General features: G+C 40.2%; 3 protein-coding genes across 6 annotated transcripts; 2 read left to right on the forward strand and 1 right to left on the reverse strand.

The window, feature by feature from the left end:
- Window positions 1–1,360: 1,360 nt before the first annotated feature.
- On the reverse strand, window positions 1,361–6,342 carry LOC134631194 (aldo-keto reductase family 1 member D1-like). The gene is made up of 9 exons (XM_063479271.1): window positions 5,829–6,342; window positions 5,469–5,636; window positions 5,203–5,319; window positions 4,810–4,887; window positions 3,564–3,686; window positions 3,179–3,288; window positions 2,820–2,985; window positions 1,569–1,651; window positions 1,361–1,461 (listed from the first exon to the last, which is right to left on the reverse strand). The coding sequence occupies exons 1-9, from the start codon at window positions 6,003–6,005 to the stop codon at window positions 1,419–1,421; spliced, it is 1,065 nt and encodes a 354-aa protein (XP_063335341.1). The 5' UTR covers window positions 6,006–6,342; the 3' UTR covers window positions 1,361–1,418.
- Window positions 6,343–6,497: 155 nt separating this feature from the next.
- On the forward strand, window positions 6,498–18,843 carry LOC134631193 (transcription intermediary factor 1-alpha-like). Of its 3 annotated transcripts, none has more exons than XM_063479270.1 (18): window positions 6,498–7,060; window positions 7,299–7,417; window positions 7,879–8,026; window positions 8,219–8,351; window positions 8,634–8,750; window positions 8,860–8,974; window positions 9,187–9,333; window positions 9,512–9,626; window positions 10,647–11,014; window positions 11,620–11,757; window positions 11,842–11,947; window positions 12,062–12,116; window positions 12,255–12,387; window positions 15,237–15,583; window positions 15,845–15,971; window positions 17,672–17,746; window positions 18,146–18,301; window positions 18,398–18,843. In XM_063479270.1, exons 1-18 carry the CDS (start codon window positions 6,790–6,792, stop codon window positions 18,668–18,670), a joined length of 2,943 nt encoding a protein of 980 aa, XP_063335340.1. In that variant the 5' UTR covers window positions 6,498–6,789; the 3' UTR covers window positions 18,671–18,843. The 3 variants fall into 3 exon arrangements, with proteins under 3 accessions (XP_063335340.1, XP_063335338.1, XP_063335339.1); XM_063479268.1 differs by having other exon boundaries at window positions 6,500–7,060; window positions 15,842–15,971; XM_063479269.1 differs by having other exon boundaries at window positions 6,501–7,060; window positions 12,258–12,387; window positions 15,842–15,971; window positions 18,398–18,842.
- A 3,561-nt stretch (window positions 18,844–22,404) lies between these two features.
- fbln1 (fibulin 1) lies at window positions 22,405–56,433 on the forward strand. 2 transcript variants are annotated; one of them, XM_063479273.1, is made up of 17 exons: window positions 22,413–22,688; window positions 25,941–26,049; window positions 27,704–27,833; window positions 31,959–32,100; window positions 32,554–32,613; window positions 32,704–32,790; window positions 32,965–33,102; window positions 33,201–33,338; window positions 34,128–34,271; window positions 34,370–34,495; window positions 34,677–34,802; window positions 35,578–35,697; window positions 36,175–36,306; window positions 36,410–36,533; window positions 41,067–41,212; window positions 42,543–42,683; window positions 55,867–56,433. In XM_063479273.1, exons 1-17 carry the CDS (start codon window positions 22,634–22,636, stop codon window positions 56,004–56,006), a joined length of 2,058 nt encoding a protein of 685 aa, XP_063335343.1. In that variant the 5' UTR covers window positions 22,413–22,633; the 3' UTR covers window positions 56,007–56,433. The 2 variants fall into 2 exon arrangements, with proteins under 2 accessions (XP_063335344.1, XP_063335343.1); XM_063479274.1 differs by lacking the exons at window positions 41,067–41,212; window positions 42,543–42,683; window positions 55,867–56,433 and adding an exon at window positions 37,329–38,674 and having other exon boundaries at window positions 22,405–22,688.
- Window positions 56,434–59,734: the final 3,301 nt, after the last annotated feature.

Below are 59,734 nucleotides of genomic sequence, written 5' to 3' on the forward strand. Positions count from 1 at the left end.
TTAATCTCTGGCTCTCTTCCACAGCATGGCTTTTATCCTGTCTTCCTTCTCTCTCCCCAACTGGTCACGGCAGATGGCCGCCCCTCACTGGGCCAAAGTACTTGTTCAAAGGGGGTCATATGATAGTTGGGTTTTTCTCTCTATGTATTATTGTAGGTTCTACCTTACAATATAAAGTGTATTCTTCACTCTATAATAAATGTTGCCACTGATTTTCAGTTAATGGTCATTGGATTGGTTCTTATAGTGCTTTTCCACTTGAGCACTCAAAGCATTTTATACACCACGGCTCACTCACACAACCACCACAATCATATAGTTGGTTGAGTTTAATTTATAATCACCTCTGTCAATCCTTGATATTTATTATTCACCTTTATCAGTCCTTGACCCTTGATAATTGAATATTGAGTGATTTGTATATATTGTGCTATTTCTTAAATCTGTAACATATTGTATTGTTAAATAGTCTAGTCTAGTTTCTGTTACTGTACTGGAGCAACTGTAACCCACATAATTTCCTCAGGGACTAATAAAGTATGCTAATTCTGATTCTGATTGATAAGAATGGCTTCTTGACAGCCACTCTTCCACTGAGAACATTTTTGAGGAGACTTGATAAAAACTGAAGGGCCAGATGCATCTGTCAGGTCTTATGTCAGGCATTTGCTTGATATTTTTTTCTATTCATGAAGACATGACTTTTAGACAGATTTTTGCTGTCAATAGCTTTTTTAGGCCTGGTTTTTCTTTTGTCCTCTCCTCACCCAGTTTCCTCAGATTTTCTAAGGACACAGCGCACGGCATGCTGAGACATGCCAAATGTTTTGCCAATAGCTCTTTGGCTATCATTGTATTGGTGCAAAAATAGTATTTCATCTTTTGTCGTTAGTACTATTGTATTGTGCAATCACTGGCATTTTTCAAAGACACAAACAAATCATGAATTTGTGTGACAGGCTATTAGTAACAAAGTGCCCAAAGATACATTCCTGTGAAAATGGTACTGGACTAAAAATGATTTTAAATTATCCAATATCTAAAGAAAAACTTTGAAAGACCTGCAGAAAGTTTGGAGAACTATTGCTCAAGACCACTTTAAAAAATATGAAAAAAAGTCTGGCTCCTTGGATGCAAATCTAAAGAAATGAAGGGTGGCTCAAGGTCTTAGTCTTAAATGTTCATTTGATTTAGTGTCAGCTGCTGTTTATGCTGGTGGAATTAACAATGAATTATGGGCCTGTTAGACCTCTTTTAATCCACTGTGAGCTAGAGACCTCTAGTGTTTAGAGTGGAAAATGTACCAAACTGGTAGCAAACTAAACTAAGCTGGTTCAACAAATGTGTGAACTTTTATTTCTCTGTTATTTATTCCATCTTTCTTAAAAATCAAGTACATCACGTGAAAGTTACAAAGGTCAGTATTCATCATGAAAGGGGTACTCCGGATGATCACTCCACCTGAGTTTAAAAAAAAAGTGTTTACTACCATTAATATCGAGGATTTGGTTCATGCATTATACAACAAAAAAATGTTTAGATATTTGTCCGTCAAAGCTTGTACTTACATCAGCAACTCAACAAACCGAATATTTTTGTTCAGTGCTTCAATGGCTTTCATTTCTTCCTCAGTCAGTGAAAAATCAAATATCTGAAAAAAATTATTTGCTTCTGTTTAAATTCATCCATTCATTCAACTGTTTAACCCTTACATACTGTATATATTTCATGTCTTTGCATTATGACTGTAGTCAGTTTGACACATGCCAGGATTCCTAAGTGTCTACAACAAATTCTGAACTACAGATCTATTTAGAGTGTATAAATAGTCTAGCTGACATTAATGGAGGATTAATTTTTAATTAATGTTTCAAAGAGCAGGGAGAAAAATAACTATTATGCACAATCTCGTGCCCTGATTTACTTTAGACATGAAAATAATAGCGATAACGATTTCATGAGATTTTATTAAAGGTGAAAATGGCAAAACCATTCTGGAACTGGTTGGATTTATTGCATAACCATGTATAATCACTACAAACATTAAAGGCTGTCCTCATGTCTTTGTGAATTCAATATTATTTTAAACTTAGAGTAAAAAACTTGCTTATTGCAAAATAGTCTGAGCATTCAAAGCATTGCCTGTGCAGCATTTGCACGTTTCTTACATTCACTGAAATGGCAGATCAGGTGACTTTATAATCTTATGACCTCTAATCCCTCTTTTGATCCCTGTTTCAATCTCTTTTTAATTTCACTTAGCTCAGACAAAATGGGTCCTAATTAGTTTATTGTTAGATTATTTTCTTACATAATGCTTACTTTTGTTTACAGGTGCAAAGCACAAGCACCAGTCATGTAGGTTAATAATGTAATTGCACTTATAACTAAACTTGTCGCAAAACCTACGGATATTTGTGTTTGGTGGATTATTTGTTTGTTGTAACAATGCTTCTCGGCAGTAAATCTCACACTGTTGTAGGGCCTGTTTATTTCCCCTTGAATGTGCCACATATGTAAGGAAAATGCATTTGGGGGTTAAACAGCAGAGTTGAGGATGTGGGTTGCGCATCAGCCTACAAAAATTTGTAGCACCTGTTCAAAAGTATAACATTTTAAAATAGTTTTAATTTTGGGTCATTTTAGGGAACATCATCAAATTTCAGGCCAGAAAGGTGGCACTTTGGGTATATTTACTGTTCTCCAATGTCAAAATGGTCAAATTTAACCAAAATGCATGTAAGAGTTAAAACCGGGCAGCAATGGTACCATAACTTTGACTTTACGTGCACATAGAGTTAAAAATGTTGGTACAGTACCTGGAAGTTATGTTTGATCCGCTCAGGGTTGAAGCTCTTTGGGATCACTACAACTCCTCTCTGTATGTTGAAGCGCAGGGCCACCTGGGCACTACTTTTGTTGTATTTTTTCCCAATGGATACAAGCACCTCATCGTCCAGCAGAGGAGGACATTTCAAATTCACCCTAAAAAAGAGACAGAGTTAAATACGCACCATGTCATTTACCAAATGAATTCCGCTTAGGGTCATGTTGAGGGTTTGGTAACAACAATAATTTGTTTTTATTTTTGCAGTCTCACATTAATACAGTAATAGGGGGGATAAAATCACAATAACCTCACACCAGCCTACATAAGTGTATATATTTTCAAACCTACCAAGATGCATCTCTGGAGGAGCCAATTGGGCAATAGCCAACAATCACGATGTCATTGTGACGACAGTACTCCAGAAGTTTTGGTTGTGTGAAATATGGGTGGCATTCGACCTAAAGGTAAATAAGAAGAAGGGAAAAAAATGACAGGGCTCAGTCTTACAAGTAGGAAGGAAACTGGATGGGAATCAAAAGTAAAATCTATTCCATTTAATCTAGATTAATGAAAGAAAATGTATTTCAGCATAGTGTTTGACTATTTTTTGTCAGGGAGTCTACTTTAGAAATTAAAAACCCAGAATACTAATGTATGCTGTACAGTACTATTTTACTTTGTAAACTACCCTCATTGAGATGTCATTAGGGGTCAGGAAACAAACTGGGATCACCTGGTTGGATACGGGTTTGTGTTTGAGACCAGGTTTATTCAGAAGCAGCTCCAGCTGCCTGCGATTGAAGTTGGAGACTCCCAGGGACTTAACCAGTCCAGCATCTTTGCAAGCCTCTAAAGCCTAAAAGAAGAAAATATTAATACCTTATCAAAGATTGACAGCAGTAATCTTTACAGGCTAACTGAGATAGCCAAGAAAAATACAAGACACAAGGAAAATAAACTGTTTATGACACTGTCCTTGAGAGTAATGTGCTGCAGAAAAAAAAATACTCTGACCAGTATTAACATGTAAGAACACTTGAATAAGATAAAACAATGCCTACCTAATATTTTATTAGATACATGCAGTACAAATGCAAGTACAAAAGTCGTGAGCCATCTCCCTTTTAAAAAAATATTTTGCAAAATGGGAAATAGGTGCAGACTAACCAAAATATAAAATTATACATATAACAGAATAGAGATTTTAGAATTCTAACAAGCTTGAAAGTTTATTAGACATCCCCCAATTTTATTCTTTAACACAGCCTGCAATTCCTTTAAGTAGTCATCAAGAATAGTTCTCCAGGCTGCTAGAAGGATATTCAAAGCTCTTCTTTCAGTGTTGACTGCCTTTTGTTCCATTCTGTCAAGATGATCCAACACTGCTTCAATAACATTGTGATCTGGGGTCACGGAAGGCCAATCAATGAGTGATAACCATTCGGTTCTACATTCCACTTTTTGACAGAATCACCAACACCACTGGCCGAAATGCGGCAATGAAAACCACCCAATGACTTAAGAATAACAGCTTGGAGAACTGGTGCTCAAGACCTCTTAAACATTACATGGAAGTCTGACTCCTTAAAATCAAAGTATAAAGAACTTAGAGGTGGCTCAAGAGCTCAATCGTTAGATTTTATTTGTAGTGACGGCTTTATGATGTCACTACAAAGGTTAAGTTCTGCTCGTTGATTTTAATATTTTCTGCCTATGATAACATAACTACACGACGAATGAAATCCTTGATGTGCTGATCGGGATTCATTCATTCAAGCCCTGCAATGAAGTCATGCTTAGCTTGACATGTGGAGGAAAAGCATAATTCTCATGCAAGCTGCTAATGCAAATGTAAAAAAGTATTTAAATTTACATAACAAAACAACATATTTTTAATTTCATAGTGATATTATATTAGAGATGAGCAGTAGATATGCAAAGACTTTACATAGTAGGACCATTTTTTTAATAGAGCTCACCTCCCATGTTGCACAGAGATCTGTGTGGTGGTAGATGTAGTTTCCATCTTGGTCCTTTGGATAAAAGGCCTTTCCAGGCTAAAATATATGCATAATTAAATACTTTGCATTAAAAGTGGTTATTTAAGCATATAATTTATAGTGACCTAAGGTGGCACAATGTGTTCATGGTCAAAATGCTTAAACAAAGAAACATACTGATTCCAGGTACCCAATCTTAACCAAACACCTGTCTACATAATCTTATCTGATTCTAATGTGTGTAATGTGGCAACGGCCAGATTTTAAGTATTTGCTATGCAGCTCCTGTGTTTGAACCACTATTATCTAATTTTGTATTTAATAATTTAAAATACTTTATTGTAAAAATTTGTAAAATGATTTTTTAGAAACCTTGAAGGCCATTGGAAGCTCAATGACGTAGAGATCCACATAGTCCAGTTTTAAGGCTTTCAGTGTCTTCTCTAAGGCTGGTCTCACCAACTCTGGTGGATGGAAGGTATTCCAGAGCTGAGAAAAATAACATTGCTAAATTTAAAAAACAATTTAAACAACCTGAACATTCAAATATCCAGGCAACAGACCATTGCAATAACATGATTAGTTCTTAAAGGTTTATAGGAATGAAAGTTGATTAAACAAAAGCTAACAAATATTACCTTTCCGCAGTAAAAGATGTCCTCTCTTCTAACGGTTCCATCAGCTATCTTCTCCCTAATGGCCTGACCCACTTCATGCTCATTGAAATATACCAACGCCCCATCAAAGTGCCTGTAGCCCACATCTATGGCCAGCTTGACACAGTCACATGCAGTGCCTTTGGGTGTCTTTAGAAAATTCACAGAAAATATACATTTTATTTGATTTTTTTAAGCTACAGCCACAGTGTATACTTCTCAGTGATCCTGTTTAACTGATGAAACTCAAATCACTAAAGGTAAATAAGCCTCACATAAAAGGTGAATCAAACACAGCAATCTAAATCTAGAAATACAGAGACTACATGATATTTTCCTCACCGTTTGAGGGTCCCCATAGGTGCCCAGTCCCAGGAGTGGAATACTGTTACCATCACTCAAAGGGATTCTGTGGCTTTCCGCTGTTAGATTCATGTTTGTGTCCAAAATGTGGACAATTGAACTGCAGCGCACTTCTCTCAAGGCTAACCCATAGATTGGCCATGAACCTTGAACCATGAAGACATTATCTTCCACTCAATTGCGCAAGTGACTTTAATCTGAACCAGAGCAGTGTGCCCATTTTTAAAACAGTTCTTCACCAGCTTTCCAGAATACCATTTAACTTGAAAACAAAAACACTCTTATAATCATAATCATATGTGAATATGACACCAGCACTTTGTGAGTATCTTTTCAGCAAACAGTGTTACAACGTTACAAAAAAAATGTCCATATGTCCATAGGCCTGGCTGAAGCCTGAAGCCAACAAAACCTAATACATTTGAATTTCACACAGCCTATCATAAAGGTCTTGTAGTGCCATAAATAAAGTCACCAGAAGCATAACACGGTATTACTGTACTGAACTGAACCCTGTGTAAACTTTCAGAGTAACAAGAATCCGACAAACTCTTGCTGCTCGGTGGAGTTTGTCCTCCTGACAGCACATCAAGATTTTGACCCCGCCCCACTCTTACCTCAACGAGCGCGTGCGCTCTAATTTGACCAACAACATTTGGCGCACACGACCATGCGACACAGGTACCCTTTTTTTCTTTAGTGCTTCCTGTTTGTTGCAACAGTCCAAAAATTATTTTCCCCAAAATATCACACGGAGACAGAAATACACTCGACGCTTACAAATGCTGAACTGATAGAGAGCGCGCGGAGGACAACGCAGGTACGAAGAAGGCGCTCTCTTCGGCTAGAGAGCAATGAGATATAGCCTACGCTTCAGACTACCCTCCCTGTATGTGTCGTTGAATCAGAGTAAACTAGACTTGGAGAACAGAAACTGTCGATGGATGCGATGGAAAAACAGGAGTCGGGACATACTGCTGTCTTGTCAGTCGAGAACGAAGCAGAGAGCACGCGAGAGGAGCGGTCCGGTGCACTCGACCGACATGACCTGGACACGTGCCCCGTTTGTCATCTAAGCTTCCACAGCAAGGAGCCCAAACTTCTCCCGTGCCTGCACACTTTCTGCGAGAGGTGCTTGCCTTTACCGTCGAGGAATCTGGACGTGACGGAACCGTCCGTCTCCCAGAGCGACGACGGCGCGACCAAACCACGTGAGTCACTTTGTTTACAAACACAGATCAAGGACCGATTAATGGCTGTCAACCTTTTCTACAACCAGAGCAGCTGCACGCACAACTGCATACATTTTAGGAATGCTTGTAGCTACCTCTAACCATAATCACCTAAATGTCTAAATGTCATAAAAAAATATAATCTGATGGTAAATAATACCAGAAATGTACAGTTTTACTGATTTACATCAACACCTATGCTCCTGCTTGATTCCAGTAAACGTGATCCGCTGTCCGGTGTGCAGGCAGGAATGTATGGCGGCAGATGTGTTGGATAATATGTTCGTGAAGGAGTCATTCGAGGCTCCCAGCAGCACAGTGGAGAGAGCAGTCCAGGTTGGTAACAAATGAATTAATATCAATTTTGGGGACAGGCTGGTTTTTTGAGGGTATTTATCAAAATATAACTACGTAAGTTTTACTTGTATTTTTTATTTGTCATTGGCCATGCAGAAAATAACATTGCTCTTGTAAGAACCAGAATAAGGCACTAGATGATTTCCATTTGCAGTGATTTAATGGGCAGGTGCACACTATATTAAAGGGGATATCTGTATAAAAACAAAGCTACCTTGTCTTCTGTTGGTTTGTAGCTCTGAAATCTGGGCAGCAGAAGCAATACTTTTCAGTAGAAACAGCACACTTGGATACTTCACTGATATCAACTTAGCAGATAAGGTTCATCATTGCATTCCCTTGATTGAACAAGAAATGGTAAAACATGTGCCGAGCCATCATCTCCACGTCATGTTTCCAAATATTTATTAACTTTTGATGCTTGACTCCTCTTTCTATAGCTCTGTATGACCTGCGATGACAACACAGAAGCTGCTGGGTTTTGTGTTGAGTGTGTGGAGTACTTGTGTACCACCTGTGTGGAGGCCCACCAAAGAGTCAAATTCACCAAAGACCATATGATCAGACAGAAGTCGGAAGTATCACAGGGTACTCAAACCTACCTGCTCATTTAGCTGTTTTAAAAAAATTAAATGCCTGTGCTGACGTATCATGTGATTCTTGCTACCGCAATATTTTAATGGGCAAAATGATAAGTATACATCAGTATGCACTGCATGCTTTTTATACTGTAAGAATTAGTTTAAAAATAACTATGGTGAGCCTTTTGCTGTTTTCCAGACGTTTGTGTTGTGTCGAATCAGAGGCCGATGTTCTGTCATATCCACAAACAAGAGCCACTGAAACTCTTTTGTGAGACATGTGACCTGCTTACCTGTCGGGACTGCCAACTCACCAAGCATAAAGACCACAGGTACCGCATTGTTTCAGTAATATTGATTGACAGAGGTGGGAATCACCAGGCACCCCTCGAAATGATATGACAATACTTCACTCACAATACATTATTATTGCAATTTTTTTTCACCACTGTTCTTGGATTGATTTGATTGATACTGTGATCTCTCCATGTGATGCATTTGAGGCGGAGAAAAAAATTCACTGAGAGATTAAGTTACACCCCCACCCCCCAGTTCATTATGCATATTATGCATATTAACCTGTCTGTATTAACTCACTAATGTTTTTGAATTAGTTATCAGTTCCTTGAAGATGCTTATAAAAACCACAAAGAGCACATGGAGCATATGACTCATCAGTTACAGGAGAAAAAGAAACTGATAGAAGAGGTATCAGACTCCATAAATAGTGGGTATGTATTTCATTTTTCCTTAAAGATGTCTAGTTAAAAAAAGTCACTTCTTCCATATTAATAAATGTATATTTTGTTCTTAGTCACACTTTAAATGTATGTTTTTCAGACTTCTTCTGGTGGAACAGAACCGTACTTCTGTTCGTGGTGAAATAAAGAAATCTGTCAGCAGTTTAATCCTCGCGATAAACAAAAAGGGCAAAATTCTACTTGATCAACTTGAGGTATGACAAAGACGATTACATGCAGCAAAACAATACTGTGTAGTAAAACTATCATGGAGTAGTTTTACGCTGTAGTCCTGTAGCTTGCTCTGGTGTTGTTTCCAGAAGAATGTTATTTGTATGGTGAGTTTCGTGTGGCCTTGAGGCTCAGAGTGCCGCCGCTCAAGCTGCTTTAACACTGCACTCCTCTTTTTCGTTTTCTTTTTTTGCAGGCTGTTACAAAAGATCATGAGAGTCTCTTGCGTAAACAACAGGAAGACATTGGCTATCTCTCCCAACACCTGGATCATGTCATTGACTTCATCAAATGGGCCACAGCCAAGAATGGGGGCACGGCCCTCTTGTACTGTAAACGTTTGGTGAGGCCTCTTTAATCAATTAGCCATAAAGCAGTATCTTGTCACAGTCTTGTTTTCCTGATCTCAGGTCGTCTTTAAGCCTAGTATGTCTCGGATGTGATGAAGCGCAAGCATATGGCTTTTGCAGCATGCATGTTCCTCCTCTGAAAATGACTGTTAACATTCCTTCTGTTTGCAGATTCTGTTTCAGATCGAAAACCTCCTTCAGGCAAAATGCAGTGCTTCATTCGTACCGCAGAGCACCATACGCTTCCAGTGCCGAGCCTCTTACTGGGCCTCAAATGTTGATTTGGGTAAGAGATTAACAAATGATGTGATCCACAGCCCTGAGAATGAATGTATTATTTGTTTTCTGCTCCAGTAAACTTGTATACCTTGAAACTTTATTTAAATTTTAATTAATAATTTTAGGGGCATTCTTCTTCCATAAGATTGTATCTGTGGTGGTGATCTAAGTGAGACTTGCACAGTATTAATAAACAGGCATGAGGAGAGTCAGATGGTCACGGGGAGTTAGCTGGAGGCCAGTGAAACTTGGATGACAAATCCTATTATTTATTAATGCATTTGCACTTCTCTCTCACACAATGTCAGTTTTACTCTGACTGTTTTGAACTACCTTCATTTTTACTGTTATTTGTTTGTTTGTTTTTATCACTGTTGTAAATATATAAATTCCTGGACTATCTCATACTATAAGCCCCCTTACTAGGCACCTGTGGCATTTTATTTAATTGTGTTGTTTACATGGTGTGTACTGTACTGTTTTTACTCTTTATCATGCTGCTGTAACACAAAAATTTCCCTTGTGGGATCAATAACGTATCTATCTATCTATCTATCTAAATGAAGGATTCATTGAGAGCAGAGCTCAACATTAAATGAAAATCCTTGTCTAGCTGTTTATATTTATCTGAGGCTGACAATCATAATGAAATGCAACATTTGTCTAATTTAGTCAACAGAAGTGTCTGAGGAAAGCAGAATTGCTTTATCTGGTATTGTTTTTTGGTTTCCATAATTGTAAACTGGATACTTAGCATTTTGAAATATAAAAAGAAGCAAACTAATGCCATCACATGTGGATTTTTCACAGTTTATACAGTAACTGATTAAATGGAACAAATTAATTGAAATTGTTATCTTTTGTTGCTTATATCCAATTGTAACCCAAGTTAGCATAGTTTTACTTACTAACTTCTTCGAGTTTTACATATATCTCCCTACAGTTCTCTGGAATTTTCTTTCTGTACTGTATATATTTCATCACTCCCTGTTATGCTCATCCTGTCTCTGTGTGTATGTCCTCTCAGGCACTTTAATGGTGGAGAGTGTACCAGGCCACCAGCTGGGTGGTTTTCATCATGAGCACACCCACAGTGGGCAGAGTTCCTCAGGCTCACCCCACAGCTTTGCCCTGGGAGCTCCCCATAGCACTCTGGCTCAGCTCCAGATGCAGGTGGACAAGCTAAATCCCCAAGCTCACTGGCAGCCCCAACCACCTCCTCCACCCTGCACATGGCACCAAAGCATCCAACTACAGCAAACAGTCCCAGGGCCCCTACAGAGAGGCTCTCCCTCCCACAGTTTGCCTCCCCAACCAGACCACAGGTTTACGAGGCCTCTGCCCAACCATGTTAGCTCAACTAGGAGCATACTGAGCCCTGGATTTTCTCCCCAGGTTACTGTGTGTTTCTTTGTGTGAGTGTGGATGTGTGCTTGCCTAAGTTTGACTGACAAGCCTTCTTAACAAGCACAGACAGCAGATGGCATTGTCCTAAATAGAGCTGACAGCTTTCACATCCTGAGCAATTTATGTCTTTCCTTGTCAGGAAGGATTTTAGTCTTGGATGAACTTATAGCTCAAAAATAAAGTAAATCAAATAAATCTGCATGACAAACAGCAAGCCAGCATGTAACAGAGGACAAAGGGGAAACCTCTTGAGTAAGGCTTGATAATATCTTCTTATTCAAGTTGTTTAGTCTGCTTCACTGGATGTTTGGGTTTCAATTCTGCAGCAGGACAATACTGGCATGTAAAGTGCAGACATTTGTTTTCTACTGATGTGAACAAGTTGTTAAAGCTGCACAGGAAACTAGTAGTAAAGAAGCAGCAGTCTTTTGCAGACAAATCTGGTAAACTGATTGAGACTTTTCAAAGCATACTGTGGTCACATTGCATTGGGTTTTTCGATTGCGGCGTAATGGTGGGGCCTTTTTTATCACATGCAGTAAAATGATTGTGGCATGCTCTCCCTTTTTCTGTATTGTCTCCATTCATCATAGTATCAGCAGAGAAGGACAGGAAGTGGCTCCACCTACCAAACCAAGCCCATGGATGGATTTTTCTCTACACCTGTCTATGCACAAATAACTCCACCACCCCTCAGTGGTAGTCTCAGTTTACCTCATTCACAACAGAGCGTAAGCAACTTCCTGTATTGACTGCAGGCATTGTCATGGTATAATATCTGCTTTTAAGTAATTGATTTGCAATGGTGTGTTTAGACTGAGCGCACATATATGACCAGGAGAACTGATTCAACTGGTCCAATGTATACAGTGAAACCAAACTGTCCTCAGGGAGCAGAAACTTCCTTGTCAAGCAGAAATGGTATGTTTGCAATTATTTTTGCATATTGTTTTTTTGCAGTTTTTTGTAGCACAGAGAATATGTGTAATGTTGTATTTTTTATAATGGACAAATGCATTGTAAACTTTTCTGAAGCACCAGGACATCAAAGTTCAGTGGTGTACACTCCAGTATCCCAGAAAAAAACAAGGTAGGGGGGAGCAGTATGCACACTTTTGCAAGTATACAAGCACAGATTATCTCTTTGTTCTGTTATGGCACTATTAACTCTGTGCTATGGGTCTCTTAAGTGAATTTATCTTTGATTGATATTTGCTTTGTTCCCAAGCAGCGTTTTTTGGAAAGCCCCAGAAATACACCAGGCTAGTGGAGCAGTGGGATCTGCTGCAAAGAAGAGACAACGATCATCTCCAAGGCCTATAATTGTCATCAAAGATGAGCCAGATGATGAAAGTAGTTATGTAAGAAGGGAATGATTTATTTCAAATACTGTATAGATTTTTTATTGTTGCTATTTGCTTTTATCTGTAACTTATTTTTGTTGTAAGCATTCGACTGGCACAAAGTTTGATAGGAGATTGTTACTTGAACCTAGCAACGGGGGGGTCACAAGTCAGTGTACTCCTACTGCTGTTCCCAAGCCCAGATAAGCAGTGAGCTTTGTATAAAGAAGGGTAAATCTTGGCCAGTTCAACCATGCATATCTTAAAGAATGAGATTTCCATATTAGATCGGCATTAACAACAACTGCCTTTGGTCTTGTTGGCCAATAGGGTCCCTTTGGAAACTGTGCTACTGTAAGCTGAAGACAATGAAAGAAGAACGGGGAAAGGCGTGTTAGGAGGCAGTGAGAAAGCAGGAAAGACAGGAGTTTGGGAGGTTAGAGTAGGGACTTTAAATGTAGGTACTATGACTGATAAAGGGAGCAGATTGGATGCCATGATGGAGAGAAGTAGGGTAGATTTATTTTTTGGGGCAGGAAACCTGGTGGAAGGCAAGCAAGGCCAAGACCATTGGAGGTGGATTCTACCATGGTATCGAAGAGAAATTGAGTAATCTTGAAGGAAAAGATTAGTATTGTTGAGGTGAAGGTGGCATTACACAGAATTATGAGTATGAAGCTGGAAAAGGGGTCACCTTGAATGTTGTCAGCACATATGTCTCACAGGTTGGATGTCAGAACAGAAAGGGGAATTCTGGAGTGAGGTGGATGAAGTGTTTAGACTGTGTCCCCAGGAGGGAGAGAGTAGTGATTGAAGCAGACTTCAGTGGACATGTACAGTACTGGTGCTTACTGATCGTCACCTCTCTTTCCCATAACTTCATGGTATGTCTCATCAGCTTTATCCCTCTATAGTTACTACAGATCTACACATCATGCTTATTCTTGAACAGCAATATCAGTACACTTCTCCATTCCTCAGGCATCCTCCCACTTTCCAAGATTGTGTTAAACAATCTGGCTAAAAGTCCACTGCCCTCTCTACCAGACACCTCCATACCTCCACAGGTATGTCATTATGATCAATTGACTTTCCATTACCCTTAGCTAGTTTTTCATCCTCTGCATAACTGCCCTTCAGTTGTCCTCCATCTGTCCTTTGTAATTTTCTACACTCATGAGCTCTTTAAAGTTCTTCCATGTTCACATTGCTCTCTTCACTCATTACATTTCCAATTTTATTATTAACCACACTAACCTGCTGCAGATCCTTTCCGGTCTCTATACACAGCCAATTGATAAAAGACCATTTCTCGTTCCTCAAGTGTCCAGTATCACATAGAACTCCCTAATGAACTTTGATATTTGCTGACAAAAAAGAGAGGAAGGAAAAGAGGAATATCACTGAGAAGACGCATGGGTGTAGTGAAGGAGGACATAGAGAGGGTTGGTGTGACATTAGAGGATGTTATATATAGGGTGAGCTGGGATGTTCACTCCTGGGAAGATTGGCCACATTGTTTTCCACTAGGGAGTCACTTTTCTCACTGTACAATGATGAACTTCCAATTGTTTGGAAATGGCTTCATACCACTTCTCAGATTGATGTGCAGCAAAAGTTGGTTCTCTAATATTAGTGCTGAAGACTTTCCTCATTGGCATTGTGTTAACACACACCTGAATGCTCCAGAGCTACAAACTGCCAAAACCTCTGCTTTTATAAAAGTGTATTTGTTTAGCAGCACCTGGCTGTTACTTACCCTCTTAATTCCAGGTGTACTTAGTTTTTCACACTATATGTATTTTGGATTAGTTTTTGTTAAATAAATAGGAATACTTCGCAATTTGTATTTTTCTTTCTTCATCTGAGGTTGTATCTACCTAACTGTAAGACCTACCAATAACTACTAATCCATTGGAAAGTTTGATACTTTAACAGGTATTTTAGGTCATACTCTAATTTAGTTTGCTGCAATATTTTAAACTTCAAATAAGTTTCCAAACTCAAACAGTTAGTTATTGTGATTGTTTAGCATCTTAAGGTGGATGTTGTTATGATTTGGAGCTGCATAAATGAATTGAATATTATGAATGACTGGCAAATGAAAACCAAAGTTTCCCTTTAAACGTCCATATTTGATCAGTACATCAACAAATCAGGTGTCCACCTATAAAATGGGCTTAGTCAGTGTTTCTCAAAGAGGAACACAGGATTACATATATACACAGAGGACTAATTAACTCAGCAAGCAGCAGGAAGTAGAAGAACACAGGTAAAAGCAATCAGCAATATGTGAAAACAATTTGGGCAAGGATGGCAATCACAGAGGGAGGAAGAACAGAAAGTAGGAGGAAACACAACAGATAGCTCACTTTCAAAGTAAAACAGAAAATAACCAGAAGACAAAGATTAAACTCATAGACAAGAAGACTCAAACTAGACATGATATCAAAGACTGGAAAAGGCAGTGATGCATAAATTGTATTTAATAATACATGCATAAATAATTGTATAGTATTGTATTGTGTTGTACATAAGACTTTTATTTTATTTTATTATTTTTCCCCCCTTTTTTACCTTTATATTTTTAGTGTACACTGAGGGCCATGGGAGCATTGCAATTTCAAATTCCTGTGTATAACTGTACATATGGTCTTTGACTTTGACAAATACAAGACGGTGGAAGGAATAGACAGGGAAATGCTGTGTAAACTAAAACTACTACTACTACTACTACTACTATTATTATTATTAATAATAATAATAATAATAATTCAGTAATAACCAATCATGAAAAATTTCAGCACCATGATAAATCTGTAAAATGTTGGTTATGTTATTTTCAGATCTTGTTTTCTTGTTTTTAGGTACATCCCAAACAAAGAGCCAGCCTCCCCGACAGCACAGATGACCAACCCCAAATAAATTCCCAAGGTGAAGATGTCCAGACTTGTATACATAGCACAGACAACAAACCCTATTGCCCTTCACACACTCCAAGTGAGCCACTGGGCCAGAGTAAGACTGGACCTCCAACTCATATCAGTTCAGTGGGGGAACAGCAGCAGGTAGAGCAAAATAAAACCCAACTGGAAGACTCTAATGAGGCCTCGTGTGCTGTGTGTCAGACTACAGGACAGCTGTTGTGCTGCCAAAAATGTCATAAAGCTTTTCATCTGACGTGCCACATTCCAGCTCTCCTCAAATCTCCAAGGTCAGCTCCATCAAACTTTATTTATTACTGGTCTTGGATGAAAATGCCACAGCTCATATGTTTTCATTTTAATAGCAAATCAATGGCTTGTTTTCTTTGTGGAATTAAAAGCACGTCAGAACAAATCCACTTTTGGCAAGTTGATTTTTACATCTTGGAGGTGTGAGATTTACATCTGACTGCAGCATTATGCACTTCTTGATGTGAGTTACTGCTTACTGGCTGTTGTATTGAGTCTGTAAATGGTCTCTTTTTCAGCAGGGAATGGTTTTGCACTTTCTGTTGTGACCTGTTATTGCCTGAGATGGAGTATGTCTGCAAACCTGAAGCCAAAACGATAAAGAAGGAGACGGATTTTGAAGGAGCATTTTCCCCTGTGGACAAACGAGTCAGTGCTTTTTTTTAAAAAAAAAAAGATTTACTACCATTTATGTAATTATAATAATGATAATACTACAATAACAAAATGACTTGAATACCAAGTAATTCAAATTAAGTTCAGAATTCAGCATAATCTGATAAGTCATGTATTTTCCAAATTTACAGCCGTTTTGTAAAACACCAGTAAGCAGCATCTTTTTTTAAAAACAAATCCACTCAGTTAAATTCCATTGAAGTTGGGTAACATCAGATTAATTCCAGGCTTTTAAGGTAAAAATATTCATTAACAGAGAATCACCAATTATCATTATGACTACATTATATAAGATATAAACCATAAATACAGCTGCGTTCTCTGCAATAAGATAGATCATCCCATCTTACCTCAGTTTGATCCACCAGTTATGTTGTCTTAATATAGGCCGAATGTCTGAATGTTCAAATTTGGTCTTTTCATTCTCACATTCAGCACGTTTCAGATAACTTTACATTTATAGAAATACTCGTCTCGGTTTATGCGGGGATGTTACTTGATTATAGTGTGTAGGAGGCAGAAAACTTGTTAGTTTATACGACATTATTTTAATTTGTAACCAGCGCTTATGTTCCTAAATGTAAGATTTTAAATCATGGGTACAAACACCAATAAAAAATAGTAATTGTAAATAGTAAAATAGTGCAGCTCATCTGCTTTTCCCTGACCAGGAGTGTCAGTCAATTGGGAAATGAGCCATCAAGTTGAAGTACAGAGTCTGCCAAGTGGCTTTCTTCCACAGCGTGTTTTTTTTTTTTTTTATGTCTTTCTTCTCTTGCCCCAGCCAGTCGTAGCGGATGGTCACCCCTCCTTGAGCCTGGTTCAGCTGGGGTTCCTTCCTGTTAAAAGGGAGTTTTTCCTTCCCGCTGTCGCCAAAGTGCTTGCTCACAGGGGGTCATATGATTGTTGGGATTTTCTATTATTGTAGGGTCTACCTTACAATATAAAGCATCTTGAAGCGTGTTGTGATTTGTGCTGTATAAATAAAATTGAAATTTAAATAGCTTGGGTTAGAAGGGAGTTCCTTGTCTAATTTTGTGTTTGTTGTCTTAACAAGAAAAGTTCTGTTTTTTAAAAAAATAACATGCATAAAGCAAATGTTTGATGGAAAAAGTAAATGTGTAGTCAACCTGTACGTGATAGCTGTTGGGTTAGCTAATATTCTCATCTGCTTCTGCAGTGCACTGCCTTCTCCTACATGCAACCAAGACTTGTGCTGTCACACTAGGGTCTTGTCTGCTGGCTCAGTCTTCAGCTACGCAGTTCATTTTCTCAGGAGATTTCACCTGCTCTTCCAAGTACAACACTGCCAGAACAGGCGTTGGAGGCAGGGAGTAGAAATAAAGATGTCATTCACCCTGTTACAAATCAGTTTACCATCAAAAGGATTTCAAGGCTGTTATTTTTTATGGTAAAACATTTACATTGCTTTAAAACAGTGGTTTGTTAAACTTAGTATCTGAAGGGCTAGATGCCTGACATTGCATCATGCATTTAATAACTGATAACAACTGGTAAGAGTGCAAGGGCTGACACAAAGCAGAATGGTGTCAAGAGAGATCCTGAGAAAAGACTCTTACCAGTTTAATATTCTGCTTGACACACCACAGATGGGAGAAATGTATTTGGTTGTTCTGACATGTATTAATTCAGGTTTATTTTTTGTGTTGCAGAAGTGTGAGAGGCTGTTGCTGTACTTGTTTTGCAGTGAGCTCAACTCAGTCTTTCAAAAGTCTGCATCTCTCTTGGTGAGTCTGAAAGTAAGACTGACTATAGTGGAAAAATTAACAGGATTACTGTCAGATGGAGTTACTGTAACTGTAATTTTAATTGTATGTAATACACCATATTTATCAGTGATGACAGAAATTAGAAATCAGAGGCAGAGCAGCTTTACTGTAAATAAACCGTAAGTTCATTGCCCAGAACTTGCAGTGTTTGATAATTGGACTTAAGGGGTCGGTGTGATTCTGGTGGTTTGGCTTGAAATAGCTGTTTATTTTAACCTTTACATGGCAAAACAGGGTAAAACTCCATAGTCCCATGTGCGTGCTGTTTACATGTAGATGGACACCACAGATTTGAAAAAACTAAAATGCCAATAATGTGTTATTGTTCTGTTATCATTTCCTTTCTAAATACTACAGGTACATGCTGATGACAGTCTGACTATAAAGGGACCAGTGAGTTTTTCCACAGTGAAAAACCGTCTAGAGGCTGAGCAGAGTATGTGCTATCAAAGCCCCGCAGAGTTTGTATTCGACATCAGGCTCATCTTTGGAAATTGTGTGGCCTGCAGGGAGGTACCATAGACAAATATTCTACAACAATAACTATTATTCAGTTCTTGACATCTGTTATTAAAGCTGTTTCATCCTTTTCGTTTTATCTTCCTTCAGTGCCAGAGTAACACTGAACTTGCCGTGACATGTAGGAGATTTAAAGAACTCTTTGAAGATTATCTGATTCTCATCTACCCTGATCAGACCTTTCCAGAAATCAAACCAGAGATGATTCAGACTGCTTCACCCGATTGTCAAGATTCTCAACTCCAGTCTCTTGACAATATATTCCCACTTGCAAAACGCCAACGCACATTTTCAGATTCCCAGGATGCACCAAGCTGTCACAGTGGAGAAGAGGGTATTGGATTAAAGCTCCAATTTTCCTAAACAATTGGATATGTGCCAGATGGCACAAAGAATGTGTGGTGTGTACTGTTTTATTAAAAAATATTGCCTTCAAGTTACCAAATACATTTTAGTTTTAATGATTAAATGGTATTGCATGACAAGAATGATGAATTCAGACGTCAAATGGTACTTTTTTGTGTTCAAATCAGAATTAAAGCTAGTAGGTTTTGCAGTATTTCTACTTCTGACTGAAACCTGACATTTTAGTTGTTCTTTTGTTACTACTGTAATCAAATGATAGTAATCACAAACTCTCAGGTTTCTATTGTTAAAATGTGTTTCAAGGCCCCTCACAGCCAGAATATTAATAGCAAATTAAAATAATCTAATAAAATTCAAGACAAATACATTGCATACTTTCACACAGTGTAGAATATTTCTGTTTGCCCCGGTTTGTCAGGCCTTATTTACATGATGCAAATCTATAGTTTTCACAACGTGAAGGAAAATGCAGTTTTATTTACCATCTTTTAATGTATATTCTGGCTTCTTTATATTATATATTCTGGTGACACTGCCCATGTAACAATATGTGTGATTATATCCGTCAGGGGCATAATGTTGACGTAAAAAGCTTTCTTATAAACATAAGGCATGGAGAATGGTTTTCTCTCACCAGAGGTCAAAACATTTACGCATAGACCTTCCTGCATTCAGGTCAACTTGCATAAATGAACAAGTATAGTAACTATACTAACAGCTATATATTGAGTAGCAGCTCCAGCTAAGGTTTAATGTTCTACACCTTTTTTGCTCGGTAGCTCCATGTTAATTGAGTTTAATGTTGTTCTACAAACTCCTTTGGGTCCCACGGGGCAGATTTAGTCTGCCTTTGATGTGTTTGTGACCCTCTGCAGATTGACATAGACGTGGCAAGACCTTTAAGGAGCTTCAAAGGAGCTGCGCTACACCCCCAACAACAAGATTAACACTGTTTGAATGCGACCTTGGCCACTCCAATTTCCTTCACCTATTAGCTTGCAAGTCAGCTCATGCTGCGTTTACTTGTTAAAGCCCAAATGTAGATTTGAGGTGGAGTGAAGGAATGAGGCTTAGTTGTTTTTGGTGGACTGAAAGGCATGGGAAGTTGCCCTCTGACTGTTCTCCAGCCAGCTGGACTGGAAGCATGGCAGGGTCCTGGCTTTCATGTTGGACATTCTTCATTCCTTATATGGCATATTATCTCTTATTAGATAAGATTAGGATTGGTCAGCACTAAAGGCTTGCCCTTTGTTGTTGTTGTGATAATTCTAAGAAGGGGTTGCTACGTCTTTGGCTGATAGAGGACTCCAGGAACTACATATGCTTTACTATAGTAGTACTACAGTCTTAACCCAAAGGTAGAGTACACAGCACACAAAGCACCCCCCCCCCCTTTTTTTTTTTTGCATATTTGTTACATGTTTCAGATCATCAAACACATTTTAACAATAGATGAAAATAACTAGAGTAAAAACCAAATCCGGGGGGGGGGGGGGGGGGTTGCTGCTGGGGGGAGCTGGAGCCTTTCCTAATTGCCATAGGGCAAGAGGTGGGGTACACCCTGGACAGGTCAACAGTCTGACATAGAGACAGAAAACCATTCATACTTACAATCACACCTATGGGCAATTTGGAATCACCAATTAACCCAACCCCACTAACTCCATGTCTTTGGCGAGAAGGAGGAAGGCAGAGTACCCAGAGACAACCCATGCAAACATGGGGAGAACATGCAAACTCCACACTGAAAGGCCAGATGGTGGAGTTAAACTCATGTCCTTGAGTGAAGCAACAGTGGTAACTATGAGAAAGAAAAAAAATTGCAATTTTTAAATAAGTATCTTTATTAAGGTAAAAAAAAAAATCTATCCAAACATACCTGACTGTGTGAAAAAGTAATTGCCTTTGTTATTGTGATAACCCTCCTAGATCCTTGGCTCATAGAGGTCTCCAAGAACTACATATGCACTGCTAGTAGAGGCTTAACCCACACGTTGAGAACACAACAAAGTCCTGCGTTGTAGACGTTTATGTTTCTGTGAGAAAGTAACACAAAGAAATCAGGAAGGGGCCAAATACTTTTTGATGACACTGTTTAGGATTTATAGCAACTTTTTTTCCTGTCTTGCTGATACTAGACTTTGCTTATTTTGCCAAATGATTTGGTAATCCATTACAAAATCCACCCCACCATGTCTGCTTTTACTTGTGGCAGGGTCTAATTGCTGTACTGTAGTGTCCAAGTGCAGGTTGATTCAAAAATATTTCCCATTTTCCATGCAGGTGCAGTGAAAAAGGAGGAAATAAAAAAGAGACAAAACCTTTCTGTGATGGATTACCTGCTCAAACAATTTCCCCCAAAGCTTGTTTATAATATAAAGCCCATTTTCAAAAATATTATATTAGAAATATTGCAATTTGATACATATACTGAGAAAGGAAGCTGTGGATTTTTAACAACTTACCCCAGTTACCCACCTCTGTAAAACTGGTGTGGTATAGTGAAATGAAAGAGAACTGCCAAGAATTTGCAATTTGTTTATGCTATTAAATGGGCTACAACATTCAAAACACCAGTGTGCTGTATTAAAATGTACTTTTACAGAGAGATTGTCAGAGTACTAGCAGAAAATACACACTGTAGTGGACGGAAGCACAAAGAGATCAAGACACAGATCATCAGCACTACACATTTAAAAGGGCAGTTATCCTTTTATGACAGTCATATACCTGTGGCCTTTTTTATACGCCTGTGGTGTCCTTATATCAAGCCCTTGGTGGTGTTTCTTGTTGGTTAGACTGGTGGTGGTGGAGGAGCCATATGGCTTTGATTAGAAGATCATTTAATCTCTCTCTGTCACAATGCCCAGAGCCAGTAGACTGATTGAATTTGCAGAGGGTCTTAGTTGGTACAAAATGTTTATAAAGCACTATATCAATTATTTCTCCACTTCTTGCCAGTTCTGGTAGACGTGTGTGAGTGCATGCGTCTGTGACTTGTTTATATGTAGCCACTTTTCACAGCTTGTGATCACTTTGACTGATGTTGATTGCACACATGTGGCACACTTAGGGAAGATTGAATTCATTCACATTACTATAGAAAATTAAGCTTTATAGTAGGACTGCAGGGACCCGTGACACTGCTGTGAAGATACAATATTAAGGGTGGGATGGGTTGGGAGGAGGGGGTGTCACAGAGCCAGGTCTTAGGTCTCTTTAAGTGCACCAAACTCAGAAATAACAGCGAATAACAGCAGTTAGTGGTAGTGAAAATATTTATTTATTTTTTATTCCCCTTATTTCCTCAGAGGAAGGAAGGTTTCAAGGCTTACAGTCTGGACATAGCCACAACACATTTTTAAAATACCCCCAAACCAGCTCCAGATGTTGGGTAATCACTACAGTCATTAGTCACAGGCAGAAATACTCTGCTCTGCCATTGATGGAAGTGCAGTTTCCATGTGTGCGCGCACACTTCACGGTACAGTAGCCCGAAGATGACTGCGAGTCCCATCTCCAGAGGCAGTTTTTCAGATGTTGCTTCAAGACACTTAAAAAAAAGGATCTGCAATAGGAGGTATTTTAAAACGACAGCTCTTTTGTACACTCAAATATACTACCTGTAAATTATATATTGTAATCATAAACTTTAACTGCGATGTGGTTTGAAATAAGCCACACAAAAAAGATAAGCAGTAAGTGTGCGCCTGTGGCCCTCAGCCCGCCCCTCGCGGTGCCGTAATTAGACGCTCATTCCTTCAGTCAAGCTGCAACTGCGACTCTCAGCTCCATCAAATCCACTTCTTTCCCCAGTCTAGCTTCTTCTTCTTCATCTTTTTTTAAGGGAGCACTGCAGTTTTTTTCACACATCCCCGCGGAACAACCAGCATCGGAAAGTCCACCTCGTCCACGTCTGTTTCTCTCCAGTTTTTGATACTTTGAGTCTCACCTCTTTCAATGGGTCTGCGCGTAGCGCTGCTTTGCTCTCTGTTCGGAGTTCTTCTTGGCCAAGGTAAGCGTGAGAAGCTGGGTATCACTGCTGCGAGGTGAGCCAAGCAGTGGGACTGTGCATGTGACAGTGATTTGGATGAATAGCGCATATTGCATGGCAGCTTCACTTTAAAGTACTCAAAGTAAGAAGCAGACAGATAACAGGCTAAAGGGTGATACTTGGGGAAGTGATGCATTTGTCTGGGGGCTAGTTGGGGCATGTGATGAAAGCAAAGTTTGCAAAGGTGGGTGCTTCAAAGTGTTGCAGGTCTTTATTAAAATTGCTAAGGCTTGAACATCTCAAATTAAAAGATTGAAACTATTGTTTAGAATCATTGTTTTTCCTCTGTTTCTTTTTTATTACCACTTACAATGTACAATAAGTAGCACTGTGGCCATATAAAGTGCCATCTAAACCATTTTCCAACTTTTTGTGCACTGCATCAACAAAACCCACAACTACAGAACTTTACAGTTAACCTTTTCTACCTTTAACCCTCTCACTACTGTGTTTTATTTAGTTACACTGTGGAGTGGAATCACTCCATTCCATGAAGTGATGATATGTTACCCCACATGGAGAGTGTTAAAATGTAGTTTCACACCAGTTGTGAAGCAAAAGTCATCCCTGCCTGAGGTTTCTTCACTCTCTGCCCTGCAAGTCAAAGGCCGAGTGCCTTGGTATGTGCTGTGATGCTCTGTAAGAGCAACCAGTATCTCACCAGGGCAGGGTGGTCCTAGACAGAAGGGTGAGATTTATACTTGAGCCTCACAGCAGGGTCACCAAATCATAAGACTAGCCGTGTCTTAAAAAGCCCACTGTGCTGTGGTCACACACGGGGCAATTTCACAGTCAGCAGGGGGACCTTTCTCTCAGCTGCCTTCTCTGTAGGGGGTTGTGTTGCAGGTCTTTCTGCAGATCTGCTGAGTATCAGCTCAACCAACTGCATAGCCATATGTGTTCCAGATAGATAAGCTCGACTTCTGTTTCAGCCTTTTGTATATATCAGTAAGATTGGAAGAAGCTTCCACATGTAAGCTTTGAGTGGTGCCTATGAAAGAGATGCACACTTCTATGTTGTGATGTCTGTCTGAGGCCAGCTCCTCTGTCTAGGCGGGGCTCCGAGTAGGCTCATTAAGCCTTGTTTACATGAGGTGTCTAGACGCAGACAAGACATGTGCTGCTCTGCCAAGACAGAATGGCCCTCACAGCTAGCAACATCATCCAAAATGGAAATTAGCCCTCTCCAGACAGACAATGCACCGAGGAGACTGAGAATTATGGCAGGCTGTATCTAAACCAGAGCACAGCTGTGCCTGGTTTGCTTCTTCTTCTTCTTCTTTTTGATAAAAGACAAGAAGCCATGCAGTTTTAAAGCACTTCTGGTCTTTCAATTTTAGGTTTTCAAGTCAGCAGACAGCGGTAGCAAAGGAATGAGTCAGTGATGCCTAGTGGGTTAGAGTTAGTTATCAGCAGAACGCTACTGTGAGGGGAAAAGTCCAGAACAGATCGCTGGGGGAAGTTTAGAATAAGTGACCAACTGTTCCTGGCATTTAAAATGCACTGACTAAGCTCCCGAAGAGAAAGAGTTTAGGATTAGTTCATTTTTTTGGACTCTGGAAGTGTACCTCTTGGATGCCTTTCCAGTTCTAATACAAATCATGTGTTTTGACAAGATGGTGTCAGTTACTGGAAGTGGTCAAAAAAACCCAAAACATTACACATATGCACAGGGGTCATTTAAATAGGATTCAGTGTTGTTAATAAACATCCATATTTTCAGCCTCTTGTGAGCACAGTTTTGTTTTCCTAGCTTTTTTGGAAAACCCCGTTTTTACTTACACATTCAGAAAACAAATTAAGTCAGTGAGCGAGAGACAGAAACAGAGAGAGAGAGAGGCTGGGGGAGCCTGCTTGGTAGGTCCATGTGAAAAGCTTTTAAAATGTCATCTCATTTCATCCAGCTGCTACAAGGTTTATTGGCCAGAGAATACTGTGACGTGCCAGACTTCCAGAAGTCAGTAGTGAGTCAGCTAATGTGCCTGTCTACCAATAAATCCTATATCCATATTCACTCCTTTCTACCAGGTTAAACCTCCTTTCTGTAGTAGGAATGGCCACAGTTTTTTTTTTAGAGAACTCTTTCTTGTGTCATTGTTATGCTTCTCCTCATATTAGTTCTAGATTTTAAGCGGGACTTATAGAAACTTGTGATGAACCTGAGAAATTAAGTTTTACAGCAACTCTTGCGTTGTGTTTCCACGAGGTTTACCAGTGTGCAGACTGTTTGTGATAACAACTATTCCCGCTTTCGCCTCAGCTTGACTAGTTTGATTTAATGGCCATAATAAAACATTCCTCCTGCACCTCTGGGAGAGGGCAGCAAATCTATAAAACTGTGGACTGCAATTCCAGACACTTGTCCTCCCTCGCTACCTACCTAATCTAACTTATTATCTGATCTTGCTTACTCCTGCTAGACGCAGATGGTTCTGTTTGAGGTATTTCACAATCACTATTCTGGATAATTCAATATTTGTTTTCTCTTTTTCCTCTCAGGGGGGAAATAACGATGATTAATGTCAATTTTGTAGACTGATCTTGGTTTGAGACACAGGCAACAAAAAACCTGAAAAAAAGCCCAAGACGTGGATCTGCCAAAGCTATTTCACGTTTGGCATATAACACACTAACCACAGGCAAACGAACGTGCTTGATGTAATTGTTACGGCTGATTGTTTAGAGAGTCGAAGCATTCCAGACTCTCTAATCCACGTGAATAAACAGCCAGATTACCACAGAGTTGGTCGCGCTCCAGTCAAAAGGCCTCATGTGGTTCTGCAAAAACATATCCATCATTCATTGTCTTTGGCAAAAAACAAACAAAAAAATCTCTCAAGGCTTTTTTTCATTTCGTCAAACAGACTCTGAATTTTGTTATTTGCTATACAATTTGTCTTGGGTCACAATAGCAGGATTGTCTTTTGTTTAGGAAAGAGAGACAAAAAACAGATCATCATAGCTCAATTAATAAAAACTGTTTGGTCTTGCTGAAAGACAAATGCTCATCAGATAAATGTTGCTCATTTCCCTCAAATGATGCTCAGAAGTTTGCCATCTGATATATATTTGAGGCACAGTGTGTTTAGGCACTTGGTGTGTGTGTGTGTGTGTGTGTGTGTAGGCAGGCAGGTGGCCAGCACTATAATGTGGGGCCTGTTGTGATTCACCTGTTTGTACATGCAAAGGTAAAAACAATGTTGTTTTTAATAGGAGCAGAACAAATCTCAATGGAGGACTGCTGTAAAAATGGGCAAAAGCATGGCACCGATCATGAAGACTGTGCATCCCTGCCCCTTATCTCTGAGTCAACCACATGCAGGTAAGCCGCTGCTGTCTGCTACTTTGCTCTGTTAGGTTTAAGTGGGGTAGTTTATAGACTTCCAAGCTGTTAAATGCTGCATTTCTTTGTCAAAATCATATTTTCTATCCATGGTACTGGGCCCAAGTGATTTGGCATGTGCTGGATATTAAGGAAATGTCTAAATGCCCTTAATATGAGATCACTTTACCTTGCTCCCATAAATCTCTAGGCACATTATTCACTTCACGTGAGAGCAGGAAGCGCTAATAGTGATGGGATAATAACACGTCTGCTGGTAACCATAGAAGGTGTGCTGCCACAGGTTCAGGGCCTATAAGCCAAACTGATGGCAAACACATTTGCCATAGCCACTGTAAGCGATCCCAAATTTGTCTAAATTATAGTGTGAGGAGTGGAGAGGAAAAGGGGCAGGGATTTGTGGGGGTAGCAGGGTAATATTTAGGGGTGGAAAAAGGTGAGGGGGGTCAGAAGAGGGGCTTTTTCAAAACCCAGGAAATACCTTAGAGGTGAAATCCGACATAGAGGGAGGGAATAACAGGAAATCTGAGCGATTACTTCAGACACCAACGTAAGAAGAAAGAAAAAAAAAAAAAAACAGGAGAAAAATGGTAAAAGGAAAACAGGAGCACGCTACTGTGCCCTTAAAAGGTTCTGCAGAGGAGGCGTGTACCTTGTTGTGACTTTCGGATCTCGAGTGGTTTATGTGGAAAAAGGTTTCTGGTAAGAGTTGATAAAAAAAAACTTGGTTTGTTATGTTTTTTTGTCTTGTAAAACTGCAGGGAGAAAGAGATCCAGACCAGGGAGGAACAGTCAACCTCCCCTCTGCTCCCTTAACTGATTGGGCAGACAGTTAGACAATACAACGAAATCTGATCTGAACAGAAACATTTAGTAAAACATATTTTTATGATAACACTCTTTTGTCAGATTGGGCTGGCTGCTTCCCAGTACTGCTTTTCCCAATTAAACAGCTATTGTCATTTTTTAAATAATTCTTGCAGAAGATTTGTGTTATGCTAATCCTAAGGGGATCTCAGAGGTGAAGGTCAATTACGATACATCCTGTATCAAGATGTTACTCATTTTATGGTTATGGCTATTTCTCAAACCCTCACTGTGTCACCAAATTCTTAAGAAATGGTGGACTGATTCTGTCCCGGTGATGTCATTGTGGCTGCAAGTAAACTACAGATACTGGCAAATGTTAGTCAGCCGATTAGGGCCTCTGCTGTTCTGCTTTTTTTTGTTTGTTGTTTTTATAGGGTCTGAATGTAGGATGAGGTTTGTTTTAGTAATTTTGCTCTGCAAGTCACTGCATCAAAAGAATATGGAGATATTTTTGGACAAATGTGCAGCTTGGGACTGAAATCTTTGGTTTAACTTGGGTCTTAAACAATCTGAACAGTCCTCAGAGAGCTGTCAGCATTGCAAACACAATACATTTGGAGTGTCCATCGCTGAGCTCATTCTAGACTTACTCAGCCCAGTCATTCGTCAGTTTTCAGTGTGACATGAGATCCCCTTTAGGCTCGCCTCGGGCCGATTTTAATGAGCTGCACTTCTAAGACAGATTTGCTTTGCCATAAGCCAATTATTGATAGAGCAGAGAGTAAATGCACCACCTGTGTTTTGTATTTTTTCTTGCTGACAGGATAGTGCAGGAGCAGTGCTGTGTAACAGTGCTCGAGGATAAAATGTGCACCAATGGTATCAACATTGCCAAAGACCAGGGGGCCTGCGATTCTTTATTCACCAACACCTGCGACACCAAGACTACAAAGGTGCGTTTGTATGAGTGTATATGAGTGTTTTGCTAATAGAAATGACAAAACAGAAAAGTAAATCACCAAAAAACTTCTTTCACCACTTTGTTGGACGATGATTATGGCAAGTGATTGATGAGAGCAGTGTTGTATATCTCTATGTGTGTGGGTGTGTGTGTGGGTGTGTGTGTGTGTTGTTCAGCAGGATGAGGCATGTCACTGTAGGGAGGAATGAAACTTGTTGCTAGATTATAAATTAAACTGTAACTGTGGAATATTTCACCAGCGCATATCCAAGCACCTTTCAGATTTGAAATGCTTCTTAACCAAACTCAGGCAAATTCTTGCCTTTATTTTCATTCTATATGTACTATATACATATAGTACCCTTGGTTTCCTTATGTTTTGCTTCCAAGAAGCCAGACTTTCTTGTAATTTTAAGTCCCTTTTCCATTAGTAGCTACTCAGGTCGGCTCGCCACGGTTTGCAGGGTTTTCCATTAGATGGAAGTACCTGGTACCAGGACTTTTTTATTACCTATTCCTCTGGGGATCCAAGTGATCTGAGCAATCCAAAATGTGTCATCAACAGACTGTTTGCCACCGACTGGCTGGTCAGTGGCGTAACTCGATGAGTAATGAGGGTGTCTCCTTCAGGAAAATCAAAACCACCACTAAAGTCAACCTTTAGAAACAAAAGGACCAAAACAGTGAAGATGATTAGGCATAGCTATTGCACCAAACATCAACATTATAGAGAAATGTTCCCATTTGTTTTAAATTAATTGAAATAAATAGTCATTTACGGGGTTACAATCCAATATAACCTCATTATTAGTGAGCTTTATAACCAGTGTTGGGGAGTAACGGAATACATGTACCGCCGTTACGTATTTAGAATACAAAATATGAGTAACTGTATTCCGTTACAGTTACCGTTTAAAAAGGTGGTATTCAGAATACAGTTACTTTGTTGAAATAAATGGATTACACGGCGGTACTTTCCTGTTTCATATTGTCGCGGGTCAGGACTGTTTGGGTTTGTTTGACAGCTATGTTCTGTTGTTCCAGGCGGCAGCGTTACGGTTGCCATGGTTACAGGGTGACGCTCTCTCTCTCTGCGTGTTTCCTGGGTGAGAGAGCGCTTTTTTGTTGTTGTTGTTGTGCTAAGCTAAAAGGCAGAATGCTACAGGCATGGCCCTAAAGAATGTAGCCTCATGGGCAGTGTAGTCCGTGCTGCAGTGAGAATGGACTACCATACACGTTATGTGTCTGTGAGCGAGGGAGGGAGAAAAAGGAAAAGTATGAGCTGTCACGGAGCAAAAACGGGAGCTGGAAGCATGTAAATATAATAATAACCACTGCAGCCAAGAAGAGTGCCTGACGAGCCCATTTGTAAGCTATTAAGACTCAACTGTACACTGTGTTCGTGTTTTCCTCCGGAAAAAATAAGTTCCGTTGGAGCAGCCTTTCAACGCCTCTCTCTGTCTCTCGCTAGCAAAGTTGACCCAGACAACAAAGTAAAGCTAGTTTTCAGCTACGAGCCCGACACGGAACCCGACGTATTAGCCAGATGTCCCTTTACTACGGTTCGGAGCCGCGGACCTTCAGTATCAGTAATAAATCACAGCAATAGTACATTCACGTAGTTGTAAACAACATGATAATATATTAAGTAATCCAAAGTATTCAGAATACGTTACCCTCATTGAGTAACGTAACGGAATACGTTACAGAATACATTTTGGGGCATGTATTCGGTATTCTGTAATGGAATACATTTTAAAAGTAACCTTCCCAACACTGTTTATAACTAGCATGAAAATCTTTACTTTTACACAAAACTAGGCTTGTGTAAGTTCTGCTTCATCTTTGATTACAGATTTAAATGCATTCTTTTTCTCACCTTCATTAGTTCCCTTTAACTGGTTTTATGTCTTTCAGAAGTATTTTGATAAATTACTTAATAAAGAAATTGGTCTAGAATTTCTATCCATTAACAGTTTAGTTGTGATCTACTATATACTGCATAGAAGCTTTTGAAGGTGTTGTAGCCCCACACAGCCACTGCATGCTACAAATATGCTTTAAAATAAAATTAGCAGCGTAGCTCTGATGAGGGAAAACGAGCCAACCTTAACACATAACAAAAGCTGATTACTTTCCATATTTACCAGAACCTCTTCTATGCTGGCAAACATCAGCTGCTCTGTGTTCCTCTCTCTGCTGCTGCTGCTGGCATGGCTGCCAGCATGCTATGATGATGCACTTACAAAAATCATTTTCTCTACAGTGCTTTCAAGTTGTTTTACAAAGTTTCTCCTGTCACACCCTTTTTGTGAAATTAAAATGCTTAAAATCTGGAGCATCTTTAGTAGCGCGAAAACAATATGAGAATAACACCACCACGGGGTTGCAACACATAACAACAATGCTCAGTGGCTAGTGGAGCTAAGAGAAGACCACAGCAACTTCCCTGAACAGGATCCAGTAACCATCACAGCGGCAGACATCCAAGAAAGAGTCTCAAGCATGAAGCGTTAGACAGTACCAGGCCCTGACATGAGTCACACTTACGGGCTAAAGAAAGTAACTGTAACTCTATGAGCATCTGGCAGCACAAATGAACCAAGTGGCTGGCATAGTATACAGGAATATCTCTGCCGATTATGGCCTGGAAGTCCAGAGGTCAAAATAGGTCACGTCCCCAAGGATGATTGAGAAATGCATTGACAAACTGGTGATGACTAACCAACCGGACATAGTAGCGGTGGACACGAAGAGAAAGACAGCTGTGGACCTTCCCAACATCGGGAAGAAGGAACACGAGAAGCTTGAGAAAAATATGCACATTTTCAAATATGCTTAAAATCTGTAGGTGCTTACATAGTTCCTGTGTGAAAATATGTCTCAAATGTGCAAAACTCCACAAACACTGGCTACAGTGGTGGATATAAAATCATTTACTTGATATGGAGGACATCAGATTGACAAGAAAGAAATCAGGACTGTGGGCGGCTTACTCCATAACTCCGAGCTTCTTCAAATAATCTGTGTGTTCTCAAGGAAAAAGACAGCATGCTGATGCGAGATGGACAGAACAAAATGTACGTTTAAATGATAAATAATGACAATATCTGTGAAAATAATGTTGTACTTTCTCTAATCATTCAGAGAGAAGAAAAGGGGATTTGCTTCAATGTGCTGTCTGCATAAGGTTTTATGTTTTCAATTTAGAAACTGCATTATTGTGTTTTGTAAGATTTGCAGTGATGATAGTAGAATGCTGTATTGATGTTTCACATATGAAACTAATAAAAAGGCCACTTACTCTAAGCAAGCATGGGAGAAGCAAGAAAAAGCTGCTCAAAGATAAGATATAAAGCAGTTGTTTGTGCGAACTGTTCAGGAGTGTGTTTGTGTGCTTGTTGTGAGTGGTTTACACTAAAAGAGTCCTAAGAACAAAACGTTTTCTAGCAGTCAAGGCCACACAGGCATATACCCACACATAAACAAGCACACACAAACAAACACAGAGAGTAGCAGTCAGCCACTACTGGTACACAACTCTTACAGTTGCTCTCCTTGGCGTGTGTTCAGTCTCGCAGTCGCTACAAACGCTGCACGTGTGCACCACCGCACACACAGTCAGATTCCAGCTGCATAACCAAATTGCCAAAACATGCCCATCTGTCACACTCCCCACCTTTCTTGTCCATAACTGACATTACCGGGCTGTCATAATGATTGACTGAGCGTGCATTAGGGAGAGGGGGGTTGATGTCATCTCATCACTGTCTCCCTCTGTGTTCTCTTTTTCTAACTGACTGACTGCCTTTCTGGTCCCGTCTGAAGCCTGCCAGTTGGCATATCGTCTCAAAAAAGCTCTTTTTCTGTCTGTCTGGTTGATTGAGAGCTTGGCTGTCTGTCTAAAGCAACTTATTCTCAGCTGTCGGTTTAAAAGGCTGTCTCACTTCTTTAACCAGCCAGCATACCAACCCTCTGTCTGCTCTTCTTCATTTTTGTTTTACCTCTGCTGGTACACAATATCCTGAAAAGATCTGTATTTTGTTTTCTTTCAATTATTTGCAAATTTTTCATGTCTATGCTGCTAAGTTCTCTAATACTGTGTTGTTTTCGATAGATGTGCTGTGACTGTTGTACTCTGGGTAAAACAGCCCATGAGCTTGGCCTACCCTGTGACCACAACCTATCTGTTGGCCATCAGTGCAATCTGGTGTCCCGGGCCTGCTGTGTGGAAGGAGCCACAGCGCATCAGAGAGAACGTGGGTAAAAAATGCAATCCTGCAGGAGGCAGTTTCTTTTATTTTTTTTTGATAAAACAAACAAAATATGTAATTTAAAGTAGAGTGGGCATAAAAAAGTGGATTAAAGTAAGTGAAAACCTATGCAAGTCAACAAAATAATTAGAAGTAGAAATAGGAGGACTACTGGTGTCAAACATAAGACTACACCGCCCCCTAGTGGACGCTTATGGTCATTGCATGCTCATTTTCTTAGCTCATAATATAAAGCAGCTTAGGTTCAGCTACTGAACATTAATGTGGAAATGGGTAAGATTCAGCATGCTGATTATGAGCTTTTGGACTGGATAAAATAAGGAATTTAATGACCATCAAAGTCAGAAGTTCACTAGTAACACAATGTTGTGCCAAAAGATTTCATGCATAAGGTGTTAAGAGTGCATGAATAAGCATGCTTTTTTCTCTCTCTTGCAGTGCCTAACAAGGACGAGACAACTGAAAATGGAGATTCAGCGTTAAATAATCAGTGCAATGGTAAAGCATAATAAAAGCTAACAATTGTGATTTCTGCACTTGCGTTAAAAAGCGCGGATCAGATATTAATGTTTCTGTGGTGCCTCTTAGGGAAGTGTGCTCATCGCTGTGTGGGGAATGACACTTGTGCCTGTTTCAAAGGCTATAAACTCAAACCAGATGGAAAGAGCTGTGAGGGTAAGGTCCTTTTGTATTGTTATATATATGTAATGATTTCAGTCTTATATTTTAATATCAGGACTGTTTTTGGTGATAAAGAAAATACTTTTCTACTAGAAAAGACTAGCACAACAGAGCCTCAGCAGGAGACATGTGATGTATTCCTTTACTGTCTATCCTGTTTTTTCTCAGACATCAACGAGTGTTTGGTGGGAGCCAGCAACTGTCGGGGAGGAGAGCGTTGCATCAACACGGAGGGCTCGTTCCGTTGCCAGAGAGAAGTCAGCTGTGGAACAGGATATGAGCTCACTGACAGCAACAACTGCAAAGGTCTCTGCTGTTTGTAGGGAGACATTGATCTGCTGTATTTTTTTGGCTGCTATTCATAGCGTGTTGACAGGCAATTCTTCTGTGATGTCTTCATCCAGATATTGATGAGTGTGAGACCGGTATCCATAACTGTGGACCGCAGTTTCAATGCCAAAACACCCAGGGGTCGTTCCGTTGTCTGCCCAAAGTTCAGTGTGGATCTGGCTTTATCCAGGATGCTCTTGGAAACTGTATTGGTAAGCATTAGCACCAAAAGATTTATTGTGGCCAAGTGTCCCATACAGAGCTCTGCTGTCACTTATGATCGTTACTTGAGCACTTGTAAGGATATTGAGATTCTTAAATTGCTTCCCTCAAAATGTCCTCATATTAATGTAAATTTCAAAATATTTAACAATATGATGACTGGCATATGCTCTTTAATAAATTAACATCATTAAGACTTCTGTTCTTGAAGCCTTAAGTCAGTTAAATTTCCAGATATGTAATTAGACTTAGGTCTTTTTGGGGCTCGCTATTAAACTCAAACCTGTCCTCATCGTTATGGTCAAATTTGATTTATCAATTATTTATTTTATTGACTTAAATTTAAAAAAAAAAGTTTTTAGGGTGGATTGTAGCTCATCATGCAATAAATTACCTGGTGTAAAGTTAATCACTGCCATCATTACATTGATTGAGAGGAGCCAAATTATAGACAGAGGACTAATTAGGAAACAAGACCAGGTTAAATCAAGGCAATCAGGGCCTCATTACACGAGAAGACAAACAGCTGAAATGAATGACACACACAAGGAATAGAAATGATCCAATTAAAATAGGAACTGAAAAAGAAGACAAGTCAAGGAAACTAAGACAGATAAACGGGTCACAAAAAGAAGCATTGAATAAATAAGAAACATGAGGGAATTGATCATGTAACAATATAAGACATGATAAGAAAAAAATATAACAGAAACCTTGGAACATCATGACATTTTTAAAATTTAGAGTAACATCTGTGTCGTCTGTGCTCCTGTTTTCAGATATAAATGAATGTGTTAGCCAGACAGGTCCATGCAACAGGGGGCAGATCTGTGTCAACACAGTGGGCTCGTACACCTGCCAGAGGAACTCGGTTAACTGCGGTCGAGGATACCACCTCAATGAAGAGGGCACACGCTGCGTTGGTACGGAAGAGCTCATCATACCTGCATGCAAAGTGTCTTACTAGCCTACCTGCGGTGGATATCATGGTGTTCTCTGTCGCTTGCACCCCTGCTTACAGATATCGATGAGTGTAAGACCACTGAAAATGTCTGTGGAGGTCATGCGTGCCTCAACATGTTGGGGTCTTACCGGTGTGAGTGTGAAGCTGGCTACATGTTCAATAGCATCACTCGGCTTTGTGAAGGTAAACTGTTTTTTTTTTGTTTTTTTTGCTTTGCGTTCTTACGTTGGTAGCTAAATCCAAGTGTATCCTGAGCATGTAAATGCCCACAGCATGTATGTGTGTGTACTACTTCTAGTTAAAATAAGCATTGAAGTCACAATTTCAGCTTCTTACTTTGTCAGTTTTGGACTTTTTGTCTTAGATGTCAATGAATGCAGGCATTACCCTGGTCGTCTGTGTGCTCATAAGTGTGAGAATACTTTGGGATCCTACAAATGTAGCTGCACTACAGGCTTCGCGTTAGCTGCTGACGGCAGAAATTGTGATGGTAAGACAATCAAGTAATTTGGGAGACTTTATAGAGCCTAGATACTGTTGGCTAGACAGTGAGTTTATGTTGGCGGATGTGGATCATCTGGTAATCAGAATCTTTGTGGATCAATCTCCTACTCCCCATGCATTCCTAAATGCGTTTTTGCCCCCGATGCATCCAACGGAGTGTTGGTCTGAATGTTAGATTTTTTTTTTAAAAGAAGAAAGGTGCCATACAGTATAAGGGACAGTCAATAACATGTCTCCCCTCTGACTTACACAATAGAAATCCTGCATGATCTGACATCCCAGTGTTGATGTTTTTCCTATATCATAATAATACTGGTCCAGGATCAGGGAAGCATTCAGTTGCAATGTTGATCCTGGACCAACATTATTGTGGTAATGCTGGAACAAGACCAACAAAGAGATAACAGATACACCTAGATACCCCTGTCAACACTGGGCATGTTGACAGGGGTACTTTTGGTTTTGATTAAAGCTACAGCTGATAGAAGATGGTAACATTTTTCCATCTTTGTCTCTAGTGTTGTCATAGTTCTCAGGCTTATGCCAAAATGAACGCCAACATGTAATCAAGTCTAACTTAAGAAATATGTTGCTGTATATCTTCAGCCTATGTAGCATTTTACCAGTCATCAATCTAGGAGTCATATTTTTTAGGTAGCTTTCATAGTTACCTATTTATGGATAAAGAACAAGTAAATATTGCATTGCGGACACACGCACGCATACATTTTGATGCTAACTTTGATACTTTCTCTGTGCAGATTTGAACGAGTGTGAGAGCACCCCATGTAGTCAAGAGTGCGCCAATGTGTACGGTTCCTACCAGTGTTACTGCCGCCGTGGCTACCAGCTCAGTGACATAGATGGCACTACTTGTGAAGGTAAAGTTGAAGCATGTGAACTGCAACTGATACTTAGTTTAATTCAGTTGACATTTTATTGTATAGCACCAAATCACAACCTCGAGGCGCATTGTAAGGTAAAGACCCTACAATAAAAGAAGGATAGCAGTACAAAACAGAAAAAACCCTTATAATCAGATGACCTCCTATTAACAAGCACTTGGCAATGGTGAGAAGGAAAAACTCCCTTTTAACAGGAAGAAACATCTGCCAGAACCCAGGGCGGCCATCTGCTGTGACGAGTTGGGGGTATTAGCCGAATTTCCACAAATAGGAACCTTCAAACATGCAGATCAGCCTTGAATTTTTCTAGACATGACCTGACAGAGACGTATGTGAGAACGCTAATGTGTGGCACATATGGATCAGACATTAATGGTGGTTGGCCACCCTTACTATGTGTATATAAATAAAATGAACGTGTTACAAATTCACCTTTTTCTTTGACGTTTCCAGATATAGATGAATGTGCCCTGCCCACTGGAGGTCATATTTGCTCCTACCGCTGTCACAACACGCCTGGCAGTTTCCACTGTTCCTGCCCTGTCAATGGCTACACCTTGGCAGTAAACGGGCGCAGCTGCCAGGGTGAGCTCTCTGTAATGTCATGTGGCGTTTGTTGGAGACCCTTTTTCCCCAGCTTTGAAAAAAAATCACGTTAGTGACTTTTTAAACCCTTTTTATCTTTCAGATATTGATGAATGTGTGACAGGAAGCCATACGTGCACAGAGAATCAAAGCTGCTTCAATGTACAGGGAGGATTCAGATGCCTGTCTTTCGAGTGTCCGAACAATTACAGACGGGTCGGAGAGACGTGAGTATTTGAACCGTGTCCCGGGTGCAGATTATTTGCTGAGCAGGGACATGTTTATGAACAGGCATAACTATGATTGTGCTCTCTGTGTTACGACAGAATTAAATTGAATGAGTTTACCCTCATTACACATTAAAACAAATTCGTAAAAATACAGTAAATTTCACATTTTTTTTCATGTATTTTTTTAACCACATATTTAATTTTAGCATTTAGCATTTATCAATTACTATTTATGGACCATCACCATTAAAAAAAAAAAGGCAGAAAATTACCAATTACCAGGACATTTTCTGTTTTGTTACATAGTTTCATGCAACACTCAAAGAGCACGGTCTGTGCTCCATATAGTTAACTTTGAAACAGTCACCATCTAAAGAGTTTTAAGTTTACATACAGTAATATCAGGCTTTTTAAAGCACTCCTGGTTTGTATATGGATCAGAGCCCCTGCATGTCCAGTATGCTCAATGCTGGAATGATTTCAGTATGAATCTGGCTGTAGCATGTTTTGCTGTTTCCGAGTGATGACATGCATATGGGCGTTTTTCAGTTTAATTTTGGCGCACATGACGATGAGAATGTGTACACCCACACCCTTGTTTGGAGGCACCCAGTGACAGAACGTTTTGCATGATCCTAAAGAGGGCACTATAACTGAAAGTGATAATTCCTTTCTCTGCATGCCATGCACGGCAAATGAAATTTTCACCTGATCTCCCTTTCTCTTTCTCTCTTTGCCCGTTTTGTTCCGTCTTGTCCCGTCCTGCCTCCGATCTCTTTTTTTCTTTTGCAGTCGATGCGAACGCTTGCTTTGCAATGAGTCTGTCGAGTGCCTGACCATGCCCCTGAGAATAACCTACTACTACCTCACCTTCCCCACCAACATCCCCATCTTCACCACCATCTTCCGCATGGGCCCCTCCCACACCGTGCCTGGCGATGACATCCAGATTGCTATCACAGCTGGCAACGAGGACGGCTTCTTCAGAACTGAGCAGATGCCCACTGGTGGTGTGATGTCAGTGGCAAAGCTCATCAACAAGCCGGAGGACTTTGAGCTGTCTCTGGAACTGAGGCTGCGCCGCTATGGCACAGTCACTACATACCTGGCTAAAGTGCTGGTGTTTGTTACACAGGAGGAGCCCAGAGTACCCTATAATCCCCTACTAGAATAAACAAAAGGGATTCACAGGTTTGCACAAGTTGTTACCCCCTTAAAATAGATGTGGCATATTAACTTAATCTCACTAAGAAATCAGAAAAATTGCAAAATGCATGCAAGAGTAAAGCATGGTGATGCAATATAGCCTGCTATATATTAATGATTACACAAGTTAAGTATAGTAAGAGCATGTACAGGTAAAAATATAATTATGATTTCCATGAGTTTCTGGCAAGTGCAGGCCTTTCAGGGCTACTGCTGGTCCAAAACTATGGTGCCGCTGTCCCCTTTATCTTGTCTGCTATTGAGGCTTTTTTCTACTACATTTTTTTTAATGAATGAACTCAAATACTACTCTGTCTCCCAATAAATGCACATTAAACATGGCACATTATTTTTTAATGACACTGTAAAATACATTAATCAGAAGAAAAACAATCACAATTTGTAGTTGTATAGCATTGTACACAATAAACCTTTTGTTTTAAACAAAAAAACATATGGATTATTATTCAGGAGTTTATATTAGGGCCAACTGAATGCATCTTTTTAGGTGAGGCATTGTCAAAGAAGCCACTGTAGGTGGCGTTCTAGGTCAGTGTAACTCTCAAAATGGTAACAACCCAAGTTTGCCGACAACTGAGTGTAATTTGATGATGGTTGCATGATAAAGTCTGACATTTTGCAGTATTTTATGGTTTATGTGCTGGATGAACAGTTTTCTATTAAAACTGAAATAGAAATAACACATGTTCAAGTTAAAACCAGTGTTTGATAATGGTGCTTTGTGGGGTTTAATCAAATACAGCAAAGGGAGCAGTTGGAATGTGAGGCTAAGTCACAGATGGAGGCATGAAGATTTCCCCTCACAAAGTTTCATATTACTATTATTCCAGTAGTTTCAGAACATTGCGTATATTCTGTTTTGTCATTAAAAAAATGTCCTTCAATTACAAGAAAGTGTTTTAGTATTTTAAACATTTTAGTACTAAACAGCATTTATTAATGTTATTAGATGCCATTAAAGTTAATTCTCTTGTTTTTTTAAAGAGTTTCCTGCATTATATCTGCAAACATATGTGCAAACCAGGCTGTATTTTTGTCTTTAACATTGGCTTAAAAAAAAACTGTTAGAAAATCGCAAACAGCAAAACCTTCAGTCACTAACTACACGTAATATATAAAGTACTTAGAGTGATTCCATTCCTTCAAATTCCAGTAAGCCAGACTGACACCAGACTTTGCATTGTTACTCCTGCTTCCCAAATGTCACTTACCATCCACTGCAACGACATGTTTCTGTGGCAGTGATTTTTCGTGCACATCTCTTTAGCTCCCGTTGCACAGATTTCCACTGCATACTGCGGGTGCAAACCCCAACACAGACAGACAATTCCAAATGAAGGCTGAGTAAGTGACATGAGAAGAGATGCAGTGGGAAAGGAGAGGGGAAATGTGCACCAGCGGAGATTATAAATAGCTTGACATGCTGTGAGGGTGCTGCCTGAGGGGCTGTGGCTTTTAATAACTGTAAATTCAGATTTCTCAGGTTCCTCCTGTCCCGAACGTTTGGGCTAGTAAGGATGCACTTGGTCCCTGTTGGGGATAGCCTTAAAATAAGAGTCTAGTGGCGTACAGGAGTTTTTTCCTCCCCTTTTGACATTGAGTTATGGGGCTCTGGGCTCTGGCCGGTGGTCTGAACAATTTGCGGTACAGCAACATCACCGCGCACAAAATGAATGATGCCCTGCAGTGTTTGTGTTGGGGCGTTATCAATGTGCTGACTATAAATAATAATTACCAAAAAAATAAAAGGCCCTACACTTGACCAGAAGACTTTCATCCAAAAAAGTCTGTTTTTCTTTCTGGTCTGAGAATATTGGGTTTTTTTCTCCTGGGCTGGGCCACGTGAGGCATGGGGAGATGGAGAAGGCGCGCATATGTTCATGTGTGTCCAAGCGTGTGTGCATGACATAAATGCACACATATTCACAAATGAACACGTAGAAGTTTTTTTTGTTTTTACACTGAACTGTAATTACCTTGAACTGATGCCTCTGCTTTGAAGAGCCCGTCTGAGTGTAAAAGGGTTAGGGTTTGGGGGGGCAGTTCACTCTAGGTCATTATCTTCTCATAAATTTACTCTCTACCCCAACAGCTTTCACCTCATCCTCTAGAGCCCCACTTGGGTCTTTCTGCAGCTCAGGCCGTGGTATTATAAACTAGGAGAACATTTTGTGGGTTTGGCCCAGAGCAGAGCAAAACCTGGACCCGCCGCTAATTGCTAATTACAAGCCCCTACCCAGTGGTGGCTTGACTTTTTGTCAGGGGCTTCTCTCCTCGCTCTCCATGAAAGGAGCCCTGCAACCCAAGCTTGGGCTCGAGCTGCAGCAGATAGGTCCCCCGAGGAGCGCCAGAGATCCACGGGCATGACTCACAGTGTGGCTATATGGCTGCCATGCACATTAACTGGACTTATACATGACAACATGGATGTTTTCATAACCCAGTGTAACCGTGTACTGACTTGCCTCCTTTGTTAAACTCAAGCAAGGCTCAGCTTGAGTTTAACATCTTGAATGTCATAATCAAGGCTTTTATTTTGTTCCAAAAGTTCCCAAATGATCACAAGTTTTCAAACTCTTGATTTATGGGGTTGCTAATGCCTTAGAAACCTCTCTAAAAAAAGCTGTCTTATGTAGCAGACAGGTAGTTAATAGTGATGTTTCAGGTGGCGTTAGCTTTAGGAGCCAGTAGAGGTACTCCAATCCCTCCGACCTGTCACTGATTAGTCTGTGGAATAAACAAAGCCCTAAATAATAGGATGAGAGCTGCCCTGGGGAGAGGCTGGGGAGTTGTCTAGTCATGTGGCTTACAATTTAGGAGTCTTTTAGAACACTCCCTTTCCCCATAAATCCTCCTCAAGAGATTATCTGATGTGAAGCCGGGGATGCTCTGCAAATCCAAATATTTTCCTGAGCAGGTTGTGGATCATTCTCTGAGTGTAGTAATTCATTTCCCACACAACTTGAAATAGTGCATCAGAAAGACATCAATGACAGCACAAGTCTCCACAAGCTACAAAGTTTGACTGCGGCATGAGCCTTAGCCATTGTTGGTTTATTATTCTTCCAAACCACATAGAATTTGAAGAATTTGATTGTTTTCTTGTGCCGAGCGCTACATTCAGTGCCCCTTCTGCCTCATTCAAATAGTGTTTGTGCAACAGCATCGCGCTGCCCTGATTTGTTCTAAGGTGGTTAGCTTTAAGCAAGCAGAACCTAAAAGGTCAGAGGCTGTGCGTGTTTTCTTTTCCAATTATTTTTTGTTTTGTTTTTGGTGGGTAAGTATGTTTGTTCACTTCTTCAGAGCGGCGAGGCTTGAACGGTCTGAAGTTGTTCGCTGTATAAAGTCCTGTCAGCCCAATAACATCGCCTGCGTTCTGGACCCCACGCACTCAGTGTCACACACCTTCATTTCCCTGCCTACTTTCAGAGAACTACCAAGGCCCGAGGGTAGGTACACGACAAGGTGCACAGCTTTTTTTTTTCTTTGAATAGTCATGCAAAACGTACATAATCCAGTAAATAAAGCACTAAACACAAGAGGGGTTTTTTTTTCTATTTAAAGAAAAAGGTTTTCAATCTGCTGCTACATCTTGTGGTCTCTGAAGCTAAGCGGTTGGCTGCTGTTTTATATACATATCTTCTTATTATTTTCATTTTGCATGTGTCCAAACCATCTCAGCCTTGCCTCTTAACTGTCTCCAAACTGCTCAACCCGAGCTGTCTCTCTGATGTACTCATTTCTAATTCTGTCCTCCCTGCTCACTACCAACGCATTAGCATTTACTGCTCTGCCACCTCCAGTTTGGCCTCCTGTCTTTTTGTTAAAGTCGCCATCACCGAAATATACATGATTTTGTAAACAATTCCTTTCATCTTTGCTGCTATTCTTCTGTCACAAAATTAGCCCTGACACTTGTCTCCACCATGCCTTCCCTCTTCTCTTCATCTCTCATCTGCACTGTGCATTGGGTTGGACCGTGCATTGGCATTTAAACTCCACCTAAAATCTACCTTCACTATCTCCACTCCTTGCCTGTTCCCTTTTACACCTGTCTCCCTCTCATTCACGCACATGTACTCTACTTCTACTGACTTTTATTACCTCCTCCTCTCCTGTTTCATATATGTCACACAGATATACAGTTGCCTCGGTCATAATAATAATAAAAAAAGACCTTAGCAGGTCTTTCAATCCAACCTCAGATGAACAACAGCACATACAGTACATTTGATTTAACAGCATGTTAAGCATGTTCAGTGTCATTATTATTATTATTATTATTATTATTATTATTATTATTATTAGCTTAATTTTATCTGCTTTAATCTCTGAGCTCCCATCAACTGCTTTCTGTACAGTTGTCAGAATCCGTACGGCTACCTCTGACACCCAAATGAGCTTTTCCATGAAGTCCTCAGTGGAAGACAATTTTAGCTGGCTTTCCCCAGAGAACTGCTGCCACATATGTAACAACTGTAATCATTTGCAGGTTGCGACAGCTGATAAGCATCTATTGGCTGTCATGCAGTGTGTGTTTCAGACACAACGGTTCTCAGTGTCACTTCTTGTCATTCCTCATATGTCTTGAATTGGAGTGTAAAGAACTAGTGCTAAAAATCCTTAAGGTTTCCCTGACTATCACGAACACAAGCACTGTCATCACACACTTTATTGTATTTCTTTAAAAAAAATAAAATTCAGAAAAAACAACAATTGGGACCGGCTTTGCACAGCAATCCCACTGTCTTAACTTCTTCTCCCTAAATAATTGATCAGAGATCGTCTTCCTGAGAACAACAGTGCCAGCCTACGGGTCCTATAACTTCGGGAGTTACGATGTCAAGTTTGACATCCTGGAGGGCAACGTGGACAACGCCTTCGACATCATCAAGCGAGTGGAGAATGGGCTGTATGTGGGTGAGTACAGGTTATTTTTTGCTTGTCTGGGTGAACCAATAGCACATTCAGACAAGAGTGACTTTAACGTGTAACACATACCACCCGATGGTCTCTGTGACTGGAAATTGCATTTTCTTTTTGACAAAGGAGGTGGTTTTTCTGACCTCATCTCATTTTGAAATATATATATTTATTTTACAACAAATCAAACGCACATGTGTGCATTTAAAAAGTGCAAGAACAAAACAGCACAAAAATATATCCGCGATGAATGTATTGACATAAGTACATCTGACGCAGCTTGTTATGGTCTTTGCAGCATGGTGGCATCATGTAGCTGTCATCGTCTTCACGGGGGCTCCTCGTGTCTCTGTGCTCGGCGAGCTGTCCTCTGAGTGGCTCTCTGAGACAGACAAAGGCCTGTTTCTGCCTGACCAAATATTTGGCATCGGTTTTCACAGTCTTGTGGTTAAGCAAAGTACCATTTAATTCACTTATCCATGGCTATGCTTATCCCAAAGATCATTATTTTCCACAATAAGTTATGGTGGCCTGAACGTGCAAGAATAGAGGGCATAAATCTACATTTGTGTGTTCGTATGCATGTGTGCATGATTAATTGCTGTTGACAGGCAATTCATCATAACTACCTGGTCAGTAGCTGCCACTATGCACAAAAAAAAGGATTTGCACAGTTTCAAGTAGGAGCAGCAGATACCATCTCCAGCGGTGTGTAACAACAACACATGTTTGGGTAGAAGCCATTGGTATACTTTAGTGTGGTGGTGACCCAAGGCTACTGGTGGTGTCTGTAGAGGAGCAGAACTGAGCCTTGGCTGAGGGAGGATGAGGGCGTTCTCAGCCCTGAGATGACACATTGTTGGACCTGCTTAGGTGTTTTTGTTTAGGTGGTGTGTTGAGATGCAGGCAGGGTTGGTAGAGGAAGTATAGTTTCTTCCTTTTCTCCTTCTCCTTCTTCTTCTTCTCCGAGTGATGGATGAAGGGATGGCTTGTCAGTATGCACATCTGTCTTTACAGAATTAAAGGGAGGGAAGGAGGAGGAGAGAGTGTGTGGCTGTCACTGGTTAAGGCCAGACTGGTGCGAGCACGCAAGTGTTCCTCTTTCATGCACTTGCAGAAACAGATGTGTACTTATCAAATACACCCAAAGACATGGGAGAGAAAAAAAACAGTTTATCACCAGCAATAATTCACATAAATTGCTGTAAAACCAATTATAATTATATTGCACTGTCTTGCGAGTGGTGTATTTTTCTTGGAATGCACAACGGTGTAATTCTACATGAACGATAAGCTCTGTTTTGTAATGTGTCATCCACTGTGCGCGTCTGTGTGCATGTGTATAAAGAGGGTTTAGGAGAAATTCCCTGTTTATAGCGGTGCTCATTTGCAGGGGCAGCGTGTGTTTGCGCGAGGGAGAGCAAAGAGAGCAAAAGCGTATGGAGAGAAAGACAAAGCGAGAGACTGCAGTTCAGTCAAAGAGGCCGGGAGAGAGAAAATATGTGCAGAAGTAATCCTGGGCGCTGTGCTTCATGTGGTTAAATGTATTGTTCCATTTCCCTGCACTAGGCCTCAGTGTCTCGCCGAGCATTAGAGCACTTAAACTGACGACCACATGAAAGGCCTGTTTGTGAGGAGCCACTTCTCTCCCAAACCCATTGGATGCTTATTGGATGCAGCTCTTGCATGTTAGCACCAGTTGCCCATCACGTATCCAAATTGAGCCCCTGCGCACTGGAGCCTTTGGTCACTGACTACTTGCTGTGAAGTGTGGCGTCCATGGTGTGATGAAGGCCCTCTTGGTTTTATTTAGTGGGTTGTGCTGCTGGTGCTTTGGCTCGCAGATGCAGCTGTTGCGTAACCATTGTGAGGCTAGCTGACGTGTCACTTAAGGAAGCTTAGTTTCCAGTATCTCCAGTGTGTCTCCAACAGTGGTATTACAGCTTGGTGGGATGTGAAGAGTAGCAGACATTGAGGCTCCACTAATGAACAAGTGTGTGAACTCAAACTGACTTCGGTCATTATTTTTGGCCACTTTTTGTGTTATTGAACGGGACAAAAGAGGCAATTAGCAGTCCACAGAATCTGTTGCTAACTCGAAAAAAAGTGATACTTAAAAAGGTCTGATTGGCTGTTGCTCTTTTCCCTTTCACTCCCTATTTTAAAACCCATCAACTTTAAACGTGCGCACATGCATGCGGTGTAGCCGTAGACATATGCACGGATGCATACACGCGCAAGCACACACACGCACATGTACAGCACTGGCTGAGAACACACCACAATGTAAGAACCACACCGCTCTTTCATAGTTCCCGGTCATCCATCACTGGCTTCAACAGCTCTGTCACATCTGGATAACAACCCTGATGCATCTGTGCAAACAAAGACATCCCTCAGCACTTGGAAAACATAATCACAACCAATCAGACGTGGACAGATTCCCAGGATGACCACAGCAGTAGCGCGACAGCGACCACACAAAAAAACATCCCTTCAGGTAGACAAACACCAGATTCTCCAAAGTGTTTTATTTGTCACCCGTCAAAAAGTGTTGGAAGCAGTCATTGATTTTGATTAGGGGCAGGTTGTTTGAGTCGGGTTGATGATGGGGTGATTGACTCTGGCAGTCAGCGGGAGGGTAGATGAATCCTGCTTTTAAAAACACTGGCTCGGTGGCTTCAGCTGGAAGCACGAGCGTGGTTTGAGGTGTTAATAAAATGCTGGTAGTTCCCTTGTTTGATTGTCTACCAGTGAACTATCATCCAAGAATGGTCATGCTTTTTCTATCACCACGTATCCAGGCCAGCTCGGAGAGCATGGAAGCGTTCTTTTGACTTTAACTGTTACTGAGAAGGCTTTTCTTCATGTGACCGCTTTAACTATAAGTAACTATACATTCAGCCACAGCTCTTATGCTATGCAATCTCCACTTTCAGTTGACATAGCCAAACCCCTGACCACTATCCCTGTGTGTAAATCCAATGTACAACACAATCAGTAGCCAACCATGGAATGAACCAGTCACCACACATTTAGTCATGCCTTGGATTTGTTCAAATGACTCCTCTTCATGAGTAATTATTTGTCATGGAAGGATTTTAATGTGCCATTAATCATTGCTGTCTGCATTTCTTCTTCTTTTAAGTTGGAAAAACAGATTTTATTGTGTAGTATTGATGTTTATCTTGCTGGATGGCAACAGATAACATAATGACTTTGTTTATGAATCACAGCCATGATGTAGAGAATATGTGAGTTTGAGACGCTGGGGCTAAATTCCATTCCAGTTTGAAAGGCAGGTGGAAATATGCCTTTGCGGTTTATATGATGTCCAGAGATAAATATCTTTCGCACTCCCATTGGCACAATGTTGGCAGCAAGTGAGGTAGCCATGGACAAAGTGCCTCTGTGCAGGTAGTCGTGGTCTTCGATGCTGCCATCCACAGTGACTGGTGGAATGTGAACCTTCTGTGTGAGACATGACCGCCTCTGAGCCAGTGAAGCCTGCAGCTCTGGCTTGTGGCTGTTGCTGGTGAGAAGCTGAGGACAGCTGTGGAGATAAGCAGACAACACGCCACTCTGCTTTGAGCGAGGCTGTCATTTGGCTGGATCTTTACACGGCAGTGACCAGCCCACCAGAGTGCGCCAAGCCCACGAGGAATCCCTGTCGGGAGATTGCAGTATGGCTAATCAAAACACGTTCTCCTCCACACAGTAATCCCACAATCAAACACACAGCGCTCCGCTCGGGTGGTCCACCGCATTCAAATGTACTGATGAAGAGATAGCGATGTAGCAATGTCAAGCTCGCAGAGACATTCTGCGTACCCAGTCAATAAGTCAAGTTACCAAGACACTGGTGTGAACACATATAGTACACATTGCTCGCAATAAAACTGTCGCAATAATTCATCATGATACACTTATCTCCCCTGCTTTGGTGATCCATTTAATTTACACTCATCATTACTCTTTGCTTTCACGCACTGTGTTTTTAAGAAAAACCAAGTGTGTTTAGTTAACCACTCAATTCCCAAAATTAATGCCTGTTTCTAATCCACACTCATGATGTGACTTGCCTAGATAGATAGCAAAGTGCGCTAAAAGCTCACGAACATGCTGTATACTTCAGTTCTAATGCATAATAAAGTGCAATGATTTAAAATGCAAACAGGGCAGTTTTTCCTCACATACGCTTTTATCCATTTAGTCTACATTCAAGTCTATTTTATGCCCCTGAGCTATGGTTTTTCGCTTTGAAAGGTCAGTTGTAATGTAGTGCAAAGGTTGTGGTAAAGATAATGGTGCATGTTATGTCATCTCAGCTGCTCTGGCCCGCAACTGCTAAAACAGAAAGTCCAAGAAAAGAACCAACCAGTTCCCTAAGGCCGCTTCAGTGATGTCACAGCCCATGCGTGCTACTGTCCAACAGTGAATCACTGTTAATTGGCCTTAAAATACCAAGCCACACAGACATGGATGGGGTATACATGGGTCCCACTCCCTCTTTGGAGTGGTCAGAGTTGTGTTTGGACAGCCTGACCTGAGTGGCCATCAGTGCACCAGTCAGAAGATAAATACAAAAGTCAGACCCTGAGGGGTCTGTACACTGTCTTCGTACAGTTGATTACCCTGCTGCGCCGGGCCATTTGAATGTATTATATTTCAGCCAAACTGAAGGGTTATCAAAACTGAAATTGCTTGTTTTACTAATGGGGTAACAAGGGAGCTAGTTAGCAATTTCTTTGGCTTGCCTTCGAGCTTTTATGGAGAAAACCTTTCAGGCAGTAAAAAAGAGTTATTGAAAAAGAAACCACTCTTTGCTCTGTTTATACAAATGCCAGCAGCTGTGAATCAGTAAGAGATGCACTTGGTACATCAGTGAGAGATCCGGATGATCTCACAGTTACTACAGTGAGGGTGCTCAAGAATGTCCTCCAGTACCCTCTTTGTATACTGGAACTTTGTACAGCACCTGGATGCTCTCCAGGGGTTTCACTGCAGTGAGCATGCATAGCGCCACAACCAGCATGTCATTATACAATACTGCGGTGAAGCCAATGCATACTTTTCATTTGTCTCTGGTGTTAAACCCGTTCATTTTGGATTTTGTCATACACTTCCTTGCTGAGTTGTAGAAACCAGAAAACCCCGAAATTGTACTGTTTACATGTAACCCTTCAATATTGCAGACCTCGTGGCCATGAAGGATGACAAATGCCTCCTGGCATTTGCCTCACTTTGTTTTGGGGGCAGCGTCTCTGCTACTACTATGCGTTTATTTAGGACTGTTTTCTTCATGAGAGGCTACTTTATTGTGTGGTGGGATGCTTCTGGAGAGTGGACAAACTGTACAGCTGTTAGGGTTTAGTGTGATGGTGGCTGTTAAAAACCAGTGGGGTCACCTTTGCACCCTATGGCAGATACTTCAGTGAATTGGAAAGACACCACAAACTTTTCCGGCAGTACTTAGCAACTTTGCAACCCAGTCACAGGGCATGCTGTCAGCTGTAGAGGTTTGAAAACCTTCCCGTATTTATTTATATGAATCTCAGGTGGCATTGCAGCAAATCAAAGTCAACCTGTTATGTGGATGTTGGCCTTTTGCCTTATAGCTTGGAAGAAATGTTAAAGATGCGTATGTGGTTGTGGTTTCACCTCAGGTTCGCTGTGAGTGCGTTGAGGCCCAGCTGTTAGCTGATGCTTTGCCTTCACTGAGGATACCACTGTGCTTTTGATGGGAAGCTCACGGAAACACAAAGTCATCATGTTGGGATTTCGCAGAGGCTTCCGAGAGGTCATGTAAAATGACTATGGTATCACGCTACTTCGTGCAGAGTTGAGCGCTTAAGCCCACAGTGTAATGACATAATGACCCTTTCTTGTTCTCAAGGTTCACAAAAAAAAGTTCACATGAGGTGTGCAAGATAACTGTGGCACATCTTATATAGATGAACATATATAGGATAAAAAAAAATTCCAAAATCTGAAGTGAGGAACCCTGAACCATGGTTCATGTTTCTTTTCAAATGCTCTGAGAAAACTGAAGGATTTGGACGAGCCATTGCAAAAATTCCTTTCCAGACAGCACAGTTTTGCACTCTGCATGTGCTAATTAGACCACAAACAAATTTACAAAACTCTAATGGGGCCGACACACATACCACATAGCCTTGTTTAGATGCCCTAAATAAATTTTAGTTTAGTCTCTGTGTTTTTGTTATTTATTTATGTGGTAAGATTTTTTTTGTTTTACTTTTCATGGAAACCATCCTCTGGAGTTTTAATGGAAAACTTAACCTCAGCTGACCCTGATTATAAGTGTTTAGCCGTAATTAGATATAGGCCACAATTAATGCAATAATAACATTTTTTAAAAATGCCCTTAATGTGGACTTAAACCCATCTGTCCTTGCGGTGGTCCATATTGTGCTCATAACAACTTACTCATCTTCATTGCATGATTGCTCATCCCAGGACGGAAGCTTTTGATCAGATCTCGTTTGATTTAAGCACATGAGCAAAGAATGAACCTTTGCACTGATTAACTCCATTGGCGTTGCATGCCATCTCAGCTGGCTTATGTCTGAAAATAATTTTCCGACTCAAAATCCAATCTCTTTTTCCATGTCAGTTATTTTCTTAATATTGCAGCTGTTGTTAGGTTTAAGAAAAGGTTAGTTCTCTCTGACAACGCTAATGGTTTGGAAACAATAAAATCTCAGACCCGGGCCCCTTTAGTGTCACTACGCAACAGAATCCCAAAACACCAAAACAAGGGGGCAACCCTGGTAGAAGTGGGCCCCATTCCACACTTCTCCAAGTGCTTATCACCAGAATCTGCTGGAATCTGTTGTGTGCCCACAGTCCTGGCTCGGAGAAGGACAAGAGAGCAAAATAAAGTGACAGAGAGAAGGAGAGACGCCAGTCTAAGTTCCTATAGCTTGCCCCTCCCAGAGTTAAAGATCGATTCCTGGAGAAATGCCTCCATGTCTGTATCGCGTGACTGCAACTGCTCCCCTCCATCAAACACATGGGACTCATTTAGCCTTGTGGGCCACAGTGATGGTGCCACAAACGCCAGCCCCCCTCAGGAAGGGAAGAGAAGGGAGGGAAAAAAAGGCGAATATGTGAGTGGGGGGCCATCATACAATGCCAGTGTCCCACAGGACCCAGTGCATGGCTCATAATGGATCATCATTTGCCCTGTAGTGAATGACAACCAAATGGATTTTACTGCTTTTTTTTTTTTTTTTTACAAGTACCACAGGAAAGAGCCTCATAATTCATAGTGATCTAGGCAGTGATCTGTCATTTTGATCCATGCTGAGTTAAACTCTTGAGTCATCCTACTAAAGGCTTTAACATGTTACTGACTCAGATGAGTATGAGAAGCAGAAGTAAATGGGGAAAAAGAAAGAGGGCGGCTGAAGGTGTGATAGGAGGACAGTGTGGTGGTTGTGCTGCCTGACTACACCAGCGATAGCTGTTCAAACAGGCCAGAGCTGAAATGTCACCAGCCCTCTGCAGAGAAAAGTCTGTTGACAGCCTGTGTAAACACTGGCATTTTTTCCCCCCTCTAATCGCATGTTCACTTAAAAAGAGCACCCAATGAATTCCATGGGAATTCAGTAATGCTCTGTTGCAGTATGTTTATTCTTCCATCTGTTTTACCATGATATTACTGTGTCTCTTGTTTATGGGGTTGTTCATTGGCAGACCTTTGGCTCATTAACAGCACAGGTTATTTGAAACTCATCTAAATTGATCAGCTGATGCCAAAAAAGTAGGGATATACATTTCAAGCAATAAATACTATTCAATATTAATTGACGACTACTTCACTGTTCTTTAAAGATCGACCCAACTTCCAGCCTCCACTGTATTCTCAATGACATAGTTTTGATAGAGTTGTGATATGTTAGCTTTGCGTGCGGTGGCTTGCACTGTGCCTCATTTTACTTTGTTATTCAGAAATTTTCATTTGCTATAGTGATCTTTAACTATACATATTTGTTTCTACAGTAGCATCTATTACCATCACGGTGTCTGGTAGTTAACATGTTCTTTTTTTAATAGGTTTGCTGGTCAATATCTAGGCCAAAATCTCAAGACAGAAAACAAGTCACATATACACTTGCAAACAATTTAGAATAATTTATTAATCATTGCATTGTGAGAGAAAAGGGAGGGAGAGAACATAAAATCTCTGCATATTCAGTTTGACTTTTTGTTTTGAGTTGACAGGCCTGATTGCACAGACAGTGAAGAATAGGAGCTAAAAAACTCCCAAATCTGTTGCTCAAAAGCCTGATTAATGAACAGTTAAATATTTCCTACTGAAGAAACATCTATTGATTCATCCCTTTTTTGTGGATGGATCAATAGATCTTAGTCAGTGGATGGTAAAACATAAGGTATACCCTTGAGAAGTTAACAATCTAGCACACTGGACTGTGGGCAGAAACTTTTTACTACATTTTACTACACGGAATAGTGTGCACCATTACTATTAAAGAAAATGCACTGCCTGGTTTGAATTGTATTTATCTGATAGATTCCCATTTTTCTGTATAAACAAGAAGTCTTCTTCACAAATGAAATCTACTCATGGAGTTCCACAGGGTTCTGTGCTGGATCCAATAGTTTTCATTTAATACATGATACCTTTAGCAGATATAAAAAAAGTACTACAAAGTTTGTGTCGTTCAAATGATAGTCATCTTTGTTAATAAAGCCAAACGGCACAAATCAATTATTTAAACCGCAGACATGTCTTAATCACACAGGAAGTGATTTGCAGTGATGGGGTGAGCCCCAGATTGTAGATACTTAATGATATTCTCTGACTGCGAGTCCCAACAAAAAGTTAACCACTGACAATCCAAACTGAGTGGGTCCTGAATTAAAACTTTCTCAACTTGAAGGGAAGGAGTTGAACCCACTACCTGTGAGAGCAAATAATATCATTGATTAACACATGACAGTTGATTGACTTATACATTAGAAGGTTATATAACCAGGGAACCACAGAATTGCTTCCTGTGTACATGTCCCTTTAAAAAACATAAAAACCTGTATTTTTTTAAAGTTATAAATTCAGACAAATTAACAAAGTTTTATACTACTGTGAGGAATCTTGGAGTCATTTTTTGTATAGGATATGACCAATGTTCCCTCTAAGCTGCGCACGTGCGCAATTGCGCACTGCTGGCACGGTCTCTGCGCACAGAAAATACTTTAACAATTCTGTTTTGCAGTGTTAGTCAGTAAGTGACTGGCTGCTCCCGTATGGGATTAGAACGATGCCACCTTATCCCATAGTCCAGCCAATGATGCGATTCACATTCGTATATACGCAGCTAATCAACGTCGTTGACAAGCTATGACAGCGTCCTTATGTGCCGACACCGGTGTTTTAGCTAGCAAAGCGGCGTGGCTGATGTGGAGTGAAGCCACGTTAATGACAACGTGTTGAGGACCATTGGAGATGTGAGCAGGACAGACGGAACAACTGACGGAAAAAGTGTGGACTTTATAGCAGTTTTTAAATTGTGTTGATAGGCCACATAAAACCAGAGTTATGATAAAAATATCTGCAATGTTTGGTTTTCTTCCTGAATACTGTCGTTGTTTATATTTACTGCGGGAAGAAACGGTAAAAACGGCGTTTTATAAGGAAAACGCTCGAAAGAAATCTCTACCTGTGAGCAAAAACAAAACCAAAAACACCCCCCACCCTTTCCTATTGGTCGAAAAATGTACCATGTGGACCAATCAAAAAATGATATGGCAACATGGCATTTAGTTGTTTAGGAAGGGGGAAGTTTTAGGAGTGACGGCGGTGTTTTGAGATGTGAGAGATTTGCGACGTTTAGCACAAATCTTGTGTAGTTAGTGTGTAGTGTAGTCAATAGTTTTGTTGTGTGTGTCAGAACAATGAGGCGACTGCTGAATGTTACAGGTGTTACAGGAGTGATACAGCTCCTGTTGTCAGGCCTGCAGGTATCAGGCTGTTGTTCTCCTTTATCTCATAGTGGACAGAAATTATTTTTTGGAGTGGCACAAATAATTTGTGTGGCATCAAATTTGATGCAGAACAGCTGATTGTTCTGTAAATAGTTTGAAATGTTTATTTTAAAAAACGCCTTGGCTGCATTTTTGGTAAACAGCTGCAAAAAACTTTGTTGTTTGCAAAACTCAGTTACTTTTTTGAAGAAGTAACTATATAATTAATTGCCCAACATTGGTCTTTATATACTGTATTTTGCAGACAGAGAGTTACAGGACTCTCTCCCAGACCACAGACTCAGACTCATAATACAAGTCAGAGCAAAAAAAATGAAAAAATAAATAAATAAATAAAGTTTTGTTTTCAAAATTGGAGTTCAAGTTATTTTTACTTCCAATAGTGTTAACATGCTACACAGGTCATGAACAAGATTTCTTTAAATTTTCATTGTAAGTGGGCTAAAGCAGTTAATTAAAAGTATTCTAACATAAATGTAAATGCTGTAATTTGATTATTTTAATAAACCATGTAACTTGGATGGATTGGATGCTGGCGTGACCACAGTGCACACGTCTGCTGTTGCTCACAGTGGTCCAAGGGACCGCTCAGGGAGTTTGTGTGTTCGCTCACACACATGAAAAATTAGAGGGAACACTGGATATGACACATTAATGAAATATCTAGGTCTGCCTTTCATCTACACAATTTTTCTAAAATTTGGAAAATCCTGCTGTAATACTACTCTTTCTAGGCAGGACTATTGTAATTCCTTATCATCAGGATATTTTAAAGTGCCCCGAAAAGCTTGCAGTTGATCCAAAGTACCCCAGTGAGAGCACTAAGTGGAACTAGAAGGAAAGATTATACATGTCGCATATTAGCTTCTCTTCACTGACTTACTGTTAAATCCTTTTTCTTACATATAAAGTCCTGAATGATCCTACCTTAAAGACCTCATAGTATTATACTATCCCAACAGACCACTTCAATTTCAGACTGCTGGCTTACTAATGTTTCCTAGAGTTTCCAAGAGTAGAATGGGAGGCAGTTTTCAACTATTTGCCCTGTGTCCCATGGAACCAGCTCCAAGTTTGCATTTGGGAAAGACACAAGTCAAGCCAAGTGGCTTTATTGTCATTCCAACCACGTGCAGTGGTTCAGTACACAGTGAAATGAGATAACGTTCCTCCAAACCATGGTGCTACATATGACATATAACAGACAATAAAGTAAACTTTATGTAGTTTAAGTAGACAATAAACTACATAAAGTGCAATGTGCAAAAATTGCAAACAAAACAAAACAAAACAAAACAAAGACAGTGCAACACCATACAGAACAGAATGATACAGACACAAGACAGTGCAGACACAACAGTGCAACAGAAATGTGCAAAAGACTGAGAAGTATGCAAAAAGCAACTTGATGTATGAAGGTGTGCGTGTGTGTATGAGATTGTGCAAATAAGTGCTTGGTAGTGACGTTTATGAAATTATGTGTGTGTGTGTGTGTGTGTGTGTGTGTGTGTGTGTGTGTGTGTGTGTGTGTGTGTGTGTGTGTGTGTGTATCAGTCCAGCCACTGAGTGTTCAGGAGTCTGATGGCTTGGGTGAAGAAACTGTTTTGCAGTCTGGCAGTGAGGGCCCGAATGCTCTGGTAACTCTTGCCAGAAGGCAGCAGGGTGACAAGTGTGTGTGCGGGGTGCGTGGGGTCCTCCACAACGCTGGTGGCTTTGCGGATGCAGCGGGTGCAATAGGTGTCTGTGATGGAGGGAAGACAGGCTCCAATGATCTTCTCAGCTCTTTTCACTATCCGTTGTAGGGTATTGCAATCCAATATGGTGCAGTCTATAGTCCCTCTGTAGAAGGTGATGAGAATGGATGGTGGGAGATGGGCTTTTCTCAGCTTCTGCGGGAAGTAGAGACGCTGTTGGGCCTTCTTAGTTATGGAGCTGGCGTTGAGGGGCCAGGAGAAGTTCTCCCCCAGGTGGACACCAAGGAATTTGGTGCTCTTGACAACTCTTCACCAGTCCATTAGCTGTTGCACCTCCTCTCTGTATGCTGACTCGTTGTTCTTGCTGATGAGACCCACCACAGTCGTGTCATTGGCGAACTTGATGATGTGGTTCGAATTGTGCATTGCTGCACAGTCGTGAGTGAGCAGAGTTAACTGTACTTTTAAATTAGGTTTAAGACTTTGATTTTTGATAAAACCTATGGGTTAGAAACTTAAAGGTTTAGTCTGCTAAGGGACTTCCCTCAGCTTTCAGGTTCTACCCCTGAACAAGTCATGACAGATGGCTGGCCCTCCTTAATCATGGTTCCACCACATGTCTCTTCCTGTTAAAAGGGAGTTCCTCCTTCCTACACTTGCCAAGTACTTGCTCATAGGGGATTGTCTGATTGTTGGGTTTTCTCTATAATAATATTATAGGGTCTTTATCTAACAATATAAAGCATCCTTGAGACAATTGCTTTTGTAAATTAGTAGTTTATAAATACAATTTTGACTAAACTAAATACAATTTTGACTAAACTTCATGTCCTAAGACTCTAGATGTGTATAACCATAGTATGCTGCAAATTCAGTTATTGAAGTTGGAAGAAAATAAGCTTGAAACTCAAAAATATGTTCTAAGCTATTATGCAACCTGTCTAGACAGATAATTTAAGGATATGCAAGACTGACAGAGCTATCAGACATATGAAATTAACCACTGAAGAATGGCTAGTTAAAGCAAGCTGTGACTAGCTTGTGACTACATGTTACTGTCTTTTCACCTTTGCTGGTAAATTACAAATGCAATCACAAACTGTCCTTAGTTGTGGTGAGGTAAGAGCAAACACTTTCATCTTCAGCACTATAAACCCAAACTATCCAGAGCTAGATATCACTAGGGTGAACAAAGAAACCATATTTGAACCACACAGAACTACATAAATAATGACAAAAAGACCCCACAATGACAACAGTTTCTTTGAGGAAAATTATTCTGACTGATTGTAGCTCCTTAAGCTAACCAACTCTCAAGCTTCTGAACAAAAAGAACTCTTTTTTTGATTATTGAGAATATTGAGACATGTCATGATACAACAAGTAGTCTTGCTTAGCACGGATCTACACATTTAGCCATACTACTTTTTCTCATTCATCTTTGTCTTTTCCAGGTATTGTTCGCCAGGTGAAGCCTCTGATTGGTCCAGCGATGACAGTACTCAAACTATCTATGCGCAACCTGACAACTCAGGGCGACTCTGGCCATAACATCGTCAACGTCCATGTGTTTGTCTCAGAGTTCTGGTTCTGAACGGCAAATGTCAAGATTTTACCAACAATCACAATATAAGACATCCATTGTCAACACTGTACACATTGGTTTTGTTATATCAATGGACATATCAGTGTTGAGGTTTTAATGTTATGTATTGACTATGGTATTGCTTTTGACAGTTGCTGAGATGAAATGCTCCTAGCTGCTTCTGAAAAGAGCAATATATTTTGTTTTGATGACAAGCTCAGCATTATGTGCACAAATATGAAGAAACTTTATATTTTAAAAAGACTTTTAATTGAAAGTGCATGCATTTGGAGAGGCCGTTAAAAGATGTGGTGATTACATTCAGCCATACTCTTTTCATGATGTTTAAGCCTCTGTTTTTAAAACACCTACCTTTCCTTTCCTACTGTGCACAGACTTTTTTAAAGGAATAAACATTATTTTTTTTGTTACAGTATTTGTTATATCTGTTGTTTTTTCCTGATAACATTTGAAGACCAAAATTTATTGTTATTTTTTTATTTTAACAGCTTTGGTTCAGTCCTTTTTCCTATCCTTCATCATGTTTGGCATTGATATACCCAACACAGTTTTAATGTAAAACAAGGTATGCAATGCAAAGTAATTTAAAATTGCTTTACTACCTTAACATAGTATACCAACAGTAGTATAAATATTATTTGGGCTCATGTCATTCAAAGGCTCACTACTGTCTGTTTTAATACAGATAATCCATAAATGTTAAGATCTCAGAAACAGATGTAAAGACTGAAATAAAATATATTATAAGGCAGAATTCACTTTAGTACAGGGTACATTTTTTAGCATAGCTTTCCACGGGTTCTTCTTATTTTTGTTGGAATTTATATGACAATCCTATAAAGTAGTGCCTTGCATTTGATGAATATGAAAACACCTCTATACACATCAGCCACATTAAAAAAAGACGTATCGATTCATGACCGATGTCAGGTTATTGCTTTCTAGAAAGGAAAATACAGAGTGAAACAGCTTCATACAGGATAGAAGGAAATGCAAATCAGGTGACAAAGTGCCCAGACCGAAGTACACAATCAAAATCTTTGACTCAAGAGCAAAGTCATTTATAGATTATCAGTTAGCAAAGTGAACAATTCTGGCAAAATCTAAACACAAGGAAAACATGCAAGGAAAATCTGACTGAAGAACAGAAACCACAAAGAAACCCAGGGAAGGGACGCAGACAAGTATTTAACAGGTGGTGCAGAAAATATGACAATCTAAAAACACAAGGAGATGGAATTGACAACAGTATAAAGATGTCAGGATTTACAAGCTAAAACTGGAATTAAACAAAACCAAAAATTCAAACCTGGTATACTGATGGCTCAGAATAGTGAAGAAATATTTTAAATGTAAGCATATGTGAAATGTATTTTTTTTATCACATTAGTGATCCTTTATAATTTTGCCTAGAGTACCATTGTCATTACAAGTACTAAAGTTGATTTTGACCATTCAGACATATCAGTACTTGTGATGTTTTTGCAGTTTAGAAGTTGGGAAAGGTAAGATTTTCCTACATGGCAAAGTAACAATAGGAAACAAGGTGGTAGCAACACTTAAAGGCCAGAGTCACTTGTACCCATGTAACTTTATTTTTAATTGTGCCTGACAAATTATGTTTAAACCAGATATTCCCTCTCCAGACAAAACTAAGGATGTTGGGATGGGTGAGGGGCTTATCTCAGACAGAAAAAAGCTGGATATGTGTAAGCGACAGTCCAGCTATGAGACTGCAATGTGGCCAGGGCCAGTTAAAGACTTCAAAGAAAACAGAGGAGGGGGCACATACATCAGGATCTAAAGTCTGTGATAGATTTTAAGGCTCTACTGATGGGGAGGAGGGGGAATCCTCTTCAGAGGAAATAGAGGGCAGCAGGTTAATCTTGTGGTCAACATGAAAAGAAAGAAGAAATGCAGTGTGCCTGTGGATGTGAGTCCATGTGCATGTGCACAACTTTAAGCTATACTCTGAGCAAATGGTTAATGCATGCATTTTTATGTAACTGTTTTATTTCTGGATGACATATAAGTGAGTAGCCTGACTTTTTTTTTTTGAATGCCCTTATTTGGAGAAGAGGTGGGAATAGCTGGAAGTAAATGACGAAACAATGTGAACTGCTGTGATGACAGATGATAAAAGATGTCCACATGTTCGGCTTTTCTATAGTGCATACCAAAATCCACAAAAAAACACACACACACATTGTAAGGATGTAAACAGCTGGAAACGAACAGCAAAAATCTGTATAGTCAGACTGTGTGGGAGGACATTACCCAGAAAAGGCCTGGCTTGCTCTGAAGCCCCACTGTAAGAAAGACTGGGGCAGCAGTCCCTAGCAAAGTTACCAAACCACATACATGTGTGGGGACAAATGAGCAAATATCTTCTGCCAAATTCTCCATCCCAAGCCAAGAAGGAGCTGCTTGCAATGGAGACCTACGGTATGACTAAACCAAGTGGGCTTGAGTAGACGTAATGGCAGGAGAGCAGACCGGTGTGTGTCTGCACTGTTTGTTTGTGTACTCTACTGTGGCACAATGGCGGTCAGAGCTCTCAATACAAGTGGTTATGGTGGTGTCTGGCTCAGAGAAGACAGAGTATGGGGCTGATGGGAGTCTAGCCCAGGGGCTGGTGTGGCAGGCTGATCCCAGACAGAGACCAGAGGACCTCTGCAGGCACGTGCTCAGCCGACTCCTGCACTCACCCACTCCCTCTTTTTCCTGGCATCCTACAACAGCTCTGACCGCAACACATGTTATAGGATATAAGTGAGCTCTTTTAATACATTTGTGGGTATTTATTTTTTTCCTCTATTTTACAAACCACCGTTCCTCTTTGCCATAAACACAAAAATGTTTCTTTTAGATGGGCACTACCAACTTGCTATGCTTCCCCCCCGTCCCTCAGATGTTCATCTCTTTAGAACATTTTCTATTCACAGAGATAATGAGTTAATAGCAACTGTAATTTAATTGTAAATTAATTGTATTTAATTCATGCATATTTTAATCCAAACTTAGCTCAAGTTTTATCTGTAATTGTTTTAAATATGCAAAAGCCAAAGATAAATTACAGTTATCTACCTCTATTGATAAGAACTTATTTCTAAATATGTTACATGAATTTGCCAAGTGGTGTTTCTTGTGAGTCCAATAGATGGCAGACACATACAACACAACACTGCACAGCCAGAGAATCCTACAAAGATCCTTGAGTAAATGTCACCACCTTGCATTAAAATGTCAGAAACAACCAACTAACTGCATCTTTTTTCTATCTTTCAGCTAAAAGTCAAACAAAAATAGTGTACTTAAACCTATGTCCATCTTTCCTAAATGTATACCACATGAAATTGATTGTGAGTGTTGCATTATACAAACCCACTGTGGGAGTCTTACATGACTAAAAACCAAACAAAGCTATAGGATCATAAATGACTGGCTCCACAGCAAATTACCTATTTTATACTGTTTTTGTGATATACTTACTTCTCTTTAAATCAGTTCAATCTTTTGAGGTTTAATGTGATAGACATTTGACCAATTATAAATGGGGCCCCACCTTGACCCAAAAGAAAAACACAAAGCACAGATGTGTGCCCTTACATAAATTACAGATTGTAAATGTAACCATTTATAACCGCTACTGAACTCAAACTGTTGCCAGATTATACAGTAGATCAATCACATTAGGGACTATAGACCAAGGCTGT

The sequence above is a fragment of the Pelmatolapia mariae genome, linkage group LG7 (assembly GCF_036321145.2).
Source record: "Pelmatolapia mariae isolate MD_Pm_ZW linkage group LG7, Pm_UMD_F_2, whole genome shotgun sequence".
In the NCBI taxonomy this organism is placed as follows: domain Eukaryota; kingdom Metazoa; phylum Chordata; class Actinopteri; order Cichliformes; family Cichlidae; genus Pelmatolapia; species Pelmatolapia mariae.

Bases quoted from the DNA above. Each gene is read 5' to 3' on its own strand.
- fbln1 (XM_063479273.1), top strand. From the start codon at position 22,634: ATGGGTCTGCGCGTAGCGCTGCTTTGCTCTCTGTTCGGAGTTCTTCTT. The intron at 34,272-34,369 runs GTACGGAAGAGC...CCCTGCTTACAG, and splicing joins AGAGGGCACACGCTGCGTTG to ATATCGATGAGTGTAAGACC. The intron at 42,684-55,866 runs GTGAGTACAGGT...TGTCTTTTCCAG, and splicing joins GGAGAATGGGCTGTATGTGG to GTATTGTTCGCCAGGTGAAG.
- LOC134631194 (XM_063479271.1), bottom strand. From the start codon at position 6,005: ATGGTTCAAGGTTCATGGCCAATCTATGGGTTAGCCTTGAGAGAAGTG. The intron at 5,320-5,468 runs GTAATATTTGTT...TATTTTTCTCAG, and splicing joins ACATCTTTTACTGCGGAAAG to CTCTGGAATACCTTCCATCC. The intron at 3,289-3,563 runs GTGATCCCAGTT...ATTTACCTTTAG, and splicing joins ACAAACCCGTATCCAACCAG to GTCGAATGCCACCCATATTT.
- LOC134631193 (XM_063479268.1), top strand. From the start codon at position 6,790: ATGGATGCGATGGAAAAACAGGAGTCGGGACATACTGCTGTCTTGTCA. The intron at 12,117-12,254 runs GTAGGGGGGAGC...TTTGTTCCCAAG, and splicing joins GTATCCCAGAAAAAAACAAG to CAGCGTTTTTTGGAAAGCCC. The intron at 17,747-18,145 runs GTGAGTCTGAAA...TAAATACTACAG, and splicing joins AAAAGTCTGCATCTCTCTTG to GTACATGCTGATGACAGTCT.